At 41.2% G+C, this 62,670-nt stretch overlaps 1 protein-coding gene across 1 annotated transcript; it reads right to left on the reverse strand.

The window, feature by feature from the left end:
- Positions 1 to 33,377: 33,377 nt before the first annotated feature.
- Positions 33,378 to 60,087, reverse strand: TRUB1 (TruB pseudouridine synthase family member 1). The gene is made up of 8 exons (XM_042818483.1): positions 59,931 to 60,087; positions 59,745 to 59,840; positions 56,141 to 56,196; positions 42,673 to 42,754; positions 37,728 to 37,800; positions 36,372 to 36,511; positions 35,254 to 35,310; positions 33,378 to 33,922 (listed from the first exon to the last, which is right to left on the reverse strand). The coding sequence occupies exons 1-8, from the start codon at positions 60,061 to 60,063 to the stop codon at positions 33,708 to 33,710; spliced, it is 852 nt and encodes a 283-aa protein (XP_042674417.1). The 5' UTR covers positions 60,064 to 60,087; the 3' UTR covers positions 33,378 to 33,707.
- Between the last annotated feature and the right edge of the window lie 2,583 nt (positions 60,088 to 62,670).

The raw sequence follows: 62,670 nt of genomic DNA on the forward strand, positions 1-62,670 counted from the left end.
CACAAGGAAAAGGGTTTTCACACAAACATAAGAATTTCCCTAATATTTAAAACTCTTCCCTGAATTATATTTTGCATTACACTTTCTCAAAAGGACAAAATGGTCTCTTTTTTTTTTTTTTTTTTTTTGAATTACTGGGGGTGAGAGAAGAAGAGTCCACGATTAAGATTTATTTTTTTTTATATAACTGCTAAGGAAAGCATACCGTAGGGCAACCACAGGAAGGAGAAAGTCCAAATTCATACAGTGCTTCTATCTCCCAACTCATGGGAATAGCAGCGTCAGCTCTTAGCGATGGAGCAGAAACCACTTAAAATGGATCTGGAAAGGTGGTGAGAACTGTGGCTGTTTCCATCCATAACTGTCACCCCAAACAACCCATCATAGTTAAGTGATAAATACGACAGTGAACATCACTATCTCAAAGCTGAATGTCAAATGAATAGGAATGAGAGCACACTGCCATTCAGTTTTGAAATCCTTGCTTCAAGAACAGCAGCTGCTATCTGCTTTGCCTTTTGTTCAGGCAAAAGAAACGAGACTTTTTCTTACTCTGCTGCAGATGTAAAATGTGTTTCATTTAGCATGCCTAAAACCAACAGCTCTCTGTGTGAGCACAGAGCTCAGTGCCCTATCACACAAGTCTTGAGTACCTTTGAAATTTTCTTTCACTTTAGTTTCCCTAGTTGAAAATAGGGGTGTTTAGCTGTGAGAATTCACCAGTTCAGGTGTCTGACAGGAAGAGGTTTGGCACCATCCTGGCAGGAAGATTGGGTGAATGCACCACCAGCTGCAGTGATTTATGGAGGGGACGAAGGAATAAGCAAAGCCACAGGTAGAGATAAACAGCAGCATGAGATTACAGCATCGGGAAGAAATCCGTTTAGAATAGAAAACAAGGAATAAATATTTTTCTCTCCACTATGAAAAACCTTTACATTTCAATCTTCTGGCTTAGTGCCTTTAGCTATCATTTGAGACTCCTTGTTCTGCTGAATATTTTTGCATCATAATTCTGCAGTCTAATGTCTTTTCAGAATAAATTTTAAGTTCTTCTTCATCCTTTCATCCTTTAGTAACAAGCGTAGACACAAACATACCTGTTCTGCTTCTCCCTCCTCTGTAGCTGAAGTGCAATTTACACTTTTGTTTGTTCAGCCACCAGCCCCTCCAGCATATGTAAATGATGCAGCTGACTGGATGCATTGTGAAGAACTTCAAAACTATTTCTGAGCAGAATATTTACTCAATGATTAGAGAAAAGCTTTCTAATATTTGTATACAAAACATTTTCACATGAAGGTGGCACGCTTAAGCTTTGAAGAGATGATAATCGTGTATCATATCCCTCTAGTTAAAAAATTCATGGGTGCTCTAAGGAAATATCAGGAACTCGTGTTTCTCTGCGGCTGTGTCACTTCTTTAATTAAATGCGTCGTATGAGGGTGCACAGGGCTATGAAGCTTTTGGCCTCTGTAACGCAGGCAGTACCCTGCAAATCGTGGCCACGCAGCCTGATGTGAGTAATGGACTCTTAAGTGGCTGCAGGATCTGCTGCCTCATCCCAGGAATTGCACCACATTGATTTCCTGCCCACAAACCTGTCTCCTCTGCCCTTCAACCCACCTCCACAGTGGCTGCTCTCATGAAGTATATATCCAAGGGAGAGGACCTAAAGAGCAGGCTGATACTGCAAAGCCACATCAATACACAAATTCCTGCTGCCTCTTCTGCGTATTGGTGTTGTTTTTTATCCACTAAAGAAAAATGGTTTTCAGGATCATTGTTTTCCACACTCTCACTCCCTTCTGCCTTTGGTAATTGGAGGGAAGGTAGAGATGCGTTAGGCATCCTGACAATTTCTTACTCTGTTGCAGGGAGAATGTCTCATGGAGATTTTTTACATGGATTCCTGGCCAAGTTTCAGAGAAGGTCATTGCAAACTATCTCTTTTTATTACATCACTACAAACTGTGCTGGTTTTGGCTTTGAGACCCACTAGAGGAAGGCAGTAGCATGCCAAGTGTTGGGCAAGGTATGTTTGTGCAGAGATTATGCTTATCCAACAACATAGGGAGTGCCAGAATTCCTTCTTTGTGAAAATATAGAAGATATCCTACCAGTGAATGGCTACACTCAACAAAGCAGCAGCCACAGACAAAAATTCCTGAAGTGTCCCATTTATAGCACATGGCCATAAATCTAGGCATTTCTGCAAAGCAGGTAACAGTGCGTTTGATGCTGGGTAAGAAGAGACATCGTTGAGAACCTATATATGAGTTCCTAATACATAAACTGTAATTTTATGCTGCTTGAATAATGTTGATAAAAGCTAGAGATATAGCTGACAAAGAAAGAAGATAGAAAACCACCGCCTTAAAAATGAAATTGATACTGAACCAAAGAACAACAGCATTCAAATAATAATGCTACAGTGTATCACCCTGTTAGAATTCTGTACAAAACACTGACTAGATTGTTTAGGAATAGATGTCATATTTTAGATAGAAATATTTATTCCGGGAAAAACAAATTAACCAGCTGCCAAACCCCTGACTGTCAATCAAACTGCAACAGAACGAGATAGATACAACCATCAAACAGCAAGGTGGCCTATAAAATACAATAGAAGACAAAAGAACAAAATTTACCTTCCCTGCTCAGGGAAATAGGAGATCACGTGAAATGCAGAAACATTGGCTGCCATGAACACTTACCTTCCTCCAATCATTTTGCTTTTCCTGTTATCCCCTACCCACTTCCATTTAGCAGCACTTGGCAGTATGCTGGCCACATTCTTCCTCAGGAGTATGCATGGGCTGCCTGGAGAAGTATGGGAGACAGAGGTGAGGTCAAGGGAGGAAAGGAGATGAGAGGCTCTGGCTCTGATATCTCCCTCTGATGCTTGCAAGGCTTGGGAGAAGTTTAGAGAGCAAGGGCAGGACATGGACTGATGCTGTTTCAGGGCCCAAAGAGAAAACAGACTGAAGGCAGGATAAGAGTTATTGTGTCCATCCAGACTCAGGTCCATTTAAACTTTCAATTGCCTGTGTCTTTTTCCTACGCTTACATGGAGGTTCTTTTGTGTCACCGCATCCCCCTCCCTTGATCCTTGTTTTTCTCTGAGGCATTATCTGCTTTTAAATTATGTAACAATAATGCTGTCTTTGAAACAGTAATGTAATTGAATGATATGCTACATCCTTTCATTTGTGCTTAACCTTTAAAGGACACATTTATATAAAATATCCAGCAGTGCCCTCCTTTTTACTCCCTGGCTAAATGCACCTGTAAGACTCTATTTACTTACCATAATAGTGCAGGAATTCAAAATTTAATAATGCCCAATTTTTTATAAATACACATCTTTCAGCTGAAAATGCAATGCTGATTTATGGGATAATTCCTAAGGCTAAATGACTTTCGAGGCTGATCAGACAAAAAGACTGAAACGTTTGACTTACATTACAGTGCAGAGGCTTTGGTACTCTACTATCAGCAGTAAAGTAATCCATGAGTTTGTGAAGCAGAAGGACTTTGTGGACGTAAGGAAAGCCTCTCTTACTTATGGCTGTTTTAGGCATTTCTGTGCTCCCTTTCAGTTCATGCCAAACATGATGCTCTGAGATTCGGGCAGAACGGCTACCCAGGCAGCAGCAGTGAGCACAGCCTTCCTCGTGATACACACTGCTCGATGTTTCCAAACCCTCTGCAATCTGCTGGTGTTGTTGCTGTACATCAGCAGTTCAAATGTTCAGTATTTTAAGTAAATAGAGGACCTCAAAGCTGCCAGCCTGATAAATATCAGAGGATTGAGTTTGCTAAGGAAACTGAAGTAGTTCCAAACTAATTTGTGTTAAATCTGCATTTGGGAGAAGGAAAAACCCCTTCATTTTAGTGTTTAAGCTCAGTGCAATTTTTGTGTGCATTCTATTGTGTTCCTAACTATATAACAGGCAAATAATGCTTATCTTTGGGCAGATGGATACATCACTAAAAATGACAAGCCCATTAGATCAACAAGGGCTATATAATTATCATGGGGAAATAAAGCCAATAAATCTATCTGGTATAAATTATGGGCTTATGAAGTCATACATAATGAAATAAATATTTAATTTTTCTAAAATCCAAAGCCTTCCTTCGGAAACAGGAATATTAAAAATTCATTTCCATTTCTTACGTCGGGAGCAATGCGGTTGAGTGGTTTCAGCACAGGCGTGCACTCCACTTCTCAATCCTATTCCTGGTTCTGCCATTGATTCACACTGTGGTCTGAGCCAAACTGTTTCCACCTCTTTGTACTCCTCTGCCCATCTGTAAAGCTGAGATAATGCTCACCTGCTCCATAGAATCATTAGGAGAATTAAGAAACATCTGCTCTGCATCTTGAAGACATGAAATACCCTCAAAACACAAAGCAGCATTATTTGAGAGATGGATAAAACCTTCCAGGGTTTGGAGATTTTCACTTTGTCACCAAACCTCTCACTACCTGGCAGGATTGATTTCCACTTCACTAATTCAGTCAGCTCTCTCTTTCTATGATATTTATTATTTCACTCTGCTTTGCTAAGTCTGTCACCATTAAAAGAGATCTGTTTACTGTAAGTCAGCTCTTCCAAAAAATAATTGGCAGCAAGTTCCTGGTGGAGACACAGCAAAGGGAACATCATCCTCTGCAAAAGATTCACCTGCTGCCAACGCAGGTCCTGCTCTGAGAGCAAAGATGTGCACTGTGTCTGCTCCATAATTATGGAGAAAAGGTGAAGGAAAAGGGCTGTTTGGGGATGTAAAATTATAAAATGGAAGCACAAGCAAAGAGGAAAACAAAAGTTTAGTAATTAGAACTTTTGCTACATACTGAAATAGAAACAACTTCTCTACAAGGAATGAAGAAAATATTTATTTTCATCTAATATTTTGTAAACTGTGTGGAACAGTCTATGGCAACTCCATCAGTAAGACTGCAATACTCGTATTTCAAAACTGAAGTAAAATAGTTTTCCTTCTTGATCAGTAATATTGCATGTCATTCTGCTGTAGCCATATTGTATCTATCCATTCTATGCAGCATATTTCCAAGATTATTTGATTTCTTTGCCTGTCCTCTTCAAATTTTATCATATATATATATATACACACATCTAACTTCAGTATTTATTGACTTTTCTAAAGTCAATAAAAAATGAACCTGGTGATACCATTCTTTTAGTATATTTTGTTTAGCTTCATTGTTACACTCTCAACTAAATTTTTTTCATACACTTAAAACTCAAGTTTTTTGAAAGGTAGGAAAGGTAGAAAGGGTCGCAGTGGTAGAAAGGTAGGAAACCAAGTGTGTTAGTTTTAAAAGTATTTGGGAAAAATAAAAGGAAAAAAAACTATGCAGCTCAACAAGCAAGACCCAAAATGAAAAAAAAAAAAAGGTATATAAAACTTCCCAATTAACACAGAAGGCAGATGAGTCACACCATCCATTTTTGCCAAAGGTGGTTTAGAGTTGGTGTTCTGTGTTCTGCTGTGCTTGGCTGGAATTAACAATGATCTGCACGATTAACTGAGAAATCTGACCTGAAAAACAGCAAGGCTTTAATTGCTGTTAAGGAATCCACTTTGGCCTTGAAGCCTTTATTCTGTTCCACATAAACTCTTGTTCTCTGCCATCAATCTGTCTCTCTGTAATCCCAGAGATTAGGAGGGCAGAAAGAGTCATTCTCATACCTCATCCTTCAGACAGATCTGTTGGATATCCTGGAGGCAAGTTTCATTGGATCAAACTTGGGCTGAGCTGAGTTCCTCCTTGTAGGAAGTCAATGGCCTTGACTTAATGGCTTTAAGTACCCATTCTGCTTTTGGCCACTTAACTGTCCAATTAGTTTCTTATTTTTAGGCATAGAGCAGGCTTTGTGTGAGAGGGAAAGAAGCTGTACCCCACTGGAAAGGACAAACTAAGTATTTCCAGGCTGAGCGTATCACTTAGTTTTATATTAAAGAAGAGTGAACCAATTCAACCTCTAAACCAATGGCAGATTTTCCAAACCTTGAGTAATGTTTGCAGCCCTGCAGTGAACTCGCACCATTACGCTGGCTTTCTCTCAAAAAATCCTGTTATAAATGCCTTGAATCATTTTACAGTGGTCTCATCCAGAAGATGAACATTTCTAGAAAATAATTTGTCCCTGCCATATCTGTAGGTATGTAAATCCATGCTCACAGGATAAAGATCAACTGACAGTACCTGAAAAAATCAGTTTACTGTACAGACACCAAACTACTTCCACATACATCACATGCAGCACTATCTGCAGCAAGCATGGCAAATTGCTGCAAACACACAGGCTCAGCATCTACAGCCGTAACCACGACAACTGCCCTGCAACGACACAGGCTAGGAAAAGATCTCCAAAATACTTGTGTCTGCTGCAGCACGATCTCGTCTTTCTCAGGCAATTCCAAGCATTTCACAAACAAAACGTCAGAATTCATCTGCCTGAGGCACTGTCACAGATGTTGTGCTGTGGATTCGGAGGGAGGGCTGTGCTGTCAGAGCCACAGGAGCCCCGCATTGAACACTGCACAGTGTTGCTGGCTGAACAAGATCCTGAGCTGGCTGGAGCTCAGCAGCCTCTAGGAGGGATGGGGACAGCCTGCTTGAGCACAGCAGCGTGGGCTGCAAAAGTTAAGGGCAAAGATACCAAGCACTACAACAGTGCTTTGATTCTAAACACTGAAGAACTTGTATGTTAGTGTAATTGCCATATCAATAGCTCTTTGTATTTTACCCATCCACAATACCAAATAGTGCCCTAAATATGTCATCATCTCTAAGATGTCTAAGTGCCCCAGTTTAGCCCATGAACAGCTATGCAATCATAATATGTTTTTGAAATCATTCACAGAACAGTAAGTTCTGAGTTCCTCGGTTGGTTGGTTTTCATTTAAACAAACAAAAAAAAACAAACACAAAAACAAAAGCTAAAATCTAGTTCCTGTTAAAGAAAAAAAAGACAAAAACACTTTCATATCCCAGAACAAATGTCTTCAACTGTGTCAAAGCCCAGAGAAGCTGGAGTTCATATGGCAGCCATTCCCAAGTGCACCATGGATGCTATCCACAGAACATGCTTCAGATAAAGTTTCCCATTTCCTTTTGCTATGTTCTTTGGGAGTATTTCTATTCTGCCTTGAGCATAGATCTCAACACAAAGGGCTGCAATGTGCAGCTCCAATTCATGACAGAGTGCCTATGCCATGAAAAATCTCAGCACCTTCAATGAGATATTGGTACATCTAAGGCTTACTAATATGAGCAGGAGTTGATGACTAACATGAAAATCTGCTTCAAAAATACCACTGCTAGAGCTGACATATTATTATAGACAGTCTATTGTACTTGCAAAAGACAAGTAAAGAGCTCTTGGTTGAGAATACATGTCAGAAAAATGACATGTTTTCATCACTTCCAGCCCTAGTTAAAAAAACTCTGAATACATTAACCAGCTGAAGGAAAAATACTTTCAGCTTTTGTATCACAGTGGGAATCTGTAAATCTGCTACAGTGTAACAGACAATTAGTTTGAATTCAACCATTTATCATTTCCAAAAAGTTATTATTATTATTTTTTAATCATACATATATACAAATAGAGGATTTTTCACTGAGTTCCCCATGCTCCACTTTTGGGGATCCAGCACACGGAGGGTGTTTTGGGTGGCAGGACCAGTTCAGTAATTGCAGCTAATTCGTTATCTAATACAAAGCTTCAGCTTGTTATTTCATCCCGACTACATGTCCCTGTATGCTAATTCAAAATGATCCAAACCATGTGATGAAAATCTGGTAAGTATTTCAGCATGCCACCTGCATGGGACCCCATGCTTTGCTTTCAGTAACTTCCTATCAGAAGTGGGTATTCTGTTTTGTTTCCTAGACCAGACTTGCTATTTCCTTTATCCAGAAGGCTTCAGCTATGCTCTGGGGACTGAATTCCATGCATCTGTAGGGATGGCTGTGTCTCTAGGAATGCCTGGCACTGCTTCTGAAATGTGTTGCTTTTGTTGGCACCAGTAAGTATCTGAGAGTACTTGTTTTGGCTGAAGTTTTCCTTTTGTAATCTAATACTGACCCAGAATCATCCTTTCATGAAAATGAGTGGATGGAAAGCACAGGTCCTTCTCTGTGATTCTGCATTTCTTAAGCTAAGCTGGACATCCTTTCCAAATTCAGACCAACAGAACAAGTCCATCACGCTCCTTAAGAGGAACATATTACTGTCTACATGGATAAGAGAATGGAAGCATGGGGTCTAGTCCTACAGCCTTTACTCAAATCTCTTTCATAGGAAATCTAGATTCACTCTGGATTTAAGAATAAAGGAAAAAAAAAGAACAAATTAATTGCAAATTGCACCATTTTTCTGTTTTTGACAGTGGTGGTCATTTTGTATTTAAAAAAAAAAAAAAAAAAAAAAGAAGGCGACTGATTATTTGCAGGAAGCAAATAAAAAGGAAAAAGGATAAAAGGAGGGATGTGGCCATGGATACACCACACAGGCTTCCATCAGAGACACATCTACAGCCAGGAGCATTACTGAAGTGGCTAAAAGGAAGCACCAAGGGGATTCATGCTTTGAAAAGTCTGAAAATGCAACTATGCATATCATCTCAATAACATTATTTTTATGTATTTATTCCTATACATAGCCCAGAACACTTAGGAGGCAGCAGCACATCAATGGTGACACAATAGTTATTACTACATATCATTTGTGCAGTGTCATAAGTGTTCAGGGCAGACAGGAAAAAATGCTTTCCCAGAAAGTACATGTTATAAGGATGTTTAATTAATCTAATGGCTTACTGGGTGCCATTAAGCACCTCTTTAGGTTAATTTCAGTCTCAGCAGGCAGGTGGATAAATAGAAAGTGATTTTACTCCTTCTGCCAGACAAAGCATCATTTTATTAGACCAGAAAGGATTGGGCTTTTTCAGACCTTGCATTTATCTGACTGCTCTGTGAAGAGACAAACCCTCACTCTGTTTCAAGCCTTACAATAGCAGGGAGCCCGCTGCTGGAAAGCCCCTCTAGGTAACAGCTTACATCTCCACTGCTCTCTTACTCACACACTAAGAAATGTGGGACTTTAAGGGCAAGCTTGAAGCCGGACAGCAATGTCCTTTTCTGAAGTAGAATCACACTTGTGACTACACTGCTGCTCTCAGCCCCAGACAGATCAGCTCATTCTCATTTAGAATCACAGAATCATAGAATTCTTTGAGCTGGTAGAGACCCATAAAGGCCATCTGGTCCAACTCCCTGCAGAGAACAGGGACAGCCTCCACTCTGTCAGGTGCTCAGAGCCCACAGCAGTCAAAGCAACCTGATCCAACTGTAGATTTAACTCCACTGCACACACAATAAACCACAGGATAAACCGAGGGTTCACCCAAACACTGCAATCTCAATGAAGAGAACGACTCACTGCTATCAACGCCAGTTGTCTCTGGCAAGAACCACCCACGTATGAAACACAAAGATGCATCTAGAGTAAACTGCAGCAGATAAGCTCTCAGCATTTTCTAAGCAAGCATGATAGATTTCTCAAGGTTAAAATTGTATCTTTTATTAAATGCTACAGACATCTCTTTACTAAACATTTTTCAAATATTACTCAAACTAAAACATCTCTTGCTTTCCCTACAGTTCACCTTTTTAACAAGAACACCTTTTTATACGACCTTGCATAGGCTGAGACAATTAAACAAACACCTTAAAGGACTCAGAAATTGATTTTGACAGAAGTAAAATCCAGCACTGTAAATGCAAAGAAAACGCTGTGGTTTAACTACTTCACCATACATTACACACAGTGACAAAAATATCTCCAGGGCTTTGCATTTATGCACTAGAGTTCAGATACTTAAAAGTTTAAACATTTAAATCTGGATTTACTTGTTATCCTAAGCAGCCTCCTGCAGTTTTACAGCACTAAGTTCTTCAGATTTGTCTAATTCAAGGCTGCACATGCATGACATATTGAAGCAGCTTTAAGAAAACACACTTGTTCCTGAGTTACTGAAGCAACCTCACCTTGTTCTGAAATCAAGGGTGTATCTGAAAAACATGACATGGACATTGCTCACCCTGGGCAGCCCTCATTGACCCGTGGTACCCAAACCTCAGCAGCACTAAGGCTCCTTGTTTGCGAGTGAAAAAGTCATTGAGAAACAGGTCCTGTATCACCTACGGCTTGGCTTCTATTTGATCTCATCCCCAGCATCAGAAGGAACAGAAAGAGAAAAGTTAAAAGAAAAAAAAAAAGTAAAAATCAAAGAAGAACTTATTTTTTGTACATTCATCATTTCAAAATTGGAATATAGCAGCATTTCAGGTCTTATTAATAAATTAGAAAGAATAAACTGGACCAATTTAATGTGAAATTCACTGTAAGATACAATGAAGTGGTAGGAAATTGTAGATAGCCATCAAAACAAAAAGAAGGCAGAGATGAGAAACCAACCTAATATGCATTACCAACATTATTTACAGACCATGTCAGGCTTAGTTCCACTGAATAGCTTCTCAGCTTGCTTATTATCAGGCATTTTTGTGGTATTTAAATGTTGAAACTACAGATAATTTGTATTCCTTTCCCCACTGCAACAGGAAGGTTTAATACAGAAGATAATATCAGTGTTTGAGATCCTGTTATGCTCTCAGCAAGGTGTACCTGCTGTGATCGGGTGCTGAGGGAAGGCTCTTTGTCAGACCCATTTCCACAAATTCTTCGCTCATTTTCTGTTATAAATAGTGCACAGTGCAAAACAACGCATGGTCTGAAGAGGCACTAAGAGTAAAACAAGATTTTCTTGCTTAGCATCAGCTCTAAGATGCACAAACCTAAGGAGAGATCAACACATCCATTTGATGGTGTATGTGCTTACACACCCATGAACTCCTTCGTGTCTCAAGGCAACACACAGAGGGAGCAGGCAGTGAGTCTCATCCCATCCCACAGAGCCTTTCTAAACAAAGTAAAACGTTAATTTTTGTCCTCAAGCAATGGTTGTCTGTAAGCCTGCGCGATCAATGCAGCAGCCAAAGATGTTGTTATTAAAATGCCCCTTCCAATGTGCTTCATTCTTCACGTTCCTGAGCACTAAAACAGAAGTTGAACCTGTGCCTGAGCACATATCATTCAGGTGTTACTCTGCTGGGATCTATTTTCATCCCATGTGAACACTGTGCTGCTCAACAGCGGGGTTACAGGGGCCAGCTCATTAGTTGGAGGGAAATGGCAGCTGGGGAAACAAAAATTCAATGCAGAAAGTTACAAATGGTTTCAGCATTATTAAGAGCTTCTTACACTGGCAGTTTTGGGGAAAAAAAAAGTTTTTTTGCAGCTGACAGTGGCAGAACCTTAACTCTGTAAATACCACAAAGCCAAAGTTCGACACCTACCAACTGCAGCACATACCTTTGCTTTTAGAATTTGCTTGAGATCCAGAGGATGAATGCTGATGGAAATGTAGACCTCAATGTGCTCTTTTTGGAAGCTGGTGCCCACCTGCCTTCACTCATGAGACAAATGCCACCATCTCCCCACTGTAAGTTCATCATTAGCCATTGCAACGTCTGTCAGGAAGTTGACTCTTGCTGCTCCCATTATAAACTGTTAGCACGCCTGGGTCTTTCTTTTAGTCATTAAAAAAAAAAAAAACAAAACCTAATTTCCAACCTCAGTACACTTGGGGCAAGTATGTGTTCACCTGCCATCCAGCCAGCGTTACAATCTGCTCTGTCTCAAATACACATCATTTTCTGGTGTTTACTTCTCTCTCCCACAATTTCTTTGCAACCATCAGTATCGGCGTTTCTCAGACTTCAATAAGAATTACATTTGTTACTTGTCAGCAAAGCACTGAGAGGGTGAGGGAACCCAATTTGCATACACAATTGCAGTCACACAGCTCATGTACACAGACTTTTCTTCCAAACCACCTTGCACTGACTTGAGATGTCTTTTCTGGTAGCCACATGCTTACAGAAACTGGGTGTTCCATGGCCACTCACCATTCTTCTAATCCACAGGAGCACTGTTTTGAGTTCTGATGAAAATTCTGAAGTATTCTAAGGAAAACTGGCCAGTCCATCTCCTCATCATTTCAAAACCTTTAGAAATACTATTTACAAGGCACGCAACTGGAAAGCTGCATTGAATAATGTATAAAGAACACTTTTCTTTGAATTTCATAGCCTTTTGATGGCAAAAAACACTGACAGATTGAAAGATGTGATTCTGCCATGTAGCACACAAGATGAAGGGCTCTGTAGAGCTCTCTCTCTTTTAAACAGATCCATCTCATGCAAGTGGATACCTGGGACTCCCATTACATTACACTTTTTTGTTTCGTTATTTTTTTAATAACTACTTTTGAGTGTTGGCATTGTTTGTTCCTCCTGGGTCCTGGTCCTGTAGCAGTGGGGTTTCCCAATGCAGTGATGCTGCTCAGAAGGCAAAGGACTGGTTTCACAACCTCTTTCCCATCAATCCCATGGCCTTCATCCCCTCCTCTCTCAGTCACAAGGCAGGGAAATCACTTCAGGACAAGCACAGAATGCCATACATTTAATTCAACTCTTTCAAGAAATTCCTCAATAGTGCTCTCTGTTAATAGCCAAATCGTTACCTGTGCTTTATTCCCACTGTAAAAGTTAGTCATAATATACCATCTGTTCCCTCCTTATTCAGCAGCCAGCACACAGCACTACATACAGAGCATCAGCCAGTCCTTTCACCATGCAGATAAATTCACAGCCATCATTTTGAGTGATTCATTTGTAGAAATATAAAATTCTCCCTCCTCAAGCATGATTGTCACAGTGCTTCTTCTCAAAAAGTAGAATTATTAATTTAACCCCTGCAGCAGTCTCAGTGCACACTGCATATGAGATACTTAATGTGCACAGCTGGTGTGACCATTTTAAAAAATTAGGGAGAAAATAGCTTCTTGGTTTTCAATTTCCTCCCAAAAAAAGAAAGAAAGAAAAAAAAGGCACATTTTGTTCTGCTCTAATTAGTATGTGTGCCAGTGCATGACTTCCAAAGCAGGCAGATGCTTTGAATGAAGTGTAATGTAGATTTTCATTAATCTTCTTTGGCACAAGACTTTTCTTCTGTTATGTGTATGCAGGAAGTAATGACTAGAGAAGATGAGCAATCACAGGCAGTTCTAACCAACTTAAGCTGGCTTTTGTAAAGGGCAGGATAGGGTCACCAAAGAGTACGGTTACCTCAGTGTATGATGTCTCCCTGTTTCTGGTTTTGCAGTATAATAAAGGTTTTGAAGTAATTCCTTTTTAATAACAGCGCATTAAAAAACTCAGACATGCTAACTAAAGAAATTAAATATCAATGTACTGAATAATGCATGCATTTCAACCAGCCACACGGCTGATCCAGAAGAAAACCACAGACAGGCTTTCCTTTCAGGAGGCACAGAATTAAAAATCGTACTTCCTGAAGCATTGATTTCTGGTTCAAAGCCAGTATGAAGAAGGGGCCCCATCTTGCTGGAACTATCAATTAGAGCCTATCAATAAGCAGTTTGAAGAAATGCTGGAATTACTTTCATCTTTCCTCACTTCAATTCAGAGATATTCTCAATTGTTTTACGTATGACTGAGTGGAAAAATAACAAAAAAGCTTGAGGCTGAGGCTGTGGATGTTTGTTCTTATTAAATAGCCAAGCTGGGTTATTCTACCACAGAGTCAGGTTTTGCCTTTGATTCACTCCCACGTGCCACAGTCAGAACTAAGATGCTTCGGGCTCTCTGAATTATGAGAGCATACTGATGATGTGAATTTTTCCAGTGCTGAGTATGCATTCAGTATAACATAATACAAAAAAAATCTGCTTCTTTTAGAGATCATAGCTACTCTACCTTTTGCCTTTCTGCAGTCCCTTCCATGGCTTTCCTTTTTCTTCCAAGAGACAGTTGTTGCTTTCCTCCGCACTCCTCCATTCATTTGTAAGCTGTGTCACACACATGTAAGAAGAGAGCAGTTTCCACATACAATTTGAGGATTAACTTCTGAATAAGAGTGATGGGACAGGGAAAGTCATACTCCCTCAGAGACACTGCCTTGGGCAAACACGGCTGCTCAGCTGTTTGATTTCCACTTTCAGACAAATCTCTCTCATAACTCTGAGGTCTAAAATGCAGCTTCTGCCATGAATGTTCCAGTTCTGACTTCAGGAAGAGGCAGGCTGCTAACTACATTACGTGGCCCAGCTCCAAGCTAACGATGGCATGTTTGACATCTACGTGTAAGAGAAGTTAAATTAAATAAATAAATCCTCCTGTAATAACACAACCATTAATTACACAAATGGATTTCTATTTACAGTCTAAGTGAAATTATGACTTAAGAAGATTACAGAGTAATGTGCAGTATAGAACAGTGCTTTCAGGAAAAGCACAAGCCAAGAAAACATAATGAAAAATATGCGCCATCATTCGAGATAATACACATGGGACACAAAAATAACTTCTACAATTTGAGCAGAAAGAAATATATTTCTTCCTGACTTCTTTAGAAACAGCCAAGCCCATTAAGCAGTACTACAGCTGTTTTAACGTGCCCTATCTGAGCATTAAAATAAAAAAGGAGGAAAAAAATGGGTTTAATGTACTCTATGTATTATCTTTTCCAAAAGGCATGCAGAATGAAGAAAGACATTCCATCCAAACCAGCACGTATCTCAGGAAATGGAAGCGAGAGCTCTTACATTTAGGAAACCCACTTGCTTTAGGACCCCAGTGTTACAGTGGTGGGACTGGACTAGATGCTATGTTCCATGCAAATAGAACGATTCAGAGATTTTATGATAACTCTTCTATTTTCACTTTGCAGAGCAGAATCATTCCAATTTAGTTGTCAGGCACCAGATAATAAATACAATTACACTGCTAAAGACAGAGGGTCCCTTTCCGCTCTTAAGGTTGCGACCTTCTGCATATGGATAATCCACCTATGGCAAAGTGTCAGAGCACCTTTCTCTAAAGGTTCCTGAACTTTGCCTTGATTCCCACCTTCTTTATCATGTAAAGAATTTAAATTCTAAAGAAAAAATACCAGGACTCTTCACAAACAAAGCTAGCATTTCTCTTACTCATTCGAACAATAGAAATGATGATGTTGTGGCTTGCGCTCATGTACAGCTGTGTTACTTTATTAGTTCCAGTAAACCTCGTCATCTTTGCACCAGGACACCATGGCAGAACAGATGACAGTTTTGATCTCTGATGTTTTGTTAAGGAGCTCCCAGGGCTTGCTTTATATAATATATATACACACACACACATATAGTATCCAACAGTCTCTTAGTGGTTCATTATCAGGTATATTTCTATCTTTTCACCTATGTATATAAAGGGATGATAAATCTGTCAGTTCCGGGAATACAAAGTTAATATCATTTAGACACATAAATCAGCATAAACTCACCTGATTCTATCAGAATGAATTGACGACTCAAGCTCAGACAACTTATTTAATATTTGAAGAGAGAAAGAAAGAATCCTCCACAGAAGCAGCTCACAACTTTCCTGTAAGCCCTTCACCAGGATCAGTAAATCACTTGGAAAAAGCACGGTGAGGCCCACTCCATAACTCAGGCACCAAAGAACCCTGGCTACAGACAGCAGATCCATGAATGTGCACATTAGCTTTAAAACTATTTATACAATCTATTGATTTGGTAGATGATGCTGAAACACTGAGGCTGGACTGCCTCTGCATGCACACATACCTTACCACACTAATGTGACATAACGAGCTAATCAAAGGAATGCAAATAATTTGGTTAGTTACATATGTGAGCCTCCCACACCGTTATATTTCATAAATGAAAATGAAAGGAGATAGGATAGACACAAGCTGCTGTATATCCATGAGAAACGGGCTATAAAGGAACAGTTTTGCTAAGGCTGGCACAGTGCACAGTGCTTCACTGGCTCCAATAAATAATAACACTTCAGCTGCAGAAAAAAGAAATCCACCCTACAAATAAGGTTTGCTTCATAAAACATAATTTGGAAGAAACAGAGTCATGAGGGAGATCCACACGAGCTGAAGGCTGAAGGCAGGTACACCTGGAGAGCAGGAGGGAGCTGGACAGTGGGCAGTGATGGGAAGCAGGCAGCAGATTGGCAGCTGCCCTCTTGCAGGAATGTTCTGAATGATTCCAGTTGTCATTACCTCAAGGAAGTTTTCACTTGGGTAGCATAAATAATACATATTTTTAAAGATGAAAGCGGCAAAGAATCTGGCTTGAAATCTTTCTTTCTTCCATACAAAAGCAGCAGTCATTAAGTAGACTGCTTATGGGCTGCAAAGAGATAAGCCAATCTGCCACGCTGCAACCTCAGGAGTCATAACTATGGGTCTCATTCATGTAACACCAAAGCTGTGCTTTTAGAACAGCAGCTTTGACCCTTGGTGACTCCAAATATTTTGGCTCTGAAGCCTCTCTAGGGTGCTTCATACATAAATATTAAGGTGCCAAGAAAAAGAACCAGTCATAACTAAGCAAACAATTAAGATTAAAAATTACATAGGATGTCGTGCTTTTATCTATATTTAACATGCCATTAGGGAAACTTCTTTGAAAGGCTCAATATTAGATTTAAAATTAAAATGGTATTTAGGCAACTGTATTCAGCAAATTGTGCACTTGTAAAGGGACCAGAATAACGCACAGTTCAGCACTAATAAATAATGTTTCCTGGAGAATTGAGCATTTCAGGCCTTTTTGGAAACACGTGTGAGACTGAACATTTGTATGCTATTTGAAATATAACATAGGTTGCTTTGAAAGTAATGCCTCCTCTTTATTTCCATGGAAACTACAACAATCATACTATTTGATAGAGCAAACTCTCAGCTATAAAACACTATTTTCCAGCATAGACACCACCATCTGCTATGCATTTTCACCAATGATGAACAGGAGCCTGCATGTAACACTTGTCAAAATCTGAACCAGTGGAGGTGACCCACTGTCACCACAGATGAAACACACCACCTATCACCTCACTGTGCTCACATCCACTGTTTGGTCTCCATACACATCCACAAGAGCCAGTGACTGTCAATGGATGCCATTTTTTCCACACAGAGGAATTCAGTGGCACACCTTTTCTTCCTGCACACTTCCATGTCAGATACCATCGTGTCAGACTGCCCCTCTGCTGCCATCTGTTACACAACAGCAAAATGTAACAGAATATTGGTGGGAAGGTTCAACCTCTACTGCCACAACATCTGCCTCTGATGTTGTGGTCCAACATCATAACACAGAAGGCATTACTTTCAGAGTAGCCCTCATATCTCACTGTTTTGCTGAATTAAACTGACTAGAACTTAAACAGGAATTGTAAGAGTTCTTAGGCTCAGCTACTACAGGTTGAATCTGCCTTCCTTGAAAAACACCAGGTACTGCCCTAATCTGTTTCCCTTAGCAGCTTGAGGGGGCAGAGTTCAATCCAACCAGGATGAGAGGTGATCCCCATGGAAGCCAGTCGGGAAATGGGGATTGGTGCTGTTGGCAGAACAGTCCAAACCATAGGGGTAGAGAAGGTTGCTGGGGCTGCCTGTCACCACTTGAGTTTTCAAGTTTTCATACAATCATAGCATCATCAAGGTTGGAAGACCAGTAAGATCATGTAGTCCAACCATCAACCCATGTCTGTGCCTGCTCTAGACCAAGTCTCTCAGTGCCACATTTATCCTTCTCTTGAACACCTTCAGGGATGGCGACACCGTCACCTCCCTGGGCAGCCTGCGCCAATGCATCTCCACTCTTTCTGAGAAGAAATTGATCCTAATATCCAACCTGAACCTTTCTTGGTGCAACCGAGAGCCATGACCTCTTGTTCTGTCTTGTCCTTTCCTCTCCTCAAGGCAATCCAAGGCCAATTTGTGCACTGCGAGTTATGCTGTGAGGACAGGGATCTCTCCTCAGATCTCTGAGCACTCAGAAGTTAGAGACAGAAGAGCAGTAAGAAATCACACGCATCCCACCAGCTCTCAGCCCTATTCCTGCAACCAGATCAGCCGGCAGAAACCTGCTGATTGCAACAAAATTGTCAGTTTGCAAACACTGAAATTTGCAAACAGAAATTCGTGCTGCAAAAAGGTAAAGAAAATGCAAACTGACAATTTCTTATTACTCAGAAGTAATGAAGTTACGATGCAGGCGTACAGAATGACAATGTATCAAAGCCCCAGCTCCAGCTGGAGAATTCATAACTTCTGGAACACGAACAGTAAAACCCTTAATGAGATGAAGACCATGGATAAAACTGCTGCTTCAGAAATGCCCTGAGCACCCGCAGTTACCCAATTAGTGATCTGGCAGCAACGTGAGAGCATTCAGTTCCACAGAAGAAAAATAAATATTTAACATACGTAAACTCACTCACAGACTGCTCATTAAACACCACCCAAATGAAACAGGAATATCTTACAATAAACTCACCCTTAGTTTTGTTGTCCTTCTCCACATCTTTGTAAAGATTAAAGAGCAAAAGTAAGAATAAATTTAGAACTGCAAGTTTCCTTTGAATATCTTTGTACATTTACTGTTGCCATTAGAGTGCCGCAAGTAACTACTCCTAAAATATAATTTGAGTGAGGAAATGCACATGATGCTGCAAATCCCTACATCTCCTGCTGGGCTTGTTTGGGAGGTAGGGAAAAGCATTCTCCACTTCTCTTTGAGTTGCTTTGCTTCTCAGAGGAACAGGAGCATGGCACTTCTGCTACCCTTCACCAAGAGAGACAGAGGCAATGACAGAGAATCAAAGAAGCAAAGGATGACGTGAGTTGGAAGGGACCTTTAAAGGTCATCTGGCCCAACTCCATTAAAATGAATGCTCTTGGGTAGGTCCCAGAATTGTGGGGTTGGGTCACTCACTGCTGGGCAGCTCTGCTTGCTACCATCCTACAAACAACTGCTTACAACTGTGCCACCAAACCCCCAAAATGTGTGTTTGACTTCCCTTTCACTTCTGGATGCCAGCATGGCAGCCTCAGTGAGTTCGGAGCAATGATGAGCTGCTCTACATCTCATTAAACATCCCCACAGCTCTTCAGAATTGCTGATCTGTGTCAGCTGCTGCTCAGGCAGGGAGCTGGCTGCCATCAGTGGCTGTCTGCTGCAGGAAAACAGCACTGGAACACACCTGACTTAAAACAATGAGTGTTTCAGGACACAGCTTCTCACTACAAGAATAATAAAAAGAAAATGTAGTCCAGGTGAAATAATGCGATGCACAAAAGAACGATACCAGCAGCCACCAAACTTCTCCTACAGCCACGAGCTGCTCTGCCTGCACACCTGCTCTGTCAGACCAGGTTTGCACACGTGCTCTCTACGGGCAGATCCTGATGCACTGAACCCAAAAGGAACAAAACTTTACAGAAGCAACGTGCTCCTCCAGCAGTCCTGAAGCCAGAGCAACCCTCCAGCTCTCCATACCTGCAGTGCCACTGCTCTGCACACTGCAGCAGCTGGCAGAACTTCATCACAACCCCATAGGAATTTGCTACTTAAGGCATTTATTGTTTCATGCACAGCATCCACAGCGATGAGCTTTTGATTAATCATATGGTGATTAATTACCTGCTCACTTTATGGCTCCATTTCAGCAGAGCAATCAGGTTCTCACAGCAGCACGTTCCCAAGTTCTGAGGTTGGCCAATTATCTGTCACAGCTGCATGTGTGGCGTATTTCTGTGCACATTCCTCAGATGTTTAGATTACGGCCTCAGAGTGCTTGCATGAAAGCCATAAAAGTGAGCCCGAGAACGCACCAACAGCACGGTCAGCCCCATGCAGTAAGACATCTGAGCCATGTAATCTATCTTAGCTGCTATTGCTTCAAGAGATTGACCCAACGTTTGTTATCAGATAACATACATACATGGCTTACCTGGCCAACCAATGCATTTTGAAAGTGAAGTTGCACGATATACAGACATTTATTCCAGTTAACAGCATAGAATATATAAGGGGCTGCTCCAGAAGTAATGCCTCCTATGTTATGATGTTGGACTACAATAACAGAGGTGGATGTTGACATTATGGCAGTAGAGATTGAACCTTCCCACCAATATCCCATTACATTTTGTTGCTGTGTGACAGATAGCAGCAGAGGGGCAGTCTGACACAATGGTGTCTGACATGGAAGCATGCAGGAAGCAGAGATGTGTCACCGAATTCCTCTTTGAAGAAAAATAGCATCCATCGATAGTCATTGGCTCTTGTGAACATGTGCAGAGACCAAACAGTGGATGTGAGCACAGTGAGGCAGTGGATGGCGCAGATTTCACAGTGATGTGAAAGCCAAACAACATTTTGAATAGACATGCAGATTTTGATGAGTGTGACATGCAGGCTTTTCATCACATTTGTGTTGGTGACAACACAAAGCTGACTGTGGTGCTATGCTGAAAAACAGTGTTTTATAGCAGAGAATTTACTGTACCAAGTGGTGTGATCCATACTCTTTGTAGCTGTTGTAGTTCCATGGTAATAAATAGGAGGCATTACTTTGGGAGCAACTTCCATACATCTTTCCCTTGAGAAAATCTTGTACTTCAAAGCAGAGCCCTATATGAGTGAAGACAGTAACAAGATATGCATAAATTGGCCATGTAGCATTTAGGAAACACTGTTTGCATGGCTCCTGGCAGGCCGGTAGGCACAGAGTCAGGACAGGTCAACCAAGCCCACCCAGCAGCTCCAGGAAGGGCAGATGTTTGCCAGCCATAAGCCTGGCCATCCAGCTCAATGAATTACTTCTGAGCATTGTGTGACAGCAATGAATAGCAATTGCCAAAAAAACAAGAACAAGGACAGGGAAAACATGCAGGGATCCAATTATCCCAATCTCCAGTACTCTGTGGCTCATACTTACTAAGGAAGAGAAGGCAGCACAGCATTATAGCTGGAGAACATGTTCTAATGCACCAGGAACTCGTAGTTCTACAGGTTTCTGATTAGCATGCATTTAAATATGCATGAGTGCATTTCTATCCTTTTACCCTCTTTGGATGCTTAGGGGGTGGGGAAGCACAGCATCTCCACACATGTAGGTTCTTAGCCATGAGTTATAGGTTTTGTCAGCCAGCTATTGGAAGCAACTGCTCTCTGGATGTTATTTAAAAACAAAACCATAAAACCTAAAAAAGAGGTTAACAAACACAGATCTGTTAAAGTTACTGTCTTACAGAAATTTTACAGAATCAACGTTTTGTGTTTCCCTCATACTCCTTTGCGGATTCAGGATTGCAGAACTGCTGACCCTGCATCACCCTTAAGTTTTAGGGATTTTTATCTTACTTGTAAGTACAGCCTACAGGAGCTTTGCACAATGATGCTTCCTCAGCCTGTGCCTGCTCTCTCAGTGCCTTTTGCTGGAGATCTGATGTAGTATCTGAGAGGAGACATCACCAGGGTAATTTTAGAAGTTTCCCTGGTAACCACTGCTGACATCCATAACTCAAAATTTGAGACTACAGCTCCCTGTGTCACCCTGAAATGGCAAACTGCCTCCTACCAGCGGAGATAAGGGACATCACACATGAAAACGCAGCTCCCTGGGCTTGTTAGAGGTAAGATGCCTGCCCACAGATAGTTCCTTCTCATAAAGGAAGCTGCCTCCACCTCTCCCAGCCTGCAAGTAGGGAAAAGATACAGACAAACCTCTCAGATAGTGATCCAAAGAAGTGGAATAGAGCCTGGAAAGAGGGAGGTGCTGTAGAGAGAGCAGTGGAGGCACAAGACAATGAGTGAGAAGCTCTGGGGAGCTGCAGCATGAAGTCAACAGGAATGCCTGGAATAATAGTGAGCTGGCAAGGAAGCACTGAAAATAAATGAATGTAAAGAAATGAAGAAAACAAGAAGGGGGTGGGGAGAAGCGACAGTATTTCCAGTTGTTAAAAATCAGTAATTGCTCCTTCGGTATGCTTTTGAGAGGATGCTCATCTCCCTCTCCATGTCTGGAAGGGAGAAAAAGTGAAAACAGGGTCACCATGAGATGCCATTTGTGGTCCCCTGTGTGTCAGTGCTTTATCTCTGGGCAATCTTGTTTTCAAAAAGCACAAATAGCTCAGCCATTTCTGTTGATGACTCAGGCCTAACCTAGATAAGCAAATCTATCTGCTTCATTCAAGCAAAATAAGAGCCCAATAATACATCACAGACATCCAGCAATCCTCTTCAACTAAAAGAGAGTTCAGCATCTCCCACTCACAAACCCTTTCCACCAGTTCCTCCCATCTTTGCTGCACCCATCACCAACTTCCTGGTGGGCACTCATGGGTGCTAGTTGGTTGCCTCCTCCTTGTTTGTTCTTACAACCAGCAACGGCACAAGTACATGCAGCAAATGTCAAATGCAATAATTTCTTTAGGAACCAGCCCTCACACATCCATCTCAATCCTGCAGTCCTTCTGAATGGCCTCACTGCTGGGGGCTTTGCCCACTCCTACCCCAAAGGCTCACCACCCCATGCTGATGCCCCCAGTACTGCCATGCCAGTGGGAGCTCTGGAGCAGGGGCTGAGCTTAATTCACACTGAGCACTTTGGGATCCCGATGCTCTTACCAGCATGGTAAGACAGAAAGGGAAGAACTGACACCAAGAACCAAGAAATAAAAAAAAAAAAAAACCACTTTGAAGAGTAAATGTTGCTTTGTCTTTTCTTACTTTCCCAGCTATATTAGTGCACACTGCAAGACATCTCCAAGAATACATTTTCCTCTCCAGTGCCTATTATCATTTTTACTCCAATTCCCCAAGGACCAGAGGGCTATGTACCAGCACACGGTATTAAAGGTGTGATCTGGTGTCAGGACATTTCCCAGGCACACCAACCAGCACGGCTCTATCACCCCAATGCCTCTCCTTCCTCCCCCCCATCAGTCACATTCCAGCTTCCTCACAAAGGTCCCATTCTCGCTCTCCAGGTACAACGCTAATGCAGCCAAAGCCCTGTTTTCCTCTTTGGAGGCCACCATAAGGGGAAAAGCAGCAGTAAATAACAACAGAATAGCTAAGGATAGCAAAGTTTAAGAAAACACTGAAGAACGTCTGTCAGTTACCTATATTACACAGGAAAAACTGCAGAGTGCAGCGCTCATTAAGGGGAAAAGGAAGGCAGGCAATACAAAAACAGACACAGGTAAGTGGGAATCCAGCTGCTAGGGCTCTTACAGCAACAAAAAGAAAGAAAACATAATGCCAAGCAATGACAAAGGAAAGAAACAACTGTGCGTGGAAATAGTAAAGCAGAGAGAAGGAGAGAGCTATAAAGCAGTGTTCCTCAAAGCACCTTTTAAGCGCTGAGTCAGGGAAATAGCACTGCTGCAGGAGAGGTGGTGGGGGAACGTGCTGCAGGTGAGTGATGGCTGCACCCTGAACACGTCGGCTGTAATCAGCACATGGAACAATTCATAAAAGGATCGTGATGGTCAGTGGTTGGGATTTTTGAAAGTATTCAGACAGCTTTTTCTCCTTAATGATTTGAAGCCCTTCATTGCATCTACCTCCAAGGTTATCGGCAGTTTCAACTACAGTTCCAAGCAGAGCACAGGACTGCTGATGTTCTGACCGCGAGGCAGCATTGCCTTCACAAACACTCCTCTCCAAGCTCCCCAGCCACACATCAGTGTGTGCACTGCACACTGCAGCATCAACTTTCCAGCACTCTTTCAGAATCTATTAACACATTTTTTCTTAGATGACTAAATGAGGAAAATGTGCTTTCCACCATTATTACGTTCCTGTGACTTCTTTCCATCAGCTTTGTTATTTTCTTACTGCTTTAAGATGCATGAGAACAAGCAGTGCATAGGGGCACAACTCACACTGTAGCAGACATTCATAAATTTAGATCTGAATTGTACTGCTGGTGCCATGCTGTGCGGCTGCTGGGAGGAAACTAGGGCAGTATGCAGAGGAAAAGACAGAAAAGAGACTCATTTCCAACAGCACTGTCAGATACAATTGACTGGTCAGCATCTCCACTGCCTGAGCATCTACAAAGAGACACAAAAAAAACCCCTAAGTCTTGGTCCATTCCAGTATTGTCGTAAAAAAATTAAACAAAATATCTCTTATCAGAGAATCTGGTCTTGTGATTGAGTTTCACATGATAGAACCTCATGGAGCATGGGAGGCTTAGCACAGCTGCTCCTACACAGGTACAACCATAACACTGCAGGAGACCTCTCTCTTAAATACTGACTTTCTACATGGTCTAATAGTGACAGGAGAAGGGGGAATGGCTATAAACTGAGAGAGGGGAGATTTAACTTAGATGTTAGAAAGACATTCTTTACACAGAGGCAGTGAGGTACTGGCAGTGCTGCCCACAGAGCTGTGGTTGAGCCATTCCTGGGGGTGTTCATGTTGGCTGGGGCTCTGGGCACTGATCTGGTGGGAGGCAGGGCTGGGACTGGGTGATCTTTGGGGACCCTTCCAGCCTCAGCCATTCTAGGATCCTATGCAAATCCATTGGCATTTCACCACTTCTTGGGGCGCAGTCTTCTCTTAGCATTTGCAAGTTACGTCAACATCCCCAGGAGGCACAATGCAAACATGCCATGCTGTAAGAGAAAAGCCTTTGTGCCTGAACTCCTTCAGCAGGGCAGGCAAGAAGGAATTGCTTACGGAATAATTTCTTTGCAAGTTCTTTCATCAAAGAAAATAATAAAACACTGAGTTAGGTTTCATCTGCATTTTGATGAAATACTGAAGTATATTTCATCTAAACATTGTAAAGAATGCCAGAGCCTTCCCAGCTCAGCTTTACCTTCACAAAACCAGGACAGAGGCCAGGGTTCACAGCATCAGAAGTTTTTGTTGAAGAGCAAAACCCCTTCTCAGAAACGGAGCTTCAGAAAGCACTGTGCTTTGAAATAATGCCCTCAATTATGCTTTAAAGTTGTAAGTTAAACAGGATTGCAGGTAAAAGGTACTTCCAACCAGCACAGCCTACGAAGAGACTGATTTAAAATAACTCCAAAGAGTAACCTGCAGAGATCAGACTGCTGCTAGAAAGACATTCCTGGAGGCACCGGCCTTCCTTTTGAACTAATTCTCACCTGCCAGCCAATGGGACAGCTTTCCTGCATTCCTTCTCTACCACTACACACAAGCAAATGGGAGACAGCCTTAAATGAAATTGAACTTTGACATTATTCATTCAAAGTGAGCTTAGTGAATGCTTTTGGGGTTCCAAGTTCTCATGTAAATCTGGAATAATGGTAGACCAACAGAAAAATTTGTACATCACACTGATCATTTTCAGCAGAACCAGCCCAAGTTGATTTAAGAATGAGAGCAGACCAGCAAATATACTTCACACTTAGTTAATGGGTGAGTGGAACACTGCTCTGAAAATGGTGTCCTGATCAAATCTGGCTTTTTCACACTCCGGTTGAAGGCATTTTGTTATTTAAAGCACATAATGTCAAACTATGACCTACAGTCAGAAATGTTTTAAAACTACTTATAAGAAAAAAAAAAGAAAAAAAAAAAAAAAAAAAGCCTCTTTTTCTCCTCTGTGACAAAAGCAAACACTTCCAATCAGCCTATGAGAATCCTAAATTATGCTGCCAGAAACATTTCTTATGGGTGACAAGAGCCAGAAGCCAAGCAGCTTGCTATTCATCTCAGCCCTACAAAGTGCTCTGTCGAGCTTCATTTCTGTTGGAGTTCACATCCACAAACACCAGTCTGGAGTTTATTTTCACTCCTGATACGCCTGTGTGTGTGTTTGGTGGGTTGTTTTTTTTTTGGTTGGTTGGTTTTTGGTTTCTTTTTTTTGCTTTAATTTAAGCTGGAAAATACATAGAGAGATAAATATTATTGACTGCTGTGGATACTTACATCGTCTGCGAAGGAACACCAATGTTTCACATTGATGCTGCTTCACATTCACATGCTCGAATCTATTCTAAATGAACCAAATGCCTCAATAATTGAGTTAAAGCAAGGTTTGACAGCACTGTGAGCAGGAGTCAATGCTACCAACTCTACAGTTTGCTTTTCAAATTAAAGAATAATTGTATCTTCATTTCCAGGGCTTGCCCTTTGTGATATGTGCCTGGGCAGATGAAGTGAAAGAAGATGAGCAGCTGAGTATTAATTAAAACTCAGAAGGAGCCTTTATATGCTGCTGCTTATGGCACTGACAGTTCTTCAATTAAGCACCACAGTTCAGACCCATGAGTTGAGTTTCTCTTTTCATTCTGATGTCAGCCTGCAATAGATTGCACAAACATGCACGTTTGACCAACCAAAGCCAGATAATGTCTAAGACAATGAATTTTTAAAGCAAAAAATAAGTTTCCCCTTTTCCTCATGCCTTTTTTTTTTTTTTTTTTTTTTTTTCTTTTTAAACTGAGTACCCCTGCATCCAGCACATCTGGTGCCCTCTGATCAGATGCATCCTTCCCACAGAGTTAATTTGGATCCCTCACACTAAGCCAGCTGCAGGGCAGCTCTGGCAGCTCCAGCTGGTTGCAGCCTTCTGCCAGCACTCACCCCGCATGGAGCCAACAGCACACTGAGGATCATCCTCTCTCCATGTGGATGAACCCACGCTTTGGAGAAGCTCCCCATTGACCCTGCATGATTGCTGACAGGTTTATTTCTCAAAGTAAAGGCTTCCAAACATTTTTTTCCTCTTTCAAATCATTCTTTGCTATTCACTTCTGCAAGGCTTTTCATAATCATCAGAAGAATTAAAGCAGCTGTGTTACGGTTGAGCTTCCCACTTCCCATTCAAATCACCAGGGCTGATGCTGGGAGCACAGAGCACACACTGTAGAGGCAATCAAGCCTGCCCCATACACCATGAGCATCTCCTAGGCTCAGGAACTCCTCCCCAAGTTATCAAAGGTCAACAGATCAGCTTCCACTGAAACAGTATCACAGCATATTTAAATCAGATTCTGACCCAAAGAAATCAGGCTAATTCATGGAAGGGCTCTCCTTGGCATGGAAGAAGGAGTATGCTGCGTGGCTTATGTATAATTAAAAAGTTACTGGATTGACCTTACTTCAAAATGAACACTGCTGAAGCATTTTCCTTACTGAAGAATTAAAGGCACCAGCATGAAGGCTGAAGATTTTTTTCCACCTATTCCTTAAATCATCCCATCTTCAGCATCACTCCCGTGCTACACAGAAAGGAATCTGTGGGGATCCCTCCTGACTTCTGCAGAAGCACACACAGGAGTGGGAGTTCTGGTTACCTGTAGTGCTTTATCCACAGATTTGCAAGCACTCACAGGTTGCCAGGAAATAACCAAGTGCTGTACTAACTGAGCTTCCCAAAATATTCAACTACACTTGACCAGATACCAATAAAAGAGAGAGTGGGGACGAGTTCTGCTGTTTCTACTGATAAAATGGAGCAGCTGAACACCAGCTATAGCTGTATGAACATGCTATTCCTTCCAGTAGTAAACAATATCCTCAGCGTAGCAGAGAACCAACAAAACTGGTGCAAGGCAACTCCATACAATTCAGCAAAAGTTACACATTCCTGGCCCTAGAAACAAATCACTAACACACTCAACAAACAGGTTTATTCATTCTGCACAGCTTTTAATAGCAGTCTCTAGAGAAACAAATGCATTTCCTAGATAAACACATAAGATGCAACACTAATTCTATTCTGACAATTTTTAAGTAGAAAATAGAACTGTTACATATTCATCCGACGCAGAACAACTCTAAGTAACATGCCACATCATTGATTTTTATTCTCCTTTTCCCCCTGCAAAAAGAAATACCGTTTTTCAACCCACTTGTTTGTATTTCACCAAAAAAAAAAAAAAAAAAAAAAGGTGAAAAGATGAAAATTAAATACATAATTCAGTGAGTAATAATGTACGTCACTTACTGAAGCGAGGCAGGAGTCCTCTCACTGAAGCCAAGAGAAAGACCACGTGCTTTAAGTTACCTACTTCCCTTACACACTCTGCTGACCCTCTGCAGTACAGAGCACTGCCACACTGCTGCCTGCTCTGCCTCTGCCAGAGGTGGCTGAGCACCACCAGCAGACACACGAGCATCTTTACTCATCTCGCCTACCTGCACAAACACCACACCAGCACTGCACATCGCTGTGACAGTCCATGAGAAGGCCCACAGGTGGGACAGAGGAGAAAATATGCACTCCTTTCTGCAGGCAGAGGGGCAGACACTGTGCTAAGGACATCATAGCAGGCAAACGCCATGGTTAAAGGCAGCAGCCACTCTGCGGGTGAGCAGCTGGGTGAAATGAATCACCCTGACAAGAAACCAAAGGTCTGCCAGTGCCCTTTGACAAGTGAGAGTATAAAGCTAAGAAGGAACTGTATACAAAGCAAGCGCAGCAGCAGCTAGCCTTCATGCATTGTGTAGCAGTTTACTCAAAGAGCAATCTGCATAGCAAAGATTACAGAGCATTAATCCTGTTCTTTTAAAAGCATATTTAGTGTTTGTACACAATGTTCCATTTACACTGCAAATGCATATTCTGCACCTGCAGAACTTGAAATGGTTTTGTTGACCCCAAAGAAAGCCAGCTGCAGACAGGGACTCAGTGCTGACATACTGCTCACCAAAGAATAAGCCGTGCTGAGGTTTACTGCAATTCAACATAAGCAAAACAAAAACAGTGAAATGTTGCTGCCTTTTGAAGGGCATCATAGAAATCTATCTTTTCAACTGCTGAAATGAAAATAAATGCTTTCTCTCACATCAGTATACAGTAACAACCTCTATTACGCATTTCTACTTAAAAGCTTCTTAAGCTCTGAAATGATGTATTTAAGCTAATTGCTTCATGTGCTTAAAGAAAGGCTAGTAAAAATGGCATCCTCTCCTTACCTTTCTTGCTTTATATATTGGGGTTAATATATCTTCTTTCATGATTGCCTAAAACGAGTTCATCTACTTCAAAATGTAACAACTGAAATATGCGTTCACCTCTTGTCATTCCTCTTCTAGACCCCCCCCTCCCCCCGTGTGAACTATAAAATTATGCTCTGAAGCCAATAAAAGTAGTCTGACATCTGTGAAATGATGCATTTTGTTTTTAATGCATACACTCAGCTGCAGATCTGACTTTGAAGTACTTAATTCTGAAAGATCAAAAATAATCGTATGTCCCTGAGAACAAGCACTGAAGCATCCAGGACTACATCTTTCTTAGGAAAAGAGCAGTGTCAGGAATGGGTCAAAAACACCTCTTCATTTTCAGCTCTACTTTCTTACCAGTTTTTCTTGTCCCTTCTCTCCCCTAAGCATCTTTGCTCCACTCTTTCCCACTGCACTCTTGTACCTGGAAAAGAACTCAAGAGAGAATAAGAGCGTTTTAAGGTGAATGCTACAAGCAGCAGATGAATTAATGGGATGCAAATAGGAAAGCCAGGCACAGAGCTGTAACCTAAGACAAACAAATCTGGTAAGAAGGCTATTTTGTAAGCTGCAGAGACGTGTGTGTTTGTGCTACCAATTCTATTGCCTCATTTCTACTCCCACTCTCAGTTACTAATGTCTTCTGGAACAAGCCACACGTGCCCTTTTCTAGCATCACTGCACTGTTTTACAGCTCACAACACAGAAAGCAAAGCGATGTGGAAAAGTTAGGGAGAGGATGCTGATTTGCTTTGACCCCACTTCTTCCAGGCTTTCCTCTGGCATCCTATGTGAACAGATTATCTGAGACATTGCAGTGTCCCCAGTACATCCTCAAAAAGAGGACTGGAAAAAGTAAGGCCTCCTTCATGCAGTGCAGCTCTGTTTTCAGAAAGCATTTATCGTCCCAAGCACTGAAACCACTCGCTGCCAATTACCACCATCTTGCTGTGCCTGCTGGACACCTGTGGCTGATCTCAGAGACAGTAAGAAAAGATGGGCAATCTCACTGCTCTGAATGAGGGCATAAGCATTCAGGCCATAACCCTGCTTGTCTGATGTGCTCTTAAGCACTGGTGATTTCCTTAACTAGGTCCCACAAAGAAATTAGAAACAATGTCTGATGGTTAATAGGGACAGCAACTTTGCCCACAGATTGGCTGAATCCATTCAGAGCCCACACAACATCCCTCCCGTGGTGTCACACTCCCACACAGACATGCACCTTCACTTTTTCCCCTAGTGCTTTTTAATAAAAGAAGTACTGTTGCCAGCCAATTCCTTGACTCTGCCAAGCAACCCAAGAATGATCCCAGCCATTAAGTTCTTAGAGCCATTTACGATCACAATAGCAACTTGACCATTTATTACACCAAAAATAAAACCAAAAAATTCTAAGGTATTTCAAAATCTGGTGAGCCATTCAAAGTTGTTTGACTTTATTTTCTTCTAATAAACATATAAATCACAAACAGTTCTGCAGGGCAAGATGCTAAATGTTAGTTATTGATGAAGGCGCTCCTAGAATATTTCACTAATGGCTCTGGCTTGATGAATACATGTAAAAAGAAAGATCTTATCGATTTTACTTAAAAACATTTTAAAAGTGCTCAGCAGACTGGCAGCAGAAAAATAATATGAAGCACACAGAAAAACTAGCATTTAAAGCAGGAAGAAAGAGACCCAGCCCAGCAGGGACATTAGGAGGAGATAAATGACAAAGCCATTGCTGGTATCATTGAAGCAGCACCAGCACTGGCAGCAGAGACAAGGCCAGACTAAAGGAGCATAATGCCATGGATTAAAGATCATGAATCCAAACTCAAGAGGGAAAACATTTATGTCAAAATGAGGATATATATATACATATACTTTTTTTTTTTTTTGAAACAGGATTTTCTCCATGAACAATGCTCATTAAAATGACACAAATCCTCAAGTCTGCATCACTGAAGTACTTCAGTAGTAAATCACAGAGACATGGATATTTTATGGCCAGAACAGCATATGATTCCTAACTAACCTTTGTACATAAAGTACTCTCAGCTGGGCATTTGGTACTAAACCAACTTTCCTACTGGTCTCAGAAAAACCCGTATCTGCACTTTTCCTCTCACTTTAAATAGCCCTTAATCTTCAGACATAAGGATCGTCAGTAAACAAGATCCATGACTTCCTTCTGGGAAAGCTCAAGTCTTCCCTTGGATCTCAGCTCCTAAGGCTGATATCTCAGGGATGTGCATCTTAATAAGGAGTTAAAATGGGAGAATATTTCCCTAGGTTCCCATGGGAACACAACACTTTCAGATCTGGAAAGTTTCAAGATATGGGGTTATACACTCATTAAAACACATCTTAAAAAAAAAGCTATTTGTTTAATTTTCAGTGGCCTCCTGGCTGCTATTCATTGGGCCTAATCACTGGAAAGTCACTAAAGGATAGAGTTACTCAGGAAAGAGCACACTTGTGAGGTAGAGGACCCAGGAAAGATAATAGGAAGAATCTCAACTGTTTAGGGCCAGAACAGGCGTGATACTCACCTGTGGTCACAAAATAAGCTGTTACTACATTACTTGCTCATTGTTTTATGCCACTGTCTAAAGACAGCTATCTTACATCTGACGTCACACTGCATGCTATCTGGCCAACCAAGCATAACCTCTAGTCAAGCTGTAAGTGAAATAGCTTCCATAGTATAACAGAATTCACCTGGAAACAAACTGTTTATTAATTCGATGCAAAACTCTAAGCACTTGTTTCTTGAAAACAATTTTTCTTATCTGTTTCTACCCAAAGTACCAAAAAGAATCCCTAGAAGAAATACCCAGAATCGCCCTGCTGTCTTAGTACAACTCTTCTTCCATTTCTTATACACAGATTTTTTTTTAATAACAGTTACTTCACCTGCATTCTACATTAAGCATGGTGCTGCTTTGGTGCTCTAATATTGTGATGTGCGTGCAGCATTTGCAAAGCTTCCCTTAAGTTCTTTATAAGAATACATAAAAGAAGAAAACTGTTTACTGAGCAACAGAAGATAAGCTCTATCCTCCTCCAAAAACAATCAAAAGAGGGCTTCATTAATCTTGCAAAGACTTGAGTTCCTTATTTTATAGCAAGCAAATAAAAACTACAGTTGTCTCGAAAGCTATCTTGCAATAAAAACTTCAGGATATTTACTTCTTTTCTGAAGTTGAAAGCAAAGAACATAATACCAGTACAAAGAGAAAGCTGCACTATGTAAGGTGCAGAGATAGAAAATCCACACACTGTATTTTACAACTGGGACTAAAATGTCATTTCTTGCATACAAGGGAGGTAATTAGCTATTGAGACAACTTACCACAGAAAGCAGCGAGGTGAGTAACAGAGTCATTAAATCAAAGTTTCACATCTGTGAAAGATACACCCACAAGATCTAACCTGTGTTGCCTTCCCATCATTCAGTCACTACAGTAAGAGAACCAAGTAGCTGTAATCCAGAACCAAAAACTGACATTGATAGTGTAGGAGTTTTGCAAAGCCTCAGCGGATCACCTGGCCAGCAAACAGCATGGAACTGCAGCCACTCCACTCCTCGTTTGGCAATTCAGATACTCACATGTCACAATGAACAAAAGGAATAGTTTTAACAAAAGGAAAGTAGATGTGCTAATAGATTGCTGAATGGGGACGAATATGAAAGTCCTGTTTGGACAGTCTGGTACACAGTCAGAAAGAATCCATGTGCTTTTCAGCACCAGCAGCCCTGACTCTTTGTCATTCTGCAAACCTCTAGAGAAGCAGTGCTGAGAAATTATCAGTGCAGTCAAATTCTGTTGAATATGCGAACTGTTGAACAGGCACTCAGTGCCCCAGCAAACTAAAATGGTTTCAGCAAAGACTCTCCATGTTGGACCCTGCTGCTGCCCACACGGCTTTGAGTTCCACTGCAGAATTCAACTCCCAAAGCTCTATAAAAGGCAAAGCAGTTGACTAGACTTGAAATGACAGATCACCAACAGATATCATTAGGATGTCACACCAGAATAGGATATGTACACCTGTAGTGATGAATGCACCTTCCAGAGCACTAGTTACATAACAATTACCTTTACAGACCCTTTGAATTTATAAACTATTCACTTACAATGCCTTTTCAGACCTCACCTGAAACACAAGCATTTAGGTTTAATGCATTCTGGATAACATTTGACTGAAAGAACAATCTGCATAGCAAAAACTACAGTAAAGTGGGCATTTTCCAAAATGGATTTCAAGAAAAAAAATTGCCACTCTGTATTCATATAGCCTTGCAGCTATGAAAGTCCTGTCACTATGGCACTTCAGTGTTTGGAAGCATCTGTCAAGTTAAAAAAGGATTTTTCTCTGGAACACATTCAGTAAATCGTAAGGTTTGTAATTTTTTATTGAAAAATTAGTAACAACAGCTGTAGGGCAGCCTATCAGTTCTTTAAAAGTTTATGCAGACTTGATGTCAGCGGCAGAACAATTTACAGTATATAATGAGAGAAATAAACAGATCATGGAGCAGCAGGCACTGGATGCTTTCAGTGCATCTTCTAGCCCCAGAAAACAAAAGAACCATTTGTCTTGGACTGCATTTTGTCACCCTCCCAACACAGACCTGTAAATTTATACAAGAGGCAAGACAATCCCAATCCAATCTAAAAACGTCTCAATCATTCAGTCTTTTTCGTTGACCCAACTTATCACTTATCTTCACGGCTCACAGCAGTTTCTCCAGGAAGCTCTGTCTTAAATTTTTTATGAGATTGCTCTCCTGGGAAAAGAGACATGCAATGCTCTAAGGATCGTGCAATTTCATCAATTGTCCATCTGTCTTCATGAAGCGCGTGCTCCTCCAGCGTAAAGGGTCCATGTTTGGTTCGGGTCAGTTCCTGTATGCTGGCACAGGTTGAAAGTTCTACAGTACAGGAAAAACAAGAATTTACAAGAAATGCACGGTCAAATTTAACTCACTTATTTTGCTATACGTAGCCTGCATTGCTCTGCTTACTTTGAAATGAACATTCATCACTCATTTACATCTTCGTAAGTCTGAGGAATTCCTTTGATTTCAGTAGGCCTTCAGTGCAGTAAGAGTTCAAAATCTGACAAAGTTGTCAGGAAGTTTTCCAGATTTAAATCAGAAAGAAAAATAATGACATAAAATAAATGCAGAGGACCATGTGCTGATCTTCCTTGTACTTAGAGGCCTTAGCATTTTTGCCTTCAAGAAGAATTCTGGGATTCTTATCCCTGTGACGCTCTCCAACATAATATAAACTAAGATATGGAAACATTTGAAATTTAAACAGATCTTCTGATGGGTTAAATACACATAGGACATAATTACTTAAAGAGGAGTAACCAAAGATAAGAGCAACTGGAGCTGACTCCTCAGTATAAAGGTGTACTAAAATATTCCTGTCCACCCTGTCAGAGGGCAGAAGGATTTTTCCTGCATTTCATAGTTTGAAAAAGAGCCAGCTGGGAAGAGATTTTTACCTTGGTGTGTTTTTTAAGTGACTAAACTCAATCCACTGTACACAGGAGGCCATAGCAGGAGAATCTTTGACTTGCCTAAGCACGAGCAGCAACACTGAAATTCACAGGATACTCTCACATCGCTTGTTTTTTTGGTCTGCAAATGTATCACTTAATAAAAAAAATACTGAAATAGACTATCTGTTCTCCATCACACAGCTTGATAAATATAGGATGCAAGACAAATAATCCTGTGGGAAAGCAACATCATTTGCAGTACAAGGGAAGGAAGAAGAAAACACTGGAGAAATAATCACAAGTGAAGAAGACTTTCCAGCAGACAGGGCTTACTATGTGCATGGTAATGTTCTGTGCAATCTGTTTTCAAAATGTGATGAATAATGTTTAAAAAGGCAGAATCTTTCTTCTGCTTCTTCTCACCCTTAATCTGAGTTAGCTTTAACATATGGAGGAGAGGGGAAAAAGAAAATTCCCACCTTGCCTTGCATTTTCTTTCTCAGTGCTATTCCTCACTCCATTTTTATCCCCACAGCCCCCAGAGCTCTTGAGCAATTATTTAGGCTGCATTCCTTCATGCTCCTAATGAACATACTCTAGTACTTAAAAGCAAGTGATAGCAACACAAAGCTGCAAAACTGTACCTAAGTTTGGTGTCTGGACACCAAAAAAAAAAAAAAAAAAGGCAAGAGTTTTCTATAAGCAGACACGTTACTTCTGAAAGCCATCACTTTATCTCCTCATACCCACCTTTGCCAATGTCACTGACCAGGCTCCTGACATAAAAGCCGCCGCCACATTCAACATCTGGAACATTAATGGTGACATGGTAAATTGCCAGCAGAATGTGAAATCCACTTCACATAGAGACCATGCTCCCAAACAAATGTAAAAATGCACTGAGCAAACAACCCAGTGATAAAATATTTATAGGATGCAACATCAATTATTCATCCTGTAACATATGTGCAGGTGAGATTGCTAAGCCAGACAGGAGGGAAGGCAACTACAATGGCAACTGAACTAACTCGCTAGAAATTAAGTACTTGCTATGGTATGTTAAAAATGCTTCAGTTCTATTCATTTCTAAGGTTTCAGAAGGTCATTTCATATTTCTAATAATGAAACCAAGTTATTTCAGGAATAACCTAAAATAGCTATCAATGCTTTTCAGATACTGCACTTGGGCAGCTCCAATGAAAGCTGCTGACATTTCAAAATTCCCCTTTAACTTCCACTGCTGCTAGTGATCAGCATCTGGTCACCCAAACAGAAAGTAAGGCCTGAAGTAACACAGCACTGAGATCTGCCACTCAAATCAGCTTACCATATACAATCTGGTCCAATTGTGGGCCAACCAGGTAGTACCTCAATGCAAACGATTATCCAGACCTCAGAGTAGCATAAAACATTTACAACAGGATCTTTGATTTATTAATGTGCTTCTTAATGTATGACAGAAGAAAGGGTAAGATCCTGCCAATGCAAACTAGAAAAAGCCCTGACAATAGCTGATACTGGACTGTCAATTGCTCTGGGCATCAAGGCAAAAGAATGGATCAGGTGAAGTAAGCAGACCTGAGAAAGGAGGAGTGAGCTGGAGGTTGCAAAATCATGGACAGATGCAAATAATCTGCTGACCAGCCTCTCAGAATTTTCCCTCACAGAAAGATTACAAATAATCAGCTTAACTTAAAACCAAAATATGGTGCTTTTACTGGAAAGTGAAAGTCTTTGCACACAGGCTCACACCAAAATAAGTAGATGAGGGAAACAAAACCCATTTCAATATCTTACTGCCATTCTGAGCGTAAATAAGCACTAACAAGCTGGTAGCATCACCCTATGTAATAATCTTTGGTCTTTACCCAGTGTGAACAGTGGTGGCTGGAACTGTTGGAGAGAGAGGCTGTACACTCTTACTGGCCGAGCAGGCTTTGCTTCTACTTCTTCTCCTCTCTTCATTAGAGTTGATAGCCTTTCTCCACCCTTCTTCAAAGCAGAATAGCTGATCAAATGGAGCACAAAAAACACATCACCCGGTTATAAAAGAACAAGCTTCCCCTCCTGTTAATATTGTACCACAACAGCATATACTCACTCTTCTAATCCTTTCTACACAAAAACATAAAACCTAGCAAGTACTTCTGAAATCTCTTGGACACAAAATAATCTCATTCACCAGTGGTTATGTACCCTGGAAAACAAGAGATAGCCCTCAAATTACCTCTTGTTGCTTAGATTTGAGTGTTTCATCACTCAGCTTACAGTTTATGAAAGCAAAGAGTTGCTGTAAGAAGTACAATGCTTGCAGCTGCCTCTAGCATTTCGTCACTCAGAAGTCTACAGGACATGCTGCTTCAGTGCTGTGTTAGGGTGAGCACTGGGTATTGCTCAGGCAACACCTGTAATTCTGCCTTTCAACTTTACTCAGACCAGGGTCTTCCCTGAACAGCATCTGTCAGGTTATGTAGCCTTGTTTCAGGGTGTTTAGGACAAAAGCTTAATCCACTAATTTCACTCATAATGTTAAATTTTATCTAAAGCTCCCACTTTGGCCCTGACAGAAAGACAGCTAAAACAACAATCAAAAATGATCTTGCTCAAATTACTGGAAGGTAATTTGAAAAGGTCACACAAACAGAACACCTACTGAATTACTGACCTTACAAGGCTCACAGTGGAGCCACAGTAACCAAGCCAATGCAAATGCAGAGGAAAGCACATTAGTTTAAATCGCCATGAAAGCCATCTGTCACGAGCTAAGCACTTGCATACTGCCAGTTACCATGGCTCACCTGACTAGACGAAAACTGTAAAGCTAAGGAAGTTTAAATCACTAACAATTTATTTCTACTCTAAGTATTCAGAAAAGTAATTTGAAGACATTTAAAGAACTTCCAAGCTGACGTTAGTAAGCCTCTCCCTACTCTGTAGCTGAAATTAAATTCTTGAGGCTTTCTGTTCTAAATGGAAGACAGGACAGAATCCCCCCTAGTCCTGTAAGACCTGCTTAAGATTGCTACTCTACTTTAATCAACAAAACAGACTCCAGGTTGTCATTTGAGCTGGATGTCCAAAGCAGCATGACCCGCAGTTGCAAATGTTAAACTTGTAAGTCTACAATGTCTCTACTTTCTTACCAGAACATCTCTACTTCTGCCATAACCAAGTCCTGTTGGCAAGTCCCAACAGCTGAGAGTTCAGAATGTTGTGGAACTTACAGTGGAGGAACCTGCATTATGTCCCCTGTGAACTTCTGCAGCACATTCTCAAGATCTCTTTTTGTTACTTGGTCTGTCAAAAGAAAAAAAAAGTGTTAAGAATGGTTATTCACATTGCACTAATGGCACCAATCATGTTGCACAAACAGATAAAAAGTGGTACCCCTTGTCTGAATTTAGATTGGATGAACAATGCCAAAGAAAGATAAACAGAATGTAAGTAGGAGTGTGAATCAGTACGACAAGATGGAACAAACAGTCCAGGCTGATTAAGACAGTCTGGACACATCCAGAAGGGCAGAAATTCCTACATACATAGTTCTGCTATGCAATTTCTCTCTATCAGGACTAACAACTAATTTTTCTTGGGAACTACACAAAAATTACAAATCTTGTCCTATTCTAACCCTTGCTAAAGGTCTGAGAAGAATAAAATGCTCATCTGGCCTTGGCAACTTCTCTTTAAGAGTGCCTAAGCACAAGGAAAAAATACAACAGGTTACTGGAGAACAAAAGCATTGCACTTTTTTTTCCCCAGCAAAGCAAAAGATTTCACCTGGAACAACACATTAAATTCCTCTATCAAACATCTAACTCGTAGATGCTCACAAAGGTATTGTTACATATAATTAAGTCAGCTACACTGAAGATATCCTGTAAGAGAAAGCAAGGACTTTTAGAAATTTGCTCTCTCAGTGCACACACCTGCCCCACCTTTATGGGAAGGCTACAACTGAAGTAAAGTAGCTGGTTGCATCGGTCCTCTGAAATGCCATTCAGTAGAGATGACATCAACCCCTAATTTGTTTAGAAAGTATTTGTACTTTTGTACATTGCTTTTGGACATGAGATCTGTAATAAAAATGCACTTCAGTAAATATTTTGTCCTCTGCCTCATAAGTTATATTTTATTAGTATCACCCTAAGCCAACAGCACCCTAGCATATAAATGAAATTAACTTGCTCTGGAGAGTTGCACTTGCAGCCCTTACAAAACTGATGCCCTTCATGTTGAAAATGAGAAGGAAGAGGTTTCTTTCCCACAAATTTTTGAAGATGGCAATGCAGCACCTCCTTTCCACAATGCACATTTTGCAGCCTTGGGAGCACCTCTGTCCCTAAGCAGCATCACCGTCTCCAGAAGGGTTTTTAACAGTAAGTCTGCAAGGCACACAGGTCAGCCAGGGATGCTGAGAGAGAACAACACACAACGGAACGTGGAGCAGAAATGACAGAATTGCTTGTACATTAAGTGTGGATCTTCTTCTGAAGGGCCTCTTACACCATCAGTTCAATCTGATTGCATTACTGAAGTTTAGCAATGTATCACAACAAAGACACAGAGAAAAGTTAGCTTGACTCAACTTGATGCATGTCATCCTGTCAGCCTTCTTGCAAACTCCACACTGTTTTAGGCTAGACTTTAATGTCTAAGGAAAAAGAAATCCCCATGTGAGGAATGACATATAAAGCCACTTACAAAGCTGTGCAAACTAAATATTTACAGATGAGTTTGTTGAGATATAGAATAAGTCACGTTTGTTTTCTGTAATACATCACGGCTCAAGGTGGTCAGAATTCAACTCTGAAAACGTTTTACTTTTTCTACTCCAGCATGCCTTGCCTTTGTGCTAAGGGCTATGCTGGATTCTTGCTCTTCCCTACAGCAAGCAGGTATAGTTTTTACCCAGCAATCTGACACCAATGAATACCCCATTAATCCAGATCCAAACAAACAGTTGCACTGTGTCTAAACTGGTATAAATTGTGCGTTTACAGGCATCAGTCTGGACTCATGGCTAAGGAAAGCACAGAAATACGCTGCAAACCAATTCCTTTACTGTTTTCCAACTCCCACTCTCCTTGAATCCACCATACAGGTAGGAGGGAATTCACTCCTGCTCAGCAGAAATATCTCCCTTCCGGCCCTGTGCCCCCAGCTCTCCCTTCCCTAGCCTCAGGCTTGAGTTTAGCAGGTTAACAGCTCCTCTCCGCAGCATGTTCAGAGCAACATTGTGACTCAGCCCTCTGTTACGCATGGAATATAAGCACATCCATAAAGAATGAATAGTTTCCACAGTTCCTAAGGTTTCTCTCATGTGTGACTTCCCTTCTCCACTCCTTGAGAGCAAGGGGTGGAGAGAGGTTTCTCCAGTACTTACCTGGCACAGATCCCAATCATTCCTGCTACCAAGAATAAGCTCATCCTCCCCACTACCCTGATTGCAAATGCCAAATATCCTTATCTGCCACATCCCAGAACACAAGATTTGCTGGAAGCTGGATTGAAGTAGCAGCAATCTGCCCTTCCAGAGGAGTTTAAGGGACTGCTGCCCTGATTCAGGACTAAGTTTGTCCCACAGGACAACTGCACCCCATCCTCAAGAGTATTGACAGCCCTAGCTTCAAACAAAACAACTACAGATGCTCTATGTGAGCACTATTTGAAACACACTTAATTCATCCCTATTTTCTAAATTTCTTCCCAAATCTCTTACACCAACAGTGGGGCCACATGTGTCTGCACCAACTGTTTCTTCCACTGGAACATCCCCTGTGATTCTACCAGCACCCAAAACTCCTCCAATATCCTAAAAACATCCAGAATGCTTTGGCTCCTAAAATGAAAGTTTTCAAGAACAGTGCTTTTGAGTGCTGATGACTGCAGAAATATTTTCCTGTTGTAAACACACAGAAAGCTGTAGAAGTTACCAAACCAAGAGGTGACACAGCCTCAAGAAGCCCCCACTGCAGGGCGATCTCGCCCTGTGCTTGCTAACAAACCCTACTGAAGAAGAACACAAGGCCAGAAGAATTAGCCACAACCATCCAAGGAAACTACAGCAGCTGGCCTCAGTTCAATCTGGCAGCAACTAATTGCAAACAGTCAAGCAAAATGCTGAAAAGACAGCATTTTAAAGTTTGGGTAGCATAATCAGCAGAAACATGGAGAAAACCCTGAGGAGTTCTGTTCCCCAAATTTGGATATAGTCTGTAAGCAGCTGGGAGGAAGCAAGTTTCAGAATGAACATCCCTGTTTGTAGTTACAGAAAGGCTACAAACGCTAGAGTTCCTCGGAAAGTATCACAGAAACACTGAACCCTTTGCTGCTTCCAAAGTCAGCAACTGAGCCTGGGAGCAGCATGAAGCCTTAAGTAATTCTCCTGTGATAATACAATTTTCTCTCTGCTAAAAAGGCAAACATAAACTATCAGAAGTCCAGGAGGGATTAAGCCCAAGCAGTTCTCTCCTACACATTCTTCACTGTGATCAACTTAGCACACAACAGTTAGCTGTCCAAAGCGCTGCCTAGAATCACCTTGAGGACTACAATCTGACACTTAATCATGGGAGGCAACTTTCTTCAGGCACTTTATTCTTTGGGTCCAGTGGAGTCATTCCAGAGGAGGTAGACACATCCTGCAGGCTGTTTTACTGCCCTCTCCTGCTCCAGGTCCCAGCCCTGCATTCTGTTGGCACTGCAGAGTCTGCATTCCCTAGCAGATGCTCAGCATCTCCCAAGATCCATCTAGACGTCAAGAAATGCTGAAAATTGTCTCAAATGTCTTTTGTGTATGCTCCTGGAGTAGCAATTAAGATCAGGGGTGAGTGAGTCACCCAGAAAGCCAAGCTGCTTTGAGAAAGCACTGGAGAAATACCTGCTTTATTTGAAGGTAAGGAAGGAAGGAAAGATAAAATACATAGGTAGCACGGAGAAAAAGGAGTATGCATGTTCTTTAATCCTTCTTCAGGAAGAATTGGAATCTGATTTGAATGAGGAATGCAACAGATTAATTTCATAAGCATTCCATCCTGCAAAAGGAAGCCATGTCCCCCATCCAGTACTGAATTGCCCAGCCAGTGCCAATACTTTTTATGAAAGCACATTTTGAGCTTCTCTGTGGGACTGATATAATTTTATTTTTTTTAATTGACAATGGGGGCTTCATCCACTTGAAAAGTTAATCCACAGTTTCTTTGCGAGCGTTCTACAATGAATACTCATTGCAGCAGAGCTACAGCATCCCACTTTGAGTTAGAAAATACCAGCGAAGCATTTACCAGTCATCACCAAATGTTGGCAATTAGAAATTCTCAATACCAAGCTGGCATTCAGTTCTTTAGAAGCTCAGAAAGAAATTCAGTCCTGAGACAAAAGCAAATGATTCAACATCTCTAAATAGCACTGCCTAGCAAATAATGCAATTTGGATTGATTCATGGGGTTTAAGTTGGACAACAAAATCATGCTTGTATGCCTTGTGTAAAAAGAAGGACAATAGAAGAAAGGATATTGGGGTTGAGGAATGGAATACAAGCCCCCTTTTTCATCATGTTTATGTATTCCTTATGTATTCTATTCCTCAACCCTTGAACCCTTGCTCTGTCGGTCAGAAAATCTCATATATTAAAGTTGCTAGGACACAGACTGCAAGCAAGGGCAAGATTTGGTAGGTAAACATATGTAGAGGGATGCTTATGCCATCCTGCCATCCTCACTTTATGTCACAAAGTCTGTAGTTAAACAGCCATCCTGGAGGGAAGATGTGGGTACTTTATTCACCTACTGGCTGTGAAGGGCGTTACTAAAAGAGGACTCACGAGACTACATGCTGAAAGAGGAAAGTTTTACTGGACACAGCATGCCATTTGTCAGCCATCTCAAGATTTAAAATGATACAGTCCTGCTCAATTCTATTTTCTCCTTCTTAATCTATTGCCTGTACTGTTTTCTTTCCCCTCAACAGAAATGAACACACGCTGGACATAATTGCATGAAGCTGGACTAAATTAGATGAGCACTGAAGTTGAAGATGAAATAATTCTAGTTTGATTTCACATTTAAATTTAATTCACAGAGCCCCAAACATCTCTTCCACTCTTCTATGACACAGTCTGCTTATGCCTTCAAATAACATCAAGCATATCAATTTGTTTGTCATTACCATAAGGCTTTTCTTCAGTTACTTTTCCTGTAGCATCTAATGTATCAGTAGCTCTGCCCAGTAGTCCAATGGCAGTGTACTTCTGGGAAAGAAAAAAAAAACAATCAGATTTTCAACTTCTTCTTTGGTGGTTTGGTTTTTTTTTTTCTTTTTTTCTTTTTCTTTTTTTCTTTTTTTTTAAAATGCCTGCAAAACAGTAAATACTTCAGATGAGGCCAGGAAGAATTATATCTTTGGGTAACCAAAAGTAAAGATAAGAGGGAACTCAAAAGAAATTAAACACTGCATTACGTAGGCCTATGACTTCTGTTTTAGAAAGCCAAGGAAGAAGCAAGTGATCTGATTTCTTCCTATGAATACATCATAGAGAAAGTTACAGCATGCTAAAATCCAAAGTCTCTGTAAGGTATCCTATGTCACTATTTAAGCAAGCCAAGAAGAGTACCTTTCACGCACAATTCTTCTGTTCTTTCACAGTCTTGTTTGTTTCTATGGTACACAGAGAACTTTTCTACTAAAAGCAAAACAACACCACTTCCAAGGTTCCAAGTCACAGCATTACAACAGCTCAGCTGAAGATGTAGTGATACGCAATAGCCTAAAGCTAGAGGAGCTGTGAACACCTGAACACGGTAAGGACATGGTGCCCAGCACACGGCGACTGAGGCCACTGACAGGCATCTGTTTGTCATCACTTCACACAATATTGCAATTTCAGGGATTTTTCTTAAGCCTACATCTTTATCTTGAATGTGTATTTGTAACTTGCAAGCATTCAAACCTGTTCCCACGCCAGCAGCTCCAGTCCTCATTGCCACATTTTCCCCACAAGTACTGCCAGGCAGAACCTGAAGAAGCTGGCAGAAGAGCCAGCTGCCCCATGGCTTTCACAGGGCAGCTGAGCCACAAAGACTCACTCGTCCTATATCAAGCATTTCCATGGTCCAGGGGAAAATAAATAAATAAACAAATCAAGGTGTTCCACCAGCCTAACTCCCAGGAAGGCTTCTAATAACTTACCACAGCTGAGCTAGCAGCAATTTGAACTAAGTCACAAAAAAGACACCTTCCAGAACCTGGTTGACCAAATTCTACTGGAATACATCCAGACAGGTAGAAGCACTAACATACCACAATTGGATGCAATTCACCCTTTTAAGTATCCTTGCAAAGAACCAACAAGTTCAAGTAGTAACAGTGATTCATATTCCTACACACCTACAGAATGGGACTACTAAGACACGTCTTGATTTTGCTCTGTGTGACAACCTGCCACTTGAATGTATTTCTTTAAGCGACTGCCAGTAAATGGAAGCAGCAGAAATAGACGAGAGGCAGCAGACTGCAAACTTCACCATAAAAATAGCTGTAGCCTTAACATGGTAAGCAAAGTACACTTTTTTCTAAACACTAAGATGCCCAAATCACCAGAAAATTGCAAAATCAGGCATTCAGATATCCACCTGCAATTTGTCATGTTTACTTCTGGAAAGTATGGAAAAGAAAAAGTGGATGAAGGCTCGAAGGCCACTCCACAATAAACAACTTAACAGTACATCATCTGCTTTTAGGAGCATAAAACTGCTTGCACTCTGAGACATTTAATGATCTAGTTCTTAACTTTAATAGCACAGTTAGAAAGAGACACCATTCAGCAGTTATTTCTAGAGGTTAATAAAAAATGTGAGAGGATCTTAACAATTATAGCACAATGAATGATCTGAGCAGTTCGGGGAAACTTAAAATCTGAAAACTTCATACCTCTTCTGATTAAACATCTCCAAATGGAAGTACTGATACTACTTCATTTTGAATGCACTTTTTCTTCCAAATTCTGTTTTAGGTCAGGCTGTCTGTTTTAATAATAAGCTTCACTTGACCTCCCAGTAGTGGGCAGATAATACAGTATGTCTATATGAGAACACAAACAGTATGAACCATACAATCCAAAGCTCAACACTTGACTTGCCCTTTGGTTTCTGCAAAAAAAAGACAGAAAGCCATCCTTAAATGCCATCCAACAAAAAAAAAAAAAAAAAAAAAAAAAAAAAGAAACCTTAAAATTAGTTACAGATTGCCATTTCTTAGAGCAGCCTTCAAAGAGTCACAAAACACTCAAGTCAAAAATACAATAATCCACTAAGAATGGTAGAACAGGTCAGGAAATTAAGAATTAGAGATGGTTTGCATATCAGTCTCTGGAGTGTCCTTGGACATCTACAATTATACATCATAATTCTTACTGACCACTTAATGGGGTTTACTTCCTCTTTGTTAGTATCCAGGACCCAGACACTGTAGAAGGTAAGATGAGAGTCCACATTTAATCCATCATTCCTCTTATTTTGTATCTAAGTTCAGCATTCATTCTCCTTAGCCTCTAACTTGCACAGCCCCATAACTGCCCAATGGATTGAGCCACCCAGTAAGCATTTGGTGACCTTTCCTCACTTGTGTTGACAGTCATTTATTTCTTCCAGATTTATAAAACATATCCAGTGAAATTCCTCCTGTACTCTCAAGTTATAAATCCCCACAGGAACACAGCTGGCAACGGCTCACAACCACACTGACTTCAGCCCACTCAACCTGAAACAAAAAAACCAAGGTAGTAGATCTTGCAATTAGTGGAAAAGCCTCACAGATCCAGACTGCTACAGGAAACAACCCAGCCTCTGCAGCCACCAGAGCTCACTGCCAATGGATAGCCCTTATGTTTCTTCCCCTTGCTTATCTCAAGAGATCAAGACTGAAATCGTTTAAAGATCAAAACCAGCACCTCAGCTTCCCCTATAGGAAGCTACAGTACGCAAGCACGGCACATTAAAAGCTAAGGTGAAGTGTTCCCACTCATATCCTGTATGCACTGTAGCATCATGCATTAATTTCAACTTCTAATGGTGTGCTCAGCTGTCCCCAAAGCCTCCCAACTGTTAGAACAATTCAGCCCTGAGGAGGTAAGACCTTCATACAGCATCATGCATTAGGGAATGGCTACAGATCTCTGCTGTCTATAAACCATTTTTCTTGATGTTATGGCAGCTGAAACAAGGGGCAAAGTGATCAGGAGCCTTCAACTATAAGGAACTCTTTATTCACATTAGTGAGAGACAACCTTAAGATGCTATGAAATGGCAAACACTGCCCTCAATGATGTAGCATGAAGAGTGTCCAGCAGACTGGGGGATACACATACAAATACATGGTGCATGCAACCCCAAGGTGAGAAAGATTAAGATTGTGCTTTGGAAGCCACATGGCTGCTGCCACACCTATGAGCAGAAGGACATGGCCAGAAGCCAGTGCCTGAGAAAACAGGGTGACAGGAACCTTGAAGAAAGAAATGACAAATCCTCTACTAAACCTGAAAGATCACATACAGAGAAGTTTCGTTTCAGCCACAACCAGTTGCTATCAGAATTCTCACAATCAATAAATACAATAACATCTTGCTAACAGAAGAGCTATCATTTGGCTTTTTGATTCCAAAACCAATTTAAGACAAATCCTGATAGTAGCCTGGAGAAGGAAAGTATGAACACAGCGAGAGAAAGGACAGGGCTTTACCAGCATGCACATTTAACCGAGATAGGAACAAGAGGAGGAAGAGCCCTCTCCTGTTCAAGGGTTTCTGCAGCCACACAGCCCTGAAGGCCCTGGGCTGAGTGCCAGGCACGTCTGCCCCACTTATCGGCACGAATGCCAGACAGACATGGAACGGAACTTCTCCATTTTAATTGTTAATATATCAAAGAGCTTTTTTTTTTTTTTTTTTTTTTTTTTTCCAAATTTTGGGAAAGAAGCCAGACAGTTGAAATCTTAAACTAAAACAAGTTTAAAAGCTTTTTTTAAACAGCAATGCTTTGGAGGAACAAGGCAGAAACAGGGTTATGAAATAAGGTCACCAGTAGCTGTCAAGAAGATTTTAAGATGGCTCCCAATGCAGGAACTTCCCAGCAAGGCAAACTCCTGCAAAAGGCAGTTCAAAAGAGTTCATCCAAGGATGACCCATTTTCTAATCACAGCAACAACTGAACACAGAAGTGTAAAAGGAAAATAAATAAAGGCTCCGGCCCACGTGCAAGAGACTGGAAGCCAAGAAAGAGCAGCTAGAGCTGCTAGAAACAGAAAGTCGATTTATGCAAAGTGATGTCTGTGTGTGGCTGTCATTGAAGGAACAACAACAACAACAGCAACAACAAAAAAAGCAACACAACAACAACAGTAAACCCAAGTGCTCCAGGGAACATGAATGAGACCAGGCAAGCACTGATTGCAAGCAGTGATTCAGTGTCTGCTCCATCCAACCTACAGGCCTGGTGCAAGCAGTGATATTTTTGTATGCTTGGGCTATCCAGATAGCAAAGAGGCTTTCAACTCTCAGTTTTAATCAGACATCCAGTTTGTGTGGCATAATTTCTAAAGCACAACTACTGTGCTCTGAATTTAATAGTAGCATAATTTGTATTTGCTCTTCGTATAACATTTAAAGCTACCAATGGTTTCCAGTATGCTAACGCTCACCACAACAGAGAGTACATGAGATAGACAAATGCTGAAAGAAAAGAGGGTTGCCATAGTTTCAGTTATTTTCCAAAACAAAGCACTCTCACTAAGTAGATTTCAATATATTAAAAACAAAGAGCCCTAATCTCTTAAAAGCAGGTTGCACAGATGCAAAATTAAGGCTGCGGGATTAGGGAGGAGTTCGATATTTTAAGACAAAGCAAGTTCAAAATTAACGAACACTAAACATGTCCATTCATATCCACAAACATAACAACTATTCCACCATCCATTTTCCTCCTAAAAAAAAAGCTGACTTTGTGCTAAGCCTGCACTAAATTTTATTTACTGCCAGAAGCTGTAATTGTACTGTCATTGCTGAAGAACTATCTGATCTTTACTCTCGGACTAACAGGATTTTCTGACCTCTTATGTCAGCTTATTTAAAGAGTTCAAGCGCACGGGGTGGTGGGATTTTCAAAGTGAAGGAGCAGATCCACCAGTAGGAGGGGACCCAGAGGAGATGCTTTACCTGGAATTGAGAGAAGACAAAGTGGTAACTGAAGAGGCCAGCAAGTTTAAGCTCTGGTGTTAAAAGGAAGGGAAGAAAGTAGTGGGAGAAAAAACAACCAAACCCCAAACAATCTCAACAGCAACAGAAATGCTTGTTCTCCCTCAATAACACTGGTCCCCCTAGGCAACATCATGGCCATGTGTCATTCATGGACACAACACAGGCTTTATCTTTTCTATCCAAGAATTGTAGGCTCACATGCAGTAGTGGCTGCACGGAAACCACAGTCTATTTATTCAAACCTTCCTGACACTTGCTGTCTGGAGGAAACGATCACACTCACCAAAATATCTCAGGCTGGCTCTTAAATTCTCTTTTCAGCTTCAGTACCTGTTCTTTACTCATTTCCTCATTCTGCCGTCTAGCACCTACGGTGCAGAGCATACAAAATAAACCCAGACAGCCTTCAGCTCCCAGCTGAGAAACAGTTTTAAGCAAATTCATAATTCTTTGCCCAGAAATAAGACAGTATCTCCAGAGGGGCTAAAACTTCACACACATAAAATTCACAGATAAAACTGAAAGCAGGAAAGCCTCCAGAATCCAAAGATGCTGCTAAAGTTAAGATGCTGCAAGTTCTAAAAGGCAAAGCTACGAGCATCTCTAAGTCACCTGAAGGGAGCATTACAGACAACAATGCAGAACAGCTGTTTAAACCTTTTAATGTATTTTCTTTCTCCTTTGATTTTTAGTAAGAGAAAAGGCCTTGCCATGTTGCGGCCTTGGGTTTGTTTTTTTATAGGTTTGTTTTTTTGTTTTTTTTGTTTTGTTTTTTTTTTTTTTAATTTAATGAATGAATGTAAGGAAGACCTGTATGTGCAGCACAGACACACACAATTATAGAAAGGTCAAGATAGAAAGGGCAGCACTGACCTTGCAAGTGAAAAAATAGAAAAATCACACTATAGCATGCTCTTAGAACACTCAGCATTTTTGGTGGAGAGAGCTCCTGCAGCACAATAGGTGCAGTCTATTCAATATTTCCAACAGTTTTTAAAACGTGTGAATATTAATAGAGCATGGTGCTGAGCTATTAATAGCTTGGGCCTCTGGGGTTAACATGAAAGAGACTTGAGCAATACACAGCATGTTAAGCCAGCTTACTAATGGTGCCGCAGGAAAGCTTCTGTCTCTACCATCTAACAGCTTCCTTCTCTACAACTGTGTTTTGGGGATACTGGGCAGGTAAGGATAGTGCAGGTACTCATATGAGCTTCTTGTTATTATTTGTTAGGAAAAATAGACCTCATGGTTGAAATAACAGATAATTGAAGACGCTACAAATGCGTATTTGGTAAGAATGCTTTCCCCAGGTACCGCTTCAGCCCTTCCCAATTTCTGTAACCCCCACTGCATGGGCTTAGCATTGCTCCATGCATCTTGTTTTGCACAGACACCACTTCAAGTTTTGATAACGCCTTCTGCACATTCTCAAAACACATCAAAAACAACATAACTCATGCAGCCTCCTTAGCCTTCTTTTTATGCATCTTCCTGGTACCAAAATAAGAAGGAAGACTGTGCTTCCATGAACTAACATTGATCTTCAGTTAATATCTTGGGACAATCAGTAACATACAATTAACACACACAGGACTGAAAAACATGCTGAGCGTACATTAGTGATCCAGACATTTCTGGAAAGAGGGCATGGAATTATAACAGCAAGCTCTTGTTCAGCAAAGATTCTCAGGTGTCAGTAGTGGTTCAAACAAAAAGCAAACAGTCTCACAGCAGCATTTGGATACAGCTCTAATAGGCTACAGACATAAACAGGACAAGTTTTAGGTGAAAGTCATTATCTCTACAACTAAGACCTCCTTCTGTATTTGCACAATACTGTAAGAAATATCAGGTAACAGAAAAGGCAAGACTCCTCTGCCCTGTTATCTGCATTTCAGGAATGCAATGTACATTACTGAACACACAAAAGACAATACCTAAATGGATGAAATTAAGCAACCACCACATGTCAGGATGAATCACCCAGTCTACAAAGGCTGAAACGCATCCATCTGCCTGTGGGTTAACGCTGCTCGTAAAACAATCATTCCTTCTCTGATCTGCCAGTCCTCTTACTCAAGGGAAACCCATAAAACACCTTTCAAAACAAGTCTGGGAACTAAAATTCATAACTCCACTGGGCTCAGAAAGAAGTTGGGCTCAATAGAGATGTCGGATTTATGGCACAGTGTAACGTTACCTCACACTAACCCCCTCACATTCCACAATGTATAATACACCAGGCGCTCTCCTTCCCCTAGGAGATAACCTTATCTCTCTTTCTTCTCCTACCCTCCTTGTAAGGAAATAATTTCTTTGGGCTTGAACACAGGCAAAGTACTGCTGTTTTATGTCACTGCAATCCATTTTGCTTAAGTGAGCAGGCTACATATAGCACTCTTTTTTGCTCCTTCTTCCATCTCAGTGCAAACAGATTCAGTCAGACCCTTACTTGGGTGGTGGGATAACAAACAAGGAGCTGTGAGAATAAAAGTGTGTATGCCATAAAGTGAAAAAACGAGGTGTTGATGAAAAATTTCCTTGTGAAAGTGCTGGAGAGCAATCTGATCAGTATTACTTGGATTCCTTATGACAAATATAAACCACTGGATACGGAAGCAGTGCAGCTTGGAAGCAGAACACCCCCAAAAACCATGTGAAGAACCATCCGGCAAGCAATAGCAATGCCCTGGCCTTGTGACTGGAAGCCTGGCTCATGTGGTTGTGAACAAGAACCCTGCTGCCCATGCGGGAGAATTCTTACTCCATTTTATTAAAGCAGGTCATAAAACATAGCCCATCTGCACGGAACACCCTTGGGTCCTACCTGCCAGATCTGCCTGCCCAACCAGAACTGCTGGTGTACCACAGGCACAAGCATTAATGCATTTTCTTTCAGAAGTGGTCTAAAATACACCTACCTCTCCAAACAGAGCTGAAATTACATTTAATTTTAAAATCCATGTCTTCTGTTTCAGACCCGAGAAAGTGCTTGCACGTTCAAATGCCGAGCTGTCTCTACTATATCAACAGATCTAATAAAAAGAAAAGCATTACCACTACCCACAAACCTTGCCCTTCCGAGAGAATGTTAAAAGTATCAGAATACGAAAAAGAAAACAGAACAACATCACTATGCACTGTATGAATAAGTAGCTTTGATCTTACCAGCTCCAAAAGAAAGCTAGCTGAGGCAAAGAGCTCTGCTGGTGAGGCAGGAGAGAATTTTATATTTAAAATAACAGCACACACAACCAAGAGGATCCTTCAAAAGGAAAGTCAACTCTATTTTCTTGCACTCGTAATTCATGAACACGAACTGGAGAACAAACTGCTTTAGAAATACATTTTAAAACAGCAGGGGGAAAAAAAGCCTCTTTAAAAAGAAAAACAGGGTTGCCTAAGATTTAGCACTTATACCATCACGTTGCACATCTGTGTGCGAAAACACACAAATGTTGGCAGAAGAATCCCAAGTTCTTATAAATCTCAGGAAAATAGGCAGACAGAGGGGAAAAAATTAGAGCTTCAAATAAGAAAGAGGCCCCAGAGGGAGCCCCCCTGTATTCCTGGATACCAAAGTGTCCACATGGGGCTTTGGTATCTAATGAGCTATAAGCAAATGAAGTCACAACAAAGGGCTTCATTAATTCTGTTCCTTATAAGGACTAGTAGATGTTCTTTTCAATGCATTATTAATTGATTGAACTCATTACCTAAAGATGGTGGTGAAGTACTTAAATAAATTCAATGGAAACAGCCAACAGCCTTTATGTTTGAGAAGTTAAGGGATACAAATTAAAGCCTAATCTTTTAGGACAGTAAGACATTCACAGGAAGGAAAATGAGGCAACCTTTTTCATAGACACTGTATTTTGTAGCACCTGGTCTCAATCCTCTAGAGAAACAAGTCTGCAATACAGAAATTCTAAGCCACAAATTACACTGCAAGAAGCAACTTACAGTTCTCTGAACAACCTGATCAAGCTGTAGATGCCCCCATTCTTTGCAGGGGAAGATGGCCTGGGTGACCTTTAAAGGTTCCTTCCAACTCCAACAATCCTATGATTCTATGCTTCCAAAATTCTCATACGTGATGTGCAATCAACTCCTACACAAATAAGCCCTATTTCATAGGATAGAAGTGAAAATGACAAGTATGAAGACCTGTTCAATGAACTAGTACTCACTTCCCATCCAGGATTCGTAGAAGCTAATTTTTTTCCAATTACAGTAAATCTAGGTTGTCACATATCAGTGATTTATTCTTATTCTGTTCATATTCTTTCTCTAGTCCTTGCAATGATTTGCAGATTGCATTTTACTCTATCCAGAGTTTTTTAATTCTTATTTATTTAGGATAGTGTACCATTCTGTAATACCTTGAACTTTTGACATTACATTTTCTATTTTAAGTAGTCCCTGTCCAAACTTGTGCAAACACCAAAACCCCTTCACGTCACTGAGCTCTTGGGGTTTCGGACCATGACATTATCATGCACCCTCAGATGAAAACAAAGCACATATGCCTTCTGCTCATTAAGAAGCAATGATTTCAAACACAGATGGATGGCCAAGCCCTTTCCTCATTCACACCTGTAAGATGCAAATAAAATGCTTAGGGCGAGCCCAGATGCTACCTCACCGAAAAAATATACAAAATAAACATAGTATTAAACCCCAAATTTTAATTATCCTGTTTTATCCCACTTGAAAATAAATACTGTATGTGTTGGAAGACATCTCCAAATAGGAAGCGTTAGAACAGAGAAGAATCACACTGCTTATTGCCAGTCCTTTATTTTTCTCTTCTGCTGAGACCCCAGTTATTTCTTCTCTCTGTACCTCCATTCCAGCACATTCAAGGAGATAAAAGGTTTTAAAACGTAAGTACTACTTGGGAAATTGTGCTATTAGCTAGCATTCTTGACTCCATTTGTCCATCCCAAAAAATCACTTCTATATTTTGTTTGAGACAGACCAGTCACCCACAAGACTGAAATAATTTACTGTAATAGAAATTGGCCCACTCCCATTATACTCATTTTCCTGCTGAAACGAGGAGTAGTTCCTCATTCTACTCTCTTCATTTTGCAAACACAAAAAAACACCCAAAACAATGCAGTGAGAAAAGTTCTGGCAAGTCCAATCCCAAAACGTGAGATGGAAGAGCAATTCTCTATGGCATTGGTATTAAATGCTCAGTATTTATGTTTCTCCAAGAGGATTCATCTTTTCCCTCTCACTTGAGTCACTTGAAAAGAATAAAGCAAACAAACAAAAACTAAGCCAGCTTGCATATATTTTTAATTCAGAATAAAGAGTAAGAACTCAGTGAGATCTGGAACATTAAGTAGGTATTGCCTTTGGCTACGCATTTTTATTTGTTTTAAATTAATTCATAAGGAGGTCAAACCAACAGAGCACCAGTTGAGAACTTGATCTACAGTGGATGAGTAACACTCCCTGTATAATGTGCATAAGTTGCAAATAGAGTGATAACGTTCATAGCTGCCACACAGAGTCAGGAAAGTTTCACACAACGTTTGAGGGGGAAAAAAAACACAGAAACAGTCCAATCTCTGGCAGAGCCACCATATGGAGTTTACTGCAGAAACATACGTTTTGGCCACTCAGCAGAGCTCTGCTGCCAACAATGATAGACTGAAATATTTCTTTACAAGATATGATATATTCCTATAATGAAACAATAAATCCTAACCAGAGACGTTCAGCCAGTTCAGCCAAATCTTTATCAGAATAAGCAGGATAAAAGAAAAGCTTCAGCATACACTATAGTTTGCACAGCGGTAAAAAGATGAGATCAGAGTGTAAGTTTATGGCATATGCAGAAGATGTTCAGAAAAAAATACTCGAATCTATTTAGACAGTTGTTAATTTACCTGCATCAGATCTCTTGCTAAGATACCAGCCTTTATTACAGCATGGTCAAAACCAAAAAGCAGCTGCCTGCAGCAGATCCATCAGCCTCCTCAAGCCTCCTGAGTTTTCATGTGCCAAAGTTACCGAAGTATAAATGGAAAATCAGAAAGCTGAGGCAGACAAGCTCCAAACAAAAGCTTATGACTGCCACGCCATCTGGCACAGCCTCACACCCTCTGCCACACCAGAACATGAACAGTTGCAGGGGAATAGAAGATCTGCTGTAAGGATGTATCTTCACTCATAAGCACACAGCCTGTACCAACCCAAAGCCAGGTGAGACTGGATCTGGCAAGAGGACCTTGATGGACTGTCTCCACTGCTCATTTCTCCTCTGTGTCCCCTTTCCATTGTCCTGTAGCAGCATCTCTAAGCCTTTTTGAGCTACTGGGTCACAAAAGAGCTTGCACATATGCTCTTCTGCTAAAACAACAGAAACTACTTAAGCCACCAGAGCTGTTTCCACTCTGAAAATCAGCTTAAGAGGCTCTTTAGGAGCTTTAGGTGTTTTGAAATCAAGAACTTTCACACATCCACCTGTGAAGACTTAATTTAGCTGAATTAGTTCAATGTCTCTCTCAAGTTCTCAAGAGGGAGATGTCAAGTGACAGAAGGTTAGACTTGCGTAGGAAAATATAGCATTACAAGATAAATCATTTCCTAAGGAAGGCTGGGAACTCACTTCTAGACCTGGAGAGCTGGGCTGTCCTATTTCCAGAACTGAGCCATAGTCTCTCAGAACTAAGACCAGCCTGCTTTAGGCAGATGTCTACTGAAAAAGATCATGGATGGGTGACACGTGGAAGTATCAACTAAGCCAAAGCCAGAAGAATTCTGCAGCTGCAGCAGAAGGCAGGAGGATACAAAAGCATTGGTGAAACCTCCCAGAACAGCTGGTTCAGGAAAAGAAGCTGCTACGAAAACAATATTCAGTGCTGTAGCATGCTCCTTCGTGGATGCGCTTGGATTCTGGTCACTCAAGTGCAAGCAATTAGGAAGCAAGCACTGTTCAGATTGCCATGAGAAACACAAGAGCTGACTTCAGCTGAATTGCTATTATTTTTCTTGAAATTGCAAATTTTAAAATTGCATTCATTATTTTTTTTTTCCTATTCAAATATCTATTCTAACCCCAAATTAATTTTAATCTCAGTTCTGCCCGTAGCCAAGGAAAGGTAGATGTCTGTAGGTTTTCAGAGACAGAAACCCGCGTTTCGTAAGAAATGTGACGTCTGAAGCATTCAGAACACATTTTCAGAACACACATAGACTTATCATCTATCTTCTCACTTTTCACTTCTACATCCAGTTCCAGCTGCTTACTGATGTTTCAAATTGGAAACGACTGAAGTCTGGTCCTATATATCAATGCAAACCCATTTCAGTTTTGGATCGGTCTCTACAGCTTTTTGACCTAGTTGTATTCTCTTTTGTCAACATTTTTTCTGTTGAGCTGAAGATTATCAGTGAAATTCTACATCAGTTTATCACTTCGACACCTATAGATGTTCATACCAGAAGAGAATGGGAAAAAATAGGAAAATAAAATGCATTAGAAAGGCTGTCAATATGCTGAACATACTATTGACTTTCCCCAAGCACAAGACAGGAAGGCTTAATTGATTTCTCTATCTGTCAGCCTTACCTAAAATTCTCATTTAAAAATAATGGTCAAAACTACAGATTTCACTTGCAAAGAGGGAATCAACATTTGCAGATTATTCCTGGAGTACACGCACCTGCTCAGTAAGCAATACCCACAATCTGGAGCACAGTCACCAAAGATACAGCACAACTAATCAAAAGCAGCAATCAACAAGTTTGCTATCTGCCAGGGCTCCAGTCTGGTTTATCTCATTCAGCCAGAAGGATTTTGTCACCTTTAGCTTCTTACATGTGCCTGTCCATGTGTTTGTAGCTCGCCTGTCTAAAGTGCACAGACTCTGAACCCAAAGCTACTATCACAAACAAGACATAACTCCAAAAGGTGCCTCCTGGCATTTAAGAAGAAAGAAAAGAAACATCTGTTACTGCAAGCTAAATCATAGTTCTGCTATCTACATATATGAGAGGCAACCAAAACCTGAACCATCATATACAATTACCCTCCAAAAGCATCTCTCACAGTGCCATTTTTATTATGGCTTTTCAATCTTTTTCTTTGTTGAAAATAACAAAATATTATAGCTATCTTCTTGCAAAACAGGAATTAATCCCTTATTAACACTCTTCAGCAAAACAAAGACAAATAAAGGTTTTTCAATGACCCATTTCAATGTCCCAGACATGAGTGCAAACACAGAAAGGAACAGTTGTACTTATTTACAATAACTATATTGGACATTTCAGATATTTGTATGTAGGTGCAGCTCTTACTTGAAAGAAAAACAGAAATCAAACTAAACAAACAAGCACTAATACAGGTCATTTAGCATTCCTTACCTTGGAACCTGCCAATATAGTTTTCAGCAATTTCGTTCCCTTTCCAATACCAACCACTGCAAAGACAGAAAGAGAAATTACACTTCCAAACCAGCTTTGCAATTCCCTTCTTCAACACCATTATGAGATAAGCTCTAATGTTAAAAAAAAATCAGACTATAGAAATAAAGAAGTTTAAAGCAGAAGACAAATAAGCTTCACCTAGTTCTCAAAATGCTTTAATTTGACTCCTAGATTTATTTATCTTTTAATCACCAGAGAAACAGATAGTGCAATTAACCCCGTCTCTCATTTGATGAAAGCTTTGGCTCGCTAATAATGAGTCCGGACTGCATTGCAAGTAAAATGGGCCTTTCAAAGGCTGATAGAGGTAAAGAATAACACAGCCAAAGCAGCATAATGAAACAGTTCATGGAAGTCACAGCAACAAAGTAAATTAATCAAAAGGTCCAATCAGGCTGTCAGAAATCTTTCCTAGTCAGGCCCCTGTGTTATTGTATACGCACAAACCATTGTTTCTTCCATCCTAAATCAGTATTCTGCAAAGTAATTCTCAGTCAGGTTTTCACAAGACAAGCAGATGGGAAAAGGCAGTATTTTACATTTTACTTCAGAGCTTTTTTACAACAAGGTGCTTGCTTTGGATAAGCCTTTCTATTGATTTGCTCCACATACAGCAATACAAAGAAACAATAACAACAGAAGGAAGATGGAGAACTGGGATGAGTCAGATGCATTGCCATGACACGTTCCTGAGAACACTGCCATGCCATCTACTGTAATTCATTGCAGAAATTCTCCACTGTGTCACATCAAGAAAAGAAAAAAAAGCACTAATGAGAAATTAAGGAATTATTCCACAATTGTTCTACTATTAAATAATAAAGGGTCACCTTCACCTTTCCTGAACTATATAGGGGAAATTATTTCCACACACAAGCTAAGGAATATGTAACAGCTGTCCTTGATCTTAATAAAACTACAGGAGTTAAGTGCATTTGAAACAAATCAGCTTTGTACTAACTTGAGTCAAAAAGCCAAGAGCATCTAGCTCAATAATGACTACTTAAAACAAAAAAGAAAAACAAAACCACATTTGTGCTCTAATGTTTCCAATCTTAACACTCTTGAGATTCGTAAGACTTCCTATTCTCAATAATTCTCCTCTTATTCCTTGGGGTTTTTACAGTCACATATGCCTTCGTCTTTGTAATTCCTTGTACCTTCAGTTCAGCCTGCTCCTGTCAAATTCACCAGGCAGAGCTACAACAAGGCTGAGAAATGAAGATAAGCACACATAAAACTTTATAACCAAGCACTTTTCTTGCAACACACTGACATCACTCATAACTTGGATTAAAAAAATAGCTACTTCAGTTTCAGAAGTATTACCGTTGCTCACTGACCACTGCCTTTTTATAGGTGGTTCAGAATTCCCTAGGACACAGGGCCCCACCAGCACAGGGCTGTCTACCACCCGGCCCATAAGTTGCCCATCATTCATGCTGTACATTTCACTGATCTGTGCCTCCAAAATTCTTCCTCATCTACACCCGCCATAAATATAAAAAGAAATACCGAAGCACATCTGATGAAAACCACTGCCCAGTTATTTGCAGTTCACCCCACACACCAAGCAAGACTCTGATCAGCAATTCATACGAGTGAAGTTGCAGACATGCAACTTGTATAACCTTTTATTCTTTCCCATTGTTTCACATTTCGGAAGATAAATACTTCATTATGCTAAGATACATGAAGAAAGAAAGCTTCCTGACCCCTCCTACCACACACAAAAAAGCAGAATACAGCTTAGGAATGACTTGATTCTATCATGTTCTTCCTTTTCTCCTAATCATTTTAACCAAATCCCCAAGATATCTCAACACACGGCCTTTCCTGCTCCTCTCTAGTCTTGTCTTTTCCAATCTAACTACCATTGATTTTTCTCTGTGTGCTTTGTATGGCAGTGGAATGAAACATTCTATACCTTTCTGGATCGATCCATAGCATATTAAGGTGATACACTTCTGTCTTTACCAAGCACATCAAGCCCAAGTACTTTTTGTCACACCACATGAGCTGGCTTTGGAGACTGATGGATATCAGAGAATACTAGGAGAAGCAATTAAGGATGACAAGAGATTTTTCTTTCCCTCTGGATCAATGCTGTTGACTTCCCACAGTGAGCAGTAGTATGCTCATTGGGGACATCCCTGAAAAGCAGAAGCATCCACTTCAGCCAGATACACAGTATTCTCTGGTGAGTGGTCACACAACACAGGAAGACAGAGTTAGTGCTTCTCTTCCAGCCCAAGAAGGGTATGTTTCAAAACATTTACAGGTAACACAGAACAATTATCAGCATATATAGACCTCCACTAGCAACAGACGCCACAAACATTCCTGGAAGTATAGCTCCTATCACAGTAAAACTCACTGGATATCTCATTTCATTAGAATTCGGTGGATATACTTGTGTATAGTAAATGCTCCCCCTGTTGATTTTCAATACCAAAGAAGCATCGCTGTTACTTCTTCAGACCAAGTTAAGCTACAAAACTGTGGTGAAAGCAAGCTGTAGATTTTAGCATTACTCATCAATGAAACCATTAGTGACAGTGTGTGATACGGGATTAATCCAGTCTAATTTTCACAATTACAGCTGAGTTCTCAGAAACAGCAACTGATACATCATAATCATTAATGGAATGAAGAAATTCAGTAAATAGATGATAAGACAAGGGGGAATGGTTTTCTGGTGAGACAGGGGAGGATTAGGTGTTAGATATTAGAAGGAAGTTTTTCACAGAGAGGGTGGTGAAGCACTGCCCAAGGAGGCTGTGGATGCCCCATCCCTGGAGGCATTCAAGGCCAGGCTGGATGTGGCTCTGGGCAGCCTGGTCTGGTGGTTGGCGACCTGCACACAGCAGGGGGTTGAAACCAGATGAGCATTGTGGTCCTTTTCAACCCAGGCCATTCTGTGATTCTATGATCAGAAAGCAAAGCCTCACACAGAATCACAGGGGTCAGAAGAGGTCTCTGAAAATCACCTCATTGATGACTGTTCTTTAATGAGGAAGAGAAGACAGCAAGTGAAAAATTCTTGAGGCTTAACACAGAAGTAAACAGCACCTGAATTGCTGTTACTCATTTTTTATTTGACAAGTATTATAACCCCCAAAGGTTCCCTCAAAATCCCAGAAACACATTAAGGAACAAATACTTTAGAAAATTACAATGGCTATAAATCCCCAGCTTAACTAAAAACAAAACAAACAAAAAATAACACACAAATTTCAAAGGCAATTTAGAAAACGTGGCGGGATACATGGTGGGATGTAGTGTGAGGAATGTGAGCAATGACCAACAAAGTTGGTTATCTCAGGAAGTTTAAAAAAAAAAAAAACAACAACAAAACTTGTTCAGGAACTTATTATACGTGTGCACAAGTACACAAAAAGGAAATGTAACCCAGGACACTCTTCTCCAGTAACCCAAAGCCGCAGTGTGCGCTGCACGTATCCAGACCATCCCTCCACCTCCACACGGAGGCACAGAAGTGTCTCCCACGTCCTGTGACTGCATTTGTACTGCTCATTACCCAGAACTCCTGTTGCTGCACTGTCCAAAGTCCCACCATGTCCAATTTTCAAGGCTTGCTTTTTTCTTTTGTTATCTTTTGTTTGCACACCGGCTTCTGCAAACAGAAATGGAAAGAAGGCGTTACAAGACAACCTCAGAACCCAGGAAGGGGCGCGCAGATCCCCCAGCCCAACCGCCCGCCTACCTGCCAGCAGCCTCTCCTTCAGCAGGTTGAGCACGGCAGCCGAGGTGGCCCCTTTGGGCTTGTAGACGGCGAACAGCCCGCTGAGGGAGAAGAGCTTCTCAGCCGCCCTGCCCCCCAGCTCCCCGGTGGCCATGCTCAGCAACCCAGCGCGCCTTCCGCCCCGCCGCCCGGGGGCCTCTGGGAAACGCAGTCCGCCGTGCGGAAGGGCGGGGCGGCGCGGGCCGGGCGGGGAGCTGCGAGCGAGCGGCTGCTGGAAGCTGGCACGTAGTGAATGGCCAGAGCGCCTGGAGTCCCTGCAGAGCAGCCTGCACACCGGGGCTGGGCCGCACAGCCGGCGGATTCCAATCAAAGCCCGACTAAAGGGCCCTTTATCAAAATAGGCTCCATCTGGCCCCCACGAAATGGTGCTGGTATCAGGGCTTCCTACCTGTGCTTACAGCATGCAAGAGCGTGCAGGATCAGGGCCCAACTTTTAACTGCAAATCTCAAGCACATAAGGTATATTTTGTGGCTGTGTGCAACTCACGCTGTCCTATGGCGTGAGCACAAAAACACACGGCCTTCTGATAAACGGGTCTGGAGGGCTGCTGCCTCACCCCTCCGCTGTCACAGTGTTAAGCATTGTACCTTTCTTGCTCAACTTAACAGAATTATATTCTGCTGACTACTTGCTCAGTCCATTAATCTTCCTGCCTTCACATGTGCCCTACAAGGAGGTATCGCTAAGGCAGGCTCTTGCTTCTCACAGCAGTGCTGCATGAGGGCTTTCTTCTTCAGGCATGACTCGTGCAGATTCATTTCTCTGACAATGCTTCCCAGAGCATTAAAGCAAGTTATACGTGAGGTATGTGAGAGCCAAGAGCCTGGTGCCAAGGTTCTGAGAGCCTGGATGCTTCAGTCATTCATTTCAGTTATTCACTGGTAGGAGCCTGCAGGTGAAACCATGAAAAGACCCAGTTAGGGGAAATAAATACAAGTTTAGCTAAGAGCTAAATGTGTTCCCAGTGCTTCCCAGAGCCTGAGAAGCAAACGTTCCTGCTGAAGTCAATGGTTGTCTCTGCACAGAGCAGGACCAAGGCCCATGTGTGCATAAACACTTTTTCAGCCTGCTCTGGAGGCTCTCCCAGTGCCTGCTCACTGTCCTCAGCAGCCCCAGGGACACCCCATGCTCCAGCTGTCAGCACTAGCAGTGCCCAGCAGCCTCCCTGACACACTTCTGGCATGTATTACTAATGGCTCTTCTTACCAAGGAAGTTTGTCTCCAGGACAAACAGGCAGACAAGGTTAGAGGTGCCCACCAAAGCCATTCCTTATTATTAAGAGTCGGGTATTTACATAAGAGCTCTGGAACTATCATGCAAGATTTTAATTATGCGCCTTATTTGCTTAGATCGCATTTACATATCTGTAATCTAGCTGTGGCAATATTTGCTGCTACCTTAAGCTGTGAGGGTGAATTCTCAGATGAGTGACACACATGGCCGTCACTGCGGGACATGGAAGCAAGGTGTCAGCGTCCTTCTCCATAAGACAAAATGTAAACAAACAAACAAGCAAACAACAAAAAATACTTTCCACAAGGTCAGCAGAATTGCTACTGATTGAGATGGAGTTAAAATTGACGCTGCAGTGTGGAATGCATGTGGTGAGCTGTGATGGAATTTCTCTTGCGGATACAGCATAGTCAGGCTAACCTCCTGAAAACCACTTGAAAAATAGTCTCACAAATGCCCTGTGCTTCAGATTGCTCTGTGAGAGCTCAAGTAAAACTATTTAAACATTACTGTAAGGAAATGGTGCAGCAAGCTTCCAGGCAAGGAGACTGCAGCCCACAGACTGAAATGCAGACCTGTCACAGTCATGCCCAGTGCTATCTGTAGGCCGGCAGACTGCTCTGAAAGCATTGCTGAGGAGCACGGGGACATTACACAACAGTGAGAGCTCCTCAGTGGCATAAAGATGTCCCTAATGCTAACGAAACCTCAGCTTTCCAATTACGAGGCAGCTGACAGGGCCTGTGATAAACCTCAGTGCTTTACCTGCTAAGGACTGAGCTAAGCTGAGAATTGTCCAAAATGGTTTGTCTGCTGTAATTACCCTGACACAGACACAGGGCGTGAGCTGAAGGTCAGTGTCTGACCTCGGTACTGTTCTCACAAATTACCAAAAGCCTTTTCCTTCTTCTTTTTTTCTTTTGAGAACAGGTGTTTAAATGGGTTTCAGCTATTTCTTCCTCTCAGTTTTAGGACTGAGCAGCAAGTTCTTGTAGGTTTCCCAATCTTCTGCGGCAGCAATTAAAACCCAACACTTTGTTACCACAGCAGATGGGGTCTTTGAAGGCTTAGAAAGAAGAGGTTTGCTTTGACTTTACCGGGCATTGGAAAAGGGCCCAAAAGAAGAAATGTGAGAGACTATTAATGACTGTCAGTATTTCAGTTAGCTAGAAGGATGTGAGTGCATAAATCACATGTGGCTTGCTTCATGGGGCAAGGTTACTCAGCATTCAAAATGGTGGGAACGATGTACTGTTCATCTCCAGGGCATCATTTCAGATTTGCCTCATGTTGCTAGTGATTAAAAGTCATTACCATCTGCTCAGTAGCCTATTTGAAATGAGATGTTTATCTCCAACGATTTCTAGCCAAGCCAGGATCCAAAACAACCAAAAGCATGATTAGAGTTACTGATTTTATTAGCAACCTTAATAAAAAAGGCTCAGTAAAAGGCTGAAAGGATATTG

Source organism: Centrocercus urophasianus, unplaced genomic scaffold (assembly GCF_019232065.1).
Source record: "Centrocercus urophasianus isolate 14NV4802_14NV808 unplaced genomic scaffold, USGS_Curo_1.0 seq_17, whole genome shotgun sequence".
Taxonomy (NCBI): domain Eukaryota; kingdom Metazoa; phylum Chordata; class Aves; order Galliformes; family Phasianidae; genus Centrocercus; species Centrocercus urophasianus.

What these genes read in the sequence shown, in the direction of transcription:
- TRUB1 (XM_042818483.1), bottom strand. Translation starts at nt 60,063, where the DNA reads ATGGCCACCGGGGAGCTGGGGGGCAGGGCGGCTGAGAAGCTCTTCTCC. An exon ending in GAAGGAGAGGCTGCTGGCAG is followed by an intron (nt 59,841 to 59,930) that starts GTAGGCGGGCGG and finishes TTCTGTTTGCAG; the next exon opens with AAGCCGGTGTGCAAACAAAA. An exon ending in GCCACCACTGTTCACACTGG is followed by an intron (nt 35,311 to 36,371) that starts GTAAAGACCAAA and finishes TTAATGTTCCAG; the next exon opens with ATGTTGAATGTGGCGGCGGC.